This window comes from Monodelphis domestica, chromosome 2, assembly GCF_027887165.1.
Source record: "Monodelphis domestica isolate mMonDom1 chromosome 2, mMonDom1.pri, whole genome shotgun sequence".
NCBI classification, from domain to species: domain Eukaryota; kingdom Metazoa; phylum Chordata; class Mammalia; order Didelphimorphia; family Didelphidae; genus Monodelphis; species Monodelphis domestica.
In genome coordinates, this window is record NC_077228.1 from 104,394,645 (window position 1) to 104,464,468 (window position 69,824).

The 69,824-nt window shown below is 43.5% G+C and overlaps 3 protein-coding genes and 3 long non-coding RNA genes across 8 annotated transcripts in view; 4 read left to right on the forward strand and 2 right to left on the reverse strand.

The window, feature by feature from the left end:
- Window positions 1–7,171, forward strand: part of TIMM17A (translocase of inner mitochondrial membrane 17A) — a 16,475-nt gene extending 9,304 nt beyond the window's left edge. The window contains exons 4-6 of the mRNA XM_001363733.5: window positions 2,220–2,348; window positions 3,498–3,608; window positions 6,049–7,171. Of these exons, the coding sequence (XP_001363770.1) occupies window positions 2,220–2,348; window positions 3,498–3,608; window positions 6,049–6,134 (326 nt within the window). The 3' untranslated portion in view covers window positions 6,135–7,171. The remainder of the gene's footprint in view (window positions 1–2,219; window positions 2,349–3,497; window positions 3,609–6,048) is intronic.
- An 11,299-nt stretch (window positions 7,172–18,470) lies between these two features.
- On the reverse strand, window positions 18,471–23,875 carry LOC107651287 (uncharacterized). Of its 2 annotated transcripts, XR_001627826.2 has the most exons (4): window positions 23,018–23,875; window positions 22,861–22,924; window positions 21,507–21,603; window positions 18,471–21,043 (listed from the first exon to the last, which is right to left on the reverse strand). It is a non-coding gene; the product is annotated as an uncharacterized LOC107651287 (long non-coding RNA). The 2 variants fall into 2 exon arrangements; XR_008916155.1 differs by having other exon boundaries at window positions 22,861–23,875.
- Window positions 23,876–23,888: 13 nt separating this feature from the next.
- RNPEP (arginyl aminopeptidase) lies at window positions 23,889–42,316 on the forward strand. The gene is made up of 11 exons (XM_007481138.3): window positions 23,889–24,392; window positions 28,827–28,967; window positions 29,283–29,431; window positions 31,153–31,269; window positions 32,038–32,273; window positions 35,187–35,300; window positions 36,442–36,554; window positions 36,724–36,832; window positions 37,770–37,994; window positions 40,031–40,173; window positions 41,800–42,316. Exons 1-11 carry the CDS (start codon window positions 23,949–23,951, stop codon window positions 41,956–41,958), a joined length of 1,950 nt encoding a protein of 649 aa, XP_007481200.1. The 5' UTR covers window positions 23,889–23,948; the 3' UTR covers window positions 41,959–42,316.
- Window positions 42,317–43,870: 1,554 nt separating this feature from the next.
- On the forward strand, window positions 43,871–48,813 carry LOC130457120 (uncharacterized). The gene is made up of 2 exons (XR_008916156.1): window positions 43,871–45,118; window positions 48,652–48,813. It is a non-coding gene; the product is annotated as an uncharacterized LOC130457120 (long non-coding RNA).
- A 10,012-nt stretch (window positions 48,814–58,825) lies between these two features.
- Window positions 58,826–65,469, forward strand: ELF3 (E74 like ETS transcription factor 3). Of its 2 annotated transcripts, XM_001363820.3 has the most exons (9): window positions 58,826–59,001; window positions 59,850–60,014; window positions 60,246–60,467; window positions 60,915–61,010; window positions 61,429–61,548; window positions 61,750–61,839; window positions 62,412–62,528; window positions 63,720–63,915; window positions 64,539–65,469. In XM_001363820.3, the coding sequence occupies exons 2-9, from the start codon at window positions 59,861–59,863 to the stop codon at window positions 64,651–64,653; spliced, it is 1,110 nt and encodes a 369-aa protein (XP_001363857.1). In that variant the 5' UTR covers window positions 58,826–59,001; window positions 59,850–59,860; the 3' UTR covers window positions 64,654–65,469. The 2 variants fall into 2 exon arrangements, with proteins under 2 accessions (XP_001363857.1, XP_007481201.1); XM_007481139.3 differs by lacking the exon at window positions 60,246–60,467 and having other exon boundaries at window positions 58,827–59,001.
- The window catches only part of LOC103095448 (uncharacterized), a 6,417-nt gene continuing 329 nt past the window's right edge, over window positions 63,737–69,824 (reverse strand). The window contains exons 2-3 of the long non-coding RNA XR_461504.3: window positions 65,982–66,085; window positions 63,737–63,853 (exon numbers count right to left, since the gene is read on the reverse strand). This is a non-coding gene — a long non-coding RNA (uncharacterized LOC103095448). The remainder of the gene's footprint in view (window positions 63,854–65,981; window positions 66,086–69,824) is intronic.

Below are 69,824 nucleotides of genomic sequence, written 5' to 3' on the forward strand. Positions count from 1 at the left end.
AAGTCCAGTAAAGCAGCCAGGGTAGGAAATGATGAAGTGTGCACACATACACGTGTGTGTGTGTGTGTGTGTGTGTGTGTGTGTGTGTGTGTGTGTGTGTGTGTGTGTGTGTGTGTGTGTGTGTAAATAAAGTAATTTAGAGATTGAGAGATGACAGTTTAGCTGAGGATCCAAGTAAACTAAGAATTCCAATTGGCAACAATTAATCAGGATGAGCATTCCAGGTCTAGATGAGAGATAGGAAACAGCCTACTAATCAGTGTAGCAGGTAAATCTAGGAAATCTGGCTTCATTTTAGGGTATTTGAGCCAGTGAAGGCAACCAACATGTATTTTGAACATAAACATCTGTTACCAAAGTTCAGGGTATGAGATCACAGTTTACCAATAGATCTTCTCTGGGAAAGATCATTAGTTATCCCTTCTTGCTCTCTTGTCCATCATCTAGCTGGCTTGTGTTCCTGGCTGGTCCTGGCTTAAGAAACTCTAGTCTTTGTCTTGCAGAAAGCCATACCCACTGGTTGCCACCCTTCCAGAAGCTTGGCCCTCAGAGTGTCATATCAGTCAGATTAAATAAGCATACCTTTAAGCCTTGGTGAAAACAATAGAACTAACAAAAGGCAAATCTTTGGGGCATTTCCTTCCAAGGTGACAGATGTATTAATTACCATTCTTTGGATCATTTCATTTAACCCATTCTGAATCTGCCAAACAGTACTATCATTCAGTCTACCTTATCCATATCCATAGAATATGTTGTTTAGTGCCTTCCAGAAATTGAAGTTTACTATGTCTGTGACATTCCCTTGTACCATTGCTAATCTACCAACTTGGACATGCCCTTGTACCATTGCAGATGAGGTTAGAATACTCTGGCATGATCTATGGATGAACCCATACGGATTCCTGATTCACATAATTCCATTTTGATTACTTAAGAAAAGTAATTTGTTATAAATATTTAATTTCCGGGACAGCTGGGTAGCTCCTTGGATTGAGAGCCAAGCCTAGAGATGGAAGGTCCTAGGTTCAAATCTGGCCTCAGACACTTCCCAGCTGTGTGACCTTGGGCAAGTCACTTAATCCCCATTGCCTACCCTTACCACTCTTCTGCCTTGAAACCAATACATAGTACTGATTCTGAGACGGTAAGGATTTAAAAAAAATTTTTTTTTTAATATTTAATTTCTTTCTTGCACTGGTGTTTTATGTGGTATGCTTTTAAAGAGAAAGAAATGCCTTCTTATGAGGAAACAAAAATGAAAACAAATAGTTCCATTGTATCCCATTTTAGCAAATACTATATAAAATTCAAAGACTTAAAGAAAAATGAAATTAGGAGTTAGGCAGCTTGTTGTTGTTTTAAACCCTTATTTTCCAACTTAGAATCAATACTGTGTATTGGTTCCAAAGTAAAAGAACAATAAGGAGAAGTGACTTGCCCAGGGTCACACAACTAGAAAGCATCTAAGGCCAGATTTGAACCTAGGACTCCTAGTCTCTAGGACTTGCTCTCAATTTCCTGAGCTACTTAATGGTCCCCTAGCTAGTACCTCCCTCCCCCTCTCCCCCCCCCTCTCTCCCTCTCCCTCCCCCTCCCCCCCCTCCTCCCCTCTCTCCCTCTCTCCTCCCTCAAGCCCATTCTTTTTTCCCCCTCCATAGTTTATCTCTATTGGTTCTTGATGTGTTGAGTCATGACCTAATTACATAATTTTTAGGCTGTAAGAGAAAGGAATGAGAAATATCCCCGTTTACGAGTTACTAGTATGGCTTGACACTCAACAGCTATATGATGAAATGAAGGAATGAATGAGACAAAAATAAAGTCAAGAAAAAAGCTGAAGGGTAATGAAGGGAGAAGAAAACTCCAATATAAGACAGCAGAACAAAGTTTTGTATAGGTTTTAAGCATCTATAGACTACAAAAATGCATACTTATTGGCCTAATTTCTTTTAGTTCACCTAATTATTTCTTTCAGGTTTTGAGTGCTAATTTTCTGGCTGGTATTATAACTCCAGCTTTTTTATTAAGGTGTTAGATATACTGGCTTTATTCAGTTCTTATATAGATTTGTGGTATGGATATAAGTTTGGATGAAAAGAGTTAGTGTAATATAAAGCATTATAACAAAGAGTAGAATTTGAACCTATTTCCTACTAGACCATTTTATTGTAGCAGGAAAATAATTTTAACATGAGTTTTTGTTTTAAATTGAACAGGTAGCTTTGCCATTTGGGGAGGTCTCTTTTCTATGATTGATTGCAGTATGGTAAAAGTCAGAGGAAAAGAAGATCCATGGAATTCCATCACAAGTGGTGCCTTAACTGGAGCCATATTGGCAGCAAGAAGTAAGAAACTCTTATGGCTACACTTGAAGAAAAATTATTTGTTAGACCTCAGTATATCTCATATCTTTGCCGTGACTCATTCAGCATGTGAGAAATGATAGCTGCAGGGGGAAACCAGAAGAATATATAATGGTAATTGAGAAAGGGAAAAAACTTATTGACATTTTTGAGAGTCTAGGGAATAGCAGTTCTTGGCATTCCATCAGTAAAATAGAACTGCTTTCTTAAATTTTTTTTAAATCAGAATTTCTCAATACTGTTTTGTGAGAAAGTTCTTTTGGTTAGCCAGTTTGACAAATATATTATTGAATGATTTCCATTTTGTTGATTCTTAATAACACCACCATCTATTAAGTTTGCAGTTAATAATTTCCCCTATGATGGTAATTCACTAGCATTTGAGTAATTTTTTTAATGGCTTTAAACCATGGCTTTTTATTAGACATAAAATCAGGACAGTGAGGATTTAAGATACTGTTAGATAATAGTTGACAAGTTGAAGGTCCATGTACCTCCTGGGGTCATTCTATTTTTGGTCTAACATCTGGGATGTGGGTTTGGTCCAGAAAAGGAAGAGAAGGCCTAATTGATCCCCAGTGTCTTATAAAGTCAAGCTCATCCCTGGGAAAGAGAGGAAAGGGATCATAAGGAAGTTGGGACAGTTCTGAGGATGGTACTACATTGGGAGTTGTGTTTATTTTAGAAGTCTCAGTTGGCCTGAAAGCTTCAAATTGAACTGAAATCCTGGTGATCAAGGGGAGATCTTAACACATTTTGTCTTTTTCTTCCCCATACATACACAGCCCATCCACTTCACCCCACCCCCTGCAAAAATTGTTGCCATAGTCCCAGAGCTCTCTAGTTCCCAAAAGGCTTTTTGACTCCTTGGGACAAAAACTTCACCCAGCTTCATTTAGATAGAGATTCTTAACTATTTTTATGTCATATATTCTTTAATAAAGTATATAGAATTTATAAATGAAACCAACTTTATTGAAATTCATATTCAAATATTTTAAAAAACAAAATCAGGGACTTCAGGCTAAGAACTGACTTCTTATCTGCTAAGCTGAAGCCGTCCCTGAGTATGGCCAATAATGCATATGACACAACATTAAAAAAGTAATTTCTCTATCATCATATCTTCAGATGGACCAGTGGCCATGGTTGGTTCAGCTGCAATGGGTGGCATTCTTCTAGCTTTAATTGAAGGAGCTGGTATCCTGTTAACAAGATTTGCATCTGCACAGTTTCCAAATGGTAAGTATTCCTCCTCTAGAATCACTTGACCATTATAACCATAGAAACTTCAAACAACTCTTATTCTAAATTTGGAACTGTTTTTCCCTGGGGCCACAGAGGGGAAGGAGAATGGTATCAGTAGGGACTGATATTAGAACTAGCAGGGAAGGATCACATTCTGTCTGGGACAGTAATAGCAAAACATTGACCTGGCTGTTCTTTAAGAAGACAGGCAGAGGAGTGAAACAAGGAGAAAATTGGTTCAAGCTCTTGGACAAGAATCAGTCTGGAGTGTGGGTAATGGATCATCTCACCCAGTCTGATCTCATTGCCCTATGCACTGAGGAAGGATCCCATATCCTTCTGGCACAACTTTCAAATGTTGCTCTGCTAATTAGATACCATGAGGATGCACCGGGTGACCTCATGGACTCCTTCTGTCTAATCTGTATACTTTTAGTCACCACTTTAAAGTTAACGTCCAAGTGTGATGGCCATATTCTGCCACAGTCTACCAGAATAGTCTATTTATCTTGCAATTCAAAGACAGTGCAAAGATGAAAATATTTGTATTCAACATCTCTACAAAAAGTGAAAATATATTAAAATTTCCCATACATAGTCTTGACTTCTTTAAGGATGTGTTGGCAACTTTGGTTGCGTTTTACTTGGTAGGACCTTAAAGGCTTCAGTCATCAAAGAGCATCCTACATCTAGAAGTGGGACAAAGTGATCTTTACAGTATGGGTTATTTTAGTCAACTTGTGCCTCGTTTATTTAAAAATGCTAGTTCTTTTGGAATATTCTGTTTAAAGAAAATCTATTGGAAAGTAAATGCGTATGAAATAAATATATAATTTCAAAGAGATTTTTCCATGAGAAAAACTTGATCCCCAAGATAAATTAAAAATAATTATTCTAGCAATAAGGCAAACGATTATAATTCTCTAAATTGATTAAATTTTACTGCTGCTGCTAATATAGTGAAGCACTTGGGGAGGGGGGGCGCTTTAGTGCATTTAATTGGTCCTCATTTTTAAAACTGGATATTTAGGTTCAAGGCAGCTGGGTGACTCAGTGGAGATGAATGTTGGACTTGGTCTAAGGAAGGTCCAAGTTCAGAGCTTGGCTGACACTAATTAGTGTGCTTGGTCAGTGCCAGCAATTAATAAGTGTCCTTTACTGATCTAGGCTAAAAATCTGTTGTTACTCTCACAACAATCCATTTCAGTTCAGAAAATATTTAGGCCTCTACTGTGTGCAGAATACTCTTCTAAGTAAAGTAGGAAATATAAAGTTTATAGAAAGGTTAAGATCTCCCCTTGATCACCAGGATTTCAGTTCAATTTGAAGCTTTCAGGCCAACTGAGACTTCTAAAATAAACACAACTCCCAATGTAGTACCATCCTCAGAACTGTCCCAGCCTCCTTATGATCCCTTTCCTCTCTTTCCCAGGGATGAGCTTGACTTTATATATATAGACACTGGGGATCAATTAGGCCTTCTCTTCCTTTTCTAGACCAAACCCACAACCCTACTCTCACCAAACTGTCTTTAGATACACATGCAATCTCTCATGCTCACATTTGCATATGCACACACTCAAATTCACACACACTCCTATACTCTTGGATGAAGAGATGTTTAACCATTGCTAGGCAGGGCAGAACATTGCAAAGCTTTGGTGCACTTGAAGTTAGGATCATGGGCCAATCACTCAACAGCTCTAAGTCTTGGTTTCTTCATCTGTAAAATGAGAATAACTCTTGTATTGCAGGGTTGTGAAGAAAATGCTTTCTAGGCCTTAAAGCTTTATATAAATGTCAGAGGTTATTCCAGAATCTGCAAACTCGGCACCATAACATTTTACCCTAAAACTAGCCATGAGTATCTTTCATTTGAAGCTTTCATTGCCTACTTAGTTGGATTTACAGATTTGGTTTACTGGGTTGTCTTAAAATTCAGCATACCTTCATTTTATAAATGTTTTACAGAGTATGATTTTTACCATTTTTCATAAAGTTGAAAACATGTTTTTAAATAACAACAATAAAATATGAAGGGGACAAGAAGACCCTTGTTTGGGTGGCTTTGGCAGCTTGTTATTGCAGTTACTTAAAATTTTGTCTCAGCTCCTTGCTGAAATTAATCCACATAGCATTTATGGCTCAGCAGTTCAGAGATCTTCACTCTTAAGCACAAGGGAACCCAGGCTGTCATCTGTCATACAGAGTTTGAAGCGCCTCCAAAACTGTCATGCTAGTACAGGAATTAGGCACCCCTAAAAATAAAACTAGGTTGATGTCCTTAGTTTAATTTGCAACGTATTTTCCTTTGCTTGGACTTAGTTCAGGCACTTAATTTTTTCCAACCATGTTGTTTGCTCCTCTTAGTTGGAGCTTCTTGATATAAGTGTGATATCGTTTCTATAAAACTTAATCTTTATGTCCGTTGCAGGACCGCAGTTTGTTGAAGATCCTTCCCAGTTGCCTCCAGCCCAGTTGCCACCCTCACCATTTGGAGACTACCGGCAATATCAATAATGAGACTATTGCCCTGAGGTTTCTTATTACAATGTGATCTTTAGTTCTAGAAAGATTCTGGAAGACCAAGTTACAGTCAGATTTGGACAAGAAGAACTGAATTCTCCGAAGAAACACTTAGCACTTTTTCTATTTAAAGGAACCTGGGGACAGAAAGTTTAAAAGATCTTTAAATTTTTATTTATTCGTACTTGGATTGCATTTGTAATAAAATAAATGTCTAGGTATTGTTCAAAAAGGAAATACTTTAAATACTTAGAAGATGAAGGACCAAAGGAAGAGTACTGAAATTGGTTTCCTTATGGACTTCTCTGCCTAGTTTGGTGTTCTGTGGTTCAAACAATAATATCCCCTGGAACTTGTTCTTTCTTTCCAGATCAGTAATAGTGCTCCACTTTTCATCCTCAAACACTTCATCTTCTCTACAAAAATAGATTTAAGCCTGCATGTATTGGAGTCAGAATCTTTTCTCACTCCTGAAATGGATTGTGTATGAAAGTGAAGAATTTTGCCGAGCCAGCACAGGTTATTTTAGTAACACACTTTAGGTATCAGAGTGGTACAGTAAAGTGCAAACTTTTCACACAATACCGCCTTACAGGGAAAGTGAAATATGCCATGCCCTTCTTTTGAACTGTCAACTACAAGACTTCTCTTAGGCTTCTGTGCCTTGGTTTCTGACTATTAGAAATCTCACCAGAAATGACCCCTTTCCAAAATGCTTAATACTGTAAAAAGAACTCAGAGCAGGAATAGTTTTCATTATTGGAAAAGTTTGTTCATTTGTGGGATTGAAAATAAAATGTGAAGATTTTTTTTGTGATGCTTTTGTAGTCTCAAGGAACTGATTTTTACATATAGATTGAGCAGAGCTCCTGGTAAATAATTTTTGACTAAATCATTGTGATCTACCAGAAGTTGTATAACCAGTTACTTTCATTTGCAGCATGGCCTACAGCATGCATTTTGCAGAATGCCAATTGTGAACTCACCAGTACAAGGAATTCAAAGATGAATTAAATGGTCTCTATCTCCAAGGAGTCTAGTTTGGTGACTGTGCTTACAACTGTGTATGAAATGAAAAACAAATTCATTGTAAAGCATCGTTAGTGCCCCCGCACCTAGACCTAGCTCCAGTTAGGTGCTCCATGAATTATTATTTTTTAATGTAATTTTCATCTAAGAAAACTCATTTCTTTTGATTACTGGTTCCACAAGAAGGCTAAGAGAGCACATCAAAGCTGAGGATTCTGAATTCCAGAGAAAATTCAATGTTGCCTTATTGGATGGGTGCAGAGGCTTCTCTGGATACGGCAACCTAAATTTCTAGTCACAAATGGAATGTCATGGTTTTTAGTGGCAAGTGCCATATAATAAGCCCCTAATCTTTAAGGGAAACTGGGTAACCAAAGAAATCATTTGTTACAACCTTGGAGTTTAAAGTCATTGGTGTGTATGACTCTTAGCATCCTCCAAAAGATGACTTGGTTTCTTTGAATCTTAGTCTGGGCTTCAGATGAAGCTTTTGAACTAGGAGGAGTTTCATGTATTTTTTTTGTAGGTCTTTAACATTCTGTTTTGAGCAGATGGAAGCCACTTCAGAATCCTTACCCTCTGGCCCACTCTACTCCCCAAGCCCCCCCACTCAGGTCCAGGGTCTGGTGGAGAATCAGGAATTGACTCCAGAGAAGAAAGATGTGGCTAGTCTGGTCACTTCCCTTAAAACAGATTCTGGGACACTGACCAACCAGAAGGGGGCCACCACATCATGTACATTATTAGTTTGAGAAAGCCTGGAACAGCGAATTTAGAGAGTGAAGAAGCTGCCATGAGAGACATCATGGAGAATGTCCTGTGGGTCAGGAATGGAGCCTAACTCCTGCTCCTGGCCCCTAACTACTTCCTGCAGTAGGGGTTCTTAACCATGAGTCCATGGACCCAGAGGGGAGAGATTTTAGGAGCCCTGTGAATTTGGTTGGGGGAAGAATTACATCTTCATTTTTACTAAATTACAACTGAAATTTAGCATTTCCTTCATTTTTTCCATTCTGGGAAAGACCATTAAGAGACCTTTCTCTGGGACCAAGCAAAACTAGTCCAGTGTTTCCTGCGTGGCAGCCATTCCAGTACTTGAAGACACACTCAGTTGCCCCTTTAGTCCCCCTAGGCTCAAACATCCCTACTTCCTTTAGCTAATTGGCATGTTGTGATTTGAAATGTTTCACCCTCCTGGCTGTCCTCTGGACATAAAATGTACCTAGGATTGTGTAGAACACTCCTGGTGGAATTTTCACTGTTAAGCTCCACTGCCACATCCCACCAAATGCCCTGATATTTTTTTCAAATGGCCCATCTGCGTCTGTCCTATCTGGTACTTAAGTTGGCCACCATTTGCTACTTCCATCTAAGGAAAAAGAAGTGAGTCTGTTTAGAACTGGCTTGGGTGTACACAGACCTGGGCCTCGGTACCAAAAAGGTAAAAGGACCAATAAGCCATTCTCGCAGTGTGTATGGAGTAGACGTAGCAAATAGCATTTGAAATGGGCTTCTGAGCCTCTGTGTGCCCATTCTCTCATTTGGGAGATAAAACCACTTGAACTACCTACCTCCTAGATGGGGCGTGAAAAGCGACTGAAATGTGCGAATGTGCTTTGTGAGCCAGGAAGTGGCGTTCCGTTACTTTGTGTCAAGCTGCGAGAACATCCTTCTTCGGTGCTATGCTCTGAGGATGTGATTCAGGTGGGGTCCCAGGACCAGCCTAGCCAAATAAGGAGAGGCTCGCCACGGGGGGACCAGTTTTCAGTCCTGGCAACCCAAGAAACAAAAACAGCCGCTCGGTTTTCCACCTCCACAATGACATTGGTGGAATTATGGATAAAAGGGCAGAGGAGAGTGACACTTCCCAGACCTTCCAAGCCTTAAGCTGTTGCTATTCCATGTGTAATTTTTGGCCTGTGAATTAATGAACTGGAGGAACCGAAGAGTGTTCTCATTAGCAGACTCTAAATGAAACCCGAGTGATTAAACTGGAATGAGACCTCACAGGTTCTCGGCTGGGAAAGTCGCCTGGAAGGGTTAATCATGGTCCCAGAAAGCACCAGAAATGCATAATGGGATCGTTGCACCGCCAGCACCCAAGCGGGCACTTTGCTATGACTGGCTCGCTCTCCCGGCTAGTTTTAGTACTTGCCTTTGGAGATGCCTTGGTAGACAATTGTGTCTTTGGAGGGCAGAGACTTTTGGTTTTCTTTAGATCTTTCATAAAGACAGGACTTTGTCTGTAGAGAGTATCCAGGTATTTAATGTTTATTGAACTGAAAGTAGGCTTGGGGAAGATGGCAAAAAAGGAAGGAAGCCAGTGGCTGGCAAACTACTTGGGAGCCTCATGCCTGTCTTTTGGGAGTACTTTCTTCAATAGTCCAAAAGGCCCTGAGTGTGCTGAGTGCTGAAGCATTGCTCTGGAGGCAGAGGGTGTGGGTTCAAATCTTGCCTTTGCCACTTATTGCCCTTATTACATGCAAGTAAGTAAGTCACTTCCCTGGATCTCACTTTTTCTTATCTCTAAAATGGGCATGAACTCAAAATCCTATAATAAAAAGATATCTTAACAGATCAAATTCCTAGTTGCAAGCATGGGAGTCATCTTATAATGAATTCGCTGTCTTTTGTGTAGAGTTCGCCTGATTGAAGCAAAAGTCAAGCTCAAATTAGAAAAAAAGAATTAGAAAAAAGTGCTGAATAACTGGTAGATGTTTCAACTCACAAAAAAAAATGTAAAAACTCTTTCCCTCTAAACTCTCCCAGAAGCCTTCACGTCTCGATATGTCACTTCCTCAGTCACTCCTCTCCTGATCCCTCTAGTTTGGGGACTTTCTTCCTCAATTTCTCCCCATCCTCTGCTTCCCTATGTAAATGCTGTGTCCCCTACCACTGAGGATGGAAGTTTCTTGAGAACAAGGATTGTTTTATTTTGGGCTTTGTAACTGGAGTCTTGCCTATAGTTAGTACATCGTAAATGCTTAAATTGAATCCAACGCTCTTCTTTTTCTCCTTTTTTTTAGAATACCCACTATGGCCCAGATGTATGATGCTATTGGCATCCTTGATTCTCTGATTTAACAGGGATCCACTCCTTGTGCAGAATTTGTTGCCAAATTTTATTTATTCTACCTCTATAACCCTTCACTTCCATGGTCAACATCCTAAGTTAGACTGACATCACTTTTTTTTTTAAACCCTTACCTTCGTCTTGGAGTCAATACTGTGTATTGGCTCTAAGGCAGAAGAGCAGTAAGGGCTAGGCAATGGGGGTCACGTGACTTGCCCAGGGTCACACAGCTGGTAAGTGTCTGAGGCCAGATTTAAACCCAGGATCTCCCCTCTCTAGACCTGGCTCTCAATTCATGAAGCCACCTAGTTGACTCCCCTCAAGCTGTTCTTTTCAACAAAAACTTTTACTATTTTAATGTTTGATATTTAATTAATATAATCATAATAATTTAATATTAATATTTTCCACTAATGTTATATTACTGTTTACATGGAACATCACTATCTGAGAAGAATCAAAATTGCAATGGTAATATTTTGAGATCGATGCTATTATTCCTATTATGAAGCTAAAAAAAAAACTGAGGCTGAGAGATTAAGTGACTTATCCAGGGTCGCACAGCTAACAAATGTCTGTGGAAGAATTCAAACTTGGGTCTTCTTTACTTCGAGCTCTATCTAGAAGGCTACCTAGCTGCTTATGAAAGGTATGAATGAAAGCTCGCTAAAGTCCTCTGAATCCTCCTTGTTACATGGAGGAGCTCCAGGGCTCTTGAAGGCTGTACCATTGGCCCCAACAACCTAGAAAGGCTTCAATTATCAGCATGTTTGTCATCTGAAGGCCACCAAGTTGGCCACTGGGTAATGAATTTTGCCACTCATGGCAGCACTTGAAGACCAACTCCTAAGTGATCCACGGATTGGAGTCCATGCCAATAGAGGGAGTACACACATCAATGGAATTAGAGATCTTTGAAGTATTGGATTACAGACAAGAATCCCACGGAAAAAAGGAGTGCATTTGCAGCCCTCTGTCCTAGAGAGGAGATAGTTGATCAGTGGAAATTTTCTATAAATTAGGTCTTTAAGAACATCAGTAAATGGCCTCATTTTTCATGATTTAGATTCAACGGTTAACCATAGAAATTTGTTAGCCAAAATTATTTATGTATTTTTATACATTTTTTTAATTTTTATTTTAAAAATATTTTTCCATGGTTACATGATTCATTTTCGCTCCCTTCCCTCTTCCCTCCCCTTTACAGGTGAGAGGGTATCATTCTGAATATGAGAAATGCTTGCAATTGGGAGGGTACAATCCAGGCGGCTGACTATGGGACTTATCCTTCCCTTGCGTCACAGCACCCCCTGGCGACATAATGTTTCAGATAAAACAGGGGGTTCCACTCTGATAAACCCATTGAATTCTCTAGGGAAAATATTGATTCATTTTAAGCTAATTTATTAATTGGCCACTTAATAAAATCTAAACAAGCAAGTAGACACCCCCCATAATCCGAACAGACGCCAAAGAGGTGTCACATAATGGGGAAAGGGGGAGAATGGAAATGGAGCCTCTTTTAAAGCAGGGGCAGAGTGAGACAGAGAGGATGGGTTTGTCTTTTCCCCCTCAGCCTCTCTGACTAGACCCCCTCTATGGCTGCCTTCACTTCCTACTGGCAGGCTCTCTAGGATCTTTGTTGGAAGAGGTAAGCCTCTTTCTCCTGGGGAGAGAGAAACCCCTTCTCCTCCCCGCTCAATTCAGGCTGTCTTCGAATAAAGCCGGAGCCCTGTTCTGGGTCCTAATGACCGAGTTTTTTCAAGGGAAGCAGGAAAGGGGCAGGGCTAATGAAGGGTAAAGACTGAGATTCAGGAGGGAAAGAGGGAGACGGGGTCCCTACCTAATTAACACCCTTCCCCCCAAAGTGAGGCAGCTCAGGTCTAACCCCTGAGGGGTTCCGAGGAGAGAAACCCTGGTTTCTTGGCTGCCACAGCAAGTGTCCCCAAGGTCGAGGTTCAAAAGGAGTTGTGGAGATCCTCTTCGGGGACTGCTTGTCTCTCAAAGTCCTTGTCCATTGGCTGGGCTTGGGGAGGATCTGGGATCAGAAATTCAGGGAGAGAAAAGATCCCTGACTTTGAGATTCAGTCAGAGTCCAAAAACTAAGCAACCTCTGCCCTGGGACTCTCCGCCAGGAGTCCATTTCAACTGCCTGCATCAGCTTTTTCTCTCTCTCCAAGGTTCCAAGTTCCTTTTTGCCCATCCCCTCTGCGCTGCTTGCAGGATTCTTGCAGCTCTTCCAGGCTTATTCCCAAAGTTTCCAGATTTCTCTCTCTTGCAGAGAACAAGCAAGGCAAAAATACAGAGTTCCTGTGGACAGGCTCAATGTATACTCCCTTGTGACGTCACCACTCAAGACATTTCTTTTTTTTTAAACCCTTCCCTTCTGTCTTGGAATCAAAACTCTGTATTGGTTCCAAGGCAGAAGAACAAGGGCTAGGCAATGGGGGTTAAGTGACTTGCCCAGGGTCACAGCTGGGAAGTGTCTGAGGCCAGATTTGAACCCAGGACCTCCCTTCTCTAGGCTTGGCTCTCAATCCACTGAGCCACCGAGTTCCCCCTCCACTCCCCCACTCAATACATTTCTGATTGGAAAATCCTTACAGAGAAGGTGGAAACAAGTACCCTAGCTCTGCTTAATCGCTTAACATTAGATTAGCTTTTGCAAAGGGATATTTACCTCAGATTAGTTGCCCAAAATTCTGCTTCTGCTAGAGACTATTACCAACCCCCACCCCTAGTCAGAGCTCCTTAGAAGTCACTGGTCAATGTGCTACAATGTCCTGGCTCTTGGATCACCATGACTCATGCTCCACTCCCTGCTACTGTTCTGCCTTCATTTTTATTTTTTTTTAAACCCTCACCTTCTGTCTTGGAATCAATAATGTGTATTGGTTCCAAGGCAGAAGAGCAGTAAGGGCTAGGCAATGGGGGTCAACTGACTTGTCCAGGGTCACACAGCTGGGAAGTGTCTGAGGCCACATTTGAACCTAGGACCTCCCTTCTCTAGGCTTGGCTCTCAATCCACTGAGCCACCCAGCTGTCCCCTTGCCTTCATTTTTAAAGAGAATCAATGACATAATGAGGTGATGCCTTGACTTGTGAGTGAATTGGGTTTTGATTTTTTTAATTAATTAATTTTTTATTAAGAATAGTTTTACATGGTGTGAATTGGGTTTTGAATTGTATTTAAGTAAGGCAGTTGCCCACAGTCATCAGCCTTACTTTCTTTTTTTTTTTAATTTTCCTTTTTTAAACCCTTACCTTCTATCTTAGCATCAATACTGTGTATTGGCTCAAAGGCAGAAGAGTGGTAAGGGCTAGGCAATGGGGGTTAAGTGACTTGCTCAGGGTCACACAGCTAGGAAGTGCCTGAGGTCAGATTTGAACCTGGTACCTCCTGTCTCCAAGCCTGGCTATTGTGAGAGGGATTTTTTTTACCTTAACTTAATTAATCAAATACTTGGAGTATTCCACTCTTTTTAACTTAATCAGTTAGGAACTTGAGGATCCTTTTGATAAAAGTTAATACCCTCAGAGAACAGGAGGTGAATCCCACAAGCAAATTAAGAAACTATGATTGGTTCCTGAGATGTGATAGACTAGCCCACAGTGAAAGGAAGTAGAAACCAGAGAGACAGGAAGTGATGTGGAGAAAACTGCATATAAAAGCCAACCCAGGACATTCTGATTCATTCTGCTATCTTGATGACTCTTGCTGAAAAAAGACTGCTTTGGCATTTGATTCATACTGGGTTGGAGCCTTCTATGTTGGAGGGATTCTGCTGGATGAGTGTCTCTGCATTGGATTTCATTCTGTGTTGAAGATTCTGCATTAGTGGCTCAAGGATTTCGGCTTCAGTGACTCGCTTGAGTTGGAGAGACCACTGGCTCTTTGGTCTGAAAACACTTGGATCTAGACTTAGGATATTTAGCTAGTCAATATTTTCTACCTCCTTCCTACATTTCCCTTTCTTACTATCTCTACTTTGCTGTAATAAAGCTACTAGAGCTACTAACAGCCTCCTAATGACTGTGACTTAAGAGTTAATTTTTATAAATGGCGACCACAACAAATTAAAAATTCTTATATTTGTCAAACCCATTTTAATTATTACACTCTCAATCCACTGAGTCACCCAACTTCCCCCAGCCTCACTCTTCCTTCCAAAATCATGGAACTCTAGCAGCAAAATAAAAGTCATGGCTACTGGTGATGGCTTGGGATCCGTGGAGCATCCCCATAAACCCATAATGGAAAAACAAAAACAAAAAGGCCAGATCCCAGGGTAGTTTCTTGGGAAACTATGGCCAAAGGTAGAAGAGCCAGTGAGGGAAGGAGGTGGCCCTTAGGCACTGCCTCCTTACTGGATGATGGCAAACAAAGGAATCCTTCACCCTTCAATGCAAAGAAGAGAAGAAAAAAAAATCTGAGTTGCTGAATAAGGCCATTTTAAAGACACCAAGTTTTGAAGCTCCCAACCATGTGGTCCACTTACGCAGAGCATCCATGTCCTCCCGTCTCTCAGACACAGGTTTCCTGGGTCCACCATGTAGCTGATGTCATTTTACTCCCATTACAGATGAATGTACAATGTGGTTACATGTGATCCTAGGTGATGGAGGCATATGCCAAATCCACATTATGCATATGTGTAGCAAGATTTTTTTTTTCCAAGTTGAGGTAAGAAAAATGGGAGGGAGAGAAAATAAACATTTACCCATTTTTCTTAAAGGTAATTGAATTTAGGAGGGCAGGTAGGTGGCTCAGTGGATAAAGTAGTATGCCTGGAGATGGGAGGTCTTGAGTTCAAATATGACTTCAGATACTCCCTACCTACGTGACCCTGGCCAAGTCACATAACCTCAATTGCCTAGTCCTTTCCATTCTTTTGCCTTGGAACTGATATTTAGTATTGATTCTAAGACAGAAGTCAAGGGTTTGGGATTTTTTTTTAAGTTTATTGAATTTAAGCAAAATAAAATAAAATAAGAGCTGATCACCATAGTGACCAAGCGCAATTCCAGGGAATTTAGGATGAAGCGTGCTACTGATTTCCTGACAGAGAGATTATGGATTCATAGTATCAAATGGGACGTATTCTTTTTGGACACATACATCATGCAGGAATTTGTTTTGTTTGACTATGAATGTCTGATACAAGGGCTTTCTTTTTCTTTTTTCCCCCTATGATGCTGGGGAAGGGAAGGAAAAAACATATTTAATTTTTTAAATTATAAAACTGATGGTTCCAGCCAGTCATCACCCTCACTGTTCATTGTTTACTGATCAATCATGCTAAAAACAAATTCCAGTGACTACCTAAATTCTTTTGTCTTAAGGAAAGAGCATCAAATCCCTTGGGGTCAAAATGACTTAGATTTTTAATGTCAGTTTAACCATTCCCTAAGTATCCTTGGTTGACTATGAGACTTACACAGTTTCTATATGTGTAAAATGAAAAAACCCTGATACGAGGCACTTCACAAGGTTATTGTAAAAGTTACATGTTTGGTGTATTTATGGTTTTATTTTCCATTTTGGTTATATATGAGTTTGCTCTTATGATAATGACCAACATGGAAATATATTTTTCATGGCAATAAAAATAAAATAAAATAATTTTTTTAAGTTACATGTAGGGCAGCTAGGTAGCTCAGTGGATTGAGAGCCAAGCATAGAGACAGAAAGTCCTGAGTTCAAATGTGATTTTTCTTAGATGTATTTTCTAGCTGTGTGACTCTAGACAAGTCACTTAACCCCAATTGCCTAGTCCTCAAATTAAAACCCCTTACCACTCTTCTGCTTTGGAACCTAGACTTAGTATTGATTCTAAGATTGAAGGTAAAGGTTTAAAAAAAAGTTACATACAATTCAACAAATACTGTCAAATATGGTTCCTGGGTCAACTGATTTTGCTTTAATTACTTTTCTGTGTTGCAAGGGAAGCGGGGATGGGGGGCAGATATAACTCTGGAAATTATTGTGATTTAAAAACAAAATGTTAAAGCGTATTTTTTAAATAACAACTCAACAAACATTTACAAACTACTCAGCATGTGCAAGAGACTTTAAGTGGAAATATCTTATAAGATTCAAGTGCTATAATGAAAGTAACATACACCACTTTAAAATATATATATTAAAGTATATAAAAATATACTTTCTTTAAAAATAATAAGTGTTGGAGGGGATGGGGCAAAATTGGGACACTAATGCATTGCTGGTGGAGTTGTGAATTGATCCAACCATTCTGGAAGGCAATTTGGAACTATGCCCAAAAGACTATAAAAGAATGCATGTCCTCTGATCCAGCCATACCACTATTAGGTTTGTATACCAAAGAGATAAAAAAAAAAGGGGGGGGGGGGATTTGAGTACCAAGTTCTTTCTCTCCTTCCCTCTCTCCTCATTGAAAAGGCAATTTGATATAGGTTATACAAGTGCAGTCATGCAAAACATTTCCATATTAGTCATGTTGTAAAAGAAAATGACCCCCCAAAATTTTTTTTAATTTTTAGTTAAAAAAGTGTTCTCTGATCTGAATTCAGACTCATTAGTTCTTTCTGCAGGGGTGGATAGCATTTTTCATCAACAGGCCTTCAAAATTTTCTTAGATTACTGTATTGAGAATGGCTAAGCCATTTACAGGTGATCATCATATATTATTACCGTTGCTGTGCACTGTGTTTTGCATCAGTTCATATAAGGCTTTCCATCTTTTTCCAAAAGCATCCTGCTCATCATTTCTTATAGCACAATAGTACTTCATCAGGATTATATACCATGACTTCTTTATTCATTCTCCAATTGGGGGGAGTACTCTCAATTTTCAATTCTTTGTCCCCACAAAATGAGCTGCTACAAATATTTTTGTACATGTAAATCTTTTCCTTTTTTTTTTTAAGCTCTTTGTGATACAGAGACCTCATGGATAGGTCAAAGGATATGCACAATTTTATAGTCCTTTGAATATAGTTCCAAATTGCTCTCCAGAATGGTTGGATCAGTTCACAACTCCACCAATAGTGCATTAGTGTCCCAATTTTCCCACATGCCCTTCAATATTTATCATTTCCTTTTCTGTCATATTAGCCAATCTGATAGGAATTCAGAGCTAGTTCTGGGAGTCTATAAGTTTTCAGTTCTTCCAAGGTGGAATGGTCTAAGGAGAAGTGTGGCCACTGCTCTCCTAGCCTATGCTCTAAGAGGTGGTACTTTAGAGTTGCTTTAATTTTCATTTCTCTAATCAAGAGTGAGTTAGAGGATTTTTTTTTCATGTAACTATAGATATCCTTGATTTCTTCAGCCAAAAATTGCCTCCTTGTATCTTTTGACCATTTACCAACTAGGGAATGACTTATATTTTATATATTTGACTCAGATCTCTATATATTTGAGAAATGAAGCCTGTTCCAGAGACACTTGCCTTAAATTTTTTTTTTTCTCAGCCTTCTGCTTTCCTTCTAACCTTGGCTACATTGGGTTTTGTTTGTGCAAAACCTTTTAAATTTAATGTAATAAAAATTATTCATCTTATATCCCATAATGCTATCTCTTGTTTAGTCATAAATTCTTTCCTTATCAAAAGATCTAACAGCTAAAGTGTTCCATACTCCTCTAATTTGCTTATATACCATCTTTTATATCTAAATCATATAATCCACTAGGCTACCTGCTTCCATTTTGTGGGTGAGTTCATCCCATTCATATTCACAGTTGTGATTACTATGTATTTCCCTCCATTCTACTTTTTCTCAACTATCCTTCTCTCTCTTCTTTCTCTTTGTCCCTCCTCAAAAGTATTTTACTTCTTACTACTGCCTCCCCTAGTCTGACTTTCTTTCTATCAGTACTCACTCCTCTTTTTCTCCTCTCCTACTTTCTTGTAGGATAAGATAGATTTCTGTACCCAAATAAATGTGTAAGTTACTCCCTCTTTTAGACAATTCCTATAAGACTCAAGCATTACCTATGACCCCTCCCTATCTTCCCCTCCACTTTAAAAGCTATTTCATGCCTCCTTTATGTAAGCTCATTTACCCCATTTTACCCCTACATTCCCTCTTCTCCTAGTGCATCTCTCTTTCTCATTCTTTTATTTTATTTTTTAATATTATCTTATCATAGTCAACTCATAACCAAACCTTCAATTTACGTATAGTTCTTCTAACTGTCCTAAAATGATAAAGTTCTTTGGAATTACAAGTATCATCTTCCCATGAAGGAATGTAAACCATTTAACTTTTTTGAATCCCTTCTGATTTCTCTTCTCTTCTCTGTTTAATTTTTTATGCCTCTCCCAAGACTTTACTTCACATGGGTAATGCAGCAAAATCCTACTCCCATTGCCAGCAAAGGGTCCCTGTAATCTCCTTCTGACCAATTGTTTGACACATTTGCTATCTGTGGGCTGAGAGCTATGATGCATACCCTGACAGGGTCTGGTGCTGGCTTGCCAGGTGTGGCCTGACCTAGACTGTACTCCACTCTCATACCAGTGAGACAGATCATTCCTGGTGACCTTCTAAGTTGTCTTGGGCAGGAAAGTTGTTTCACCTCATCCTTTTGTTGGTTCTGCCACTCCAGAATTCATCATGAGATGTTATTTTAGCATTGTTTGAAGGCAAATTTGAGAGAACTCAGGTGAATCCAGACCTTTACTTGACCATTTTAGCTTTACTCCTAATTTTTTTATTTTTAAAATGTCTTCAGTGTGCAGTACTAAAGGAGAGTTACACAGCATGAAGAATTATTGTCCCCATTTTACAAATGAGTTAAGTGATTTGCCCTTGATTATACAGCCATTAATTTTTAGAGCCAGAATTTGAACCCAATTCTTCTGACTTCAACATTATCACTTTTTCTTTAAAACTTTACTTCAGCAGAAACTCTGCAATTTTTTAGTATGCAATAAACTCCCTGAGAACAGAGACTAATTCAGTTTGGTCTCTGTATCCCAAGCATGTGTCTGATACATAGTAGAGATATAATATACATGCTTTTTCAATGATATTAAAGATATCCAAAGTACCCACTTCCTGAAGTAAAAATTACAAGCCCACCAAAGCATAAAATAAGGTACTCAAGGCATAGCTACTACTACAACAGGTAGATCTAGTAAACAACTAAAAAGAATGACTAATGCCAAAATGATCTTATCATTTACAAAGCAGTTGGAAAAATAAGTTGAGCACCAGAGTCACTGCTATAAAAGGACAAGCAGGGGAACCATAAGGATTTACAATTTAATAGCAATAAATCTCTGGCTGACTGTAAGGATTAACCAGCAGACACTGGGGAAGGTAGATAATCTGAGTCCTTCAGTTTCTGCTTTTGGACCTCTCCAATCTGCTTACCTTGACCTCTCAGGTCAAGGTTCTCTCTGCTTTCTAGGATGACCTTAATTTGATATGCTACCCCAGATAATCACTGGTCAAGTCTACAAGAAAACAATTGGACCCTCCATTATAATTTTAATTCAATAGTAATTAAGTGCCTATGACGTGTAAGGAATGATGCTCATGAAACAGACGCTCATCCTCCACAACCCACAATAAAATCGTTCCTGCCTTGAAGGAGTTTATATTCTGTTTGGAGGTCTGTGTACAACATGTACACAAATAAGTCAACACGAGGTAATGTGAGGAAGATTAATAACTTCCCCATTAATAACTGGAGAAATCAGAGATTTTATGAAGGAGGCATCTGAGCTGAGCCCTGAAGGAAGAAAAAGATTCAGAAATGTACTTTTGAGGAGGTAGTGAATTCAAAGTGTGGGGGGCCACCTTTGTAAATGCAGTGGTGGGAAATGGACTGGGAAGTGATTGAGCTAGTAGTCCTATCTGAGGGGGCTCTGAAAAAGGAGGGATTGGGCTCCATTGACTTCTATGTCCCTTCTGGCTCCAATTCTATGATCCTGTCAAGTGAATTCTAGAAAGCCCCAAGTTTGCCCATTTCCCTTGAGAACTTGCCTTTAAGGGAAGTCCCAAACTGACTCCGTCCCCAAGCATCTATTAAGTGTCCTAAATAGGAGTAATAGAATCGGCCCTTTTCTCTTAGAAGTTTCCCCCATTGTAGTAGAGATCTTTTCCCATGAAGACCAACACCTGGCAGGAACCATCCTTTTAGTATCCATTATAAGTTAGGCCATTCCCCAGTACCCCAGCCTCTGGCTACACTCTCTTTCCCAAGCTTGTTTCTAAACTGTCAGTGTATGTTTGCTGTGCCTAATTTCCCAAAAGGCATATAAGATCCCTCTGTTCTATTGTTCTTTGGAGAATCATCCAGTGTGGCGATCCTCTCAGAGACACTGTCCCCAGGGTCCCCAGGCTTCTACTCTGTGTAGTATTTAGCACTTGGCTCTGGGTGGCAGCTGGTATTTCAGGACCTGTCTCTTTCCTGATTAAAGATTTGGTCTTGCTGACCAAATGGTTCTGTATTTTTCCAGGTTGACAATCCTATGTAAAGAAATGATGTGAAATAAGCCAGGAGAAGGAAGGTTGGAATCAGATTATGGAAGAGAAAGAAATAAGCATTTATTCAGTTCCTACTATGTGCCTGGCACTGAGATAATTAAATGCTTTATAAACTATCTCATTTGACCCTTGGAGATAGGTACTGGTATTATTTCCAATTTATAATTGAGGAAACCAAGACAAACAGAAGTTAAATGACTTGTCCAGGATCACCTAGCAAATATCCAAAGCTTATTTTAGACTTGCCATCCTGATTCCAGGCCCAGGGTTATATCTTCTGTGTCACCTAGCTGCTCCTGGGTGATGGGGGTAGGTCTTGCATCTGTAATAAAAGTAAAATTATTAAATGTAATATTAATAAAATATTGTGGTCACCACTGTAAAATTAACTCTCAAATCAGGAGTCCGTCAGTAGCTCTTAACAATGTAATTTTAATAAAAATGGAGATATATATATGAAAAAGAGAAATGAAAGAAGGGGAGAGAAAATCTCACCTATCTAGAAAAATACCTAAACTGAAATCCCAAACCCACCAAGAAACTTAAGGGGCAAAAGCCCTCCAGCACTGAGAGAGAGAGAGAGACAGAGAGACAGAGACCAACAGAAAGAGAGGGGGGAGAGAGGGAGTGACAAGCCTGGTCTGACAAGTCCTGCATCTGGACTAGCTACTCCTACCCTGCTTCAATGATCTTAAAACAATTCAGACTTTGGGGAAGGTAGACTCAGAGTAGGAAAATATTCCTAGCAGATATGCTGCCAAATTCATAATAAGTGATTACATAACTTTTCTAATTACATGTCCTATTGTGTGAAAATCTTTTTCACTGATGCTGTAGTATTGTGCTGGCGCTGCTCCTGGGTGATGGGGGTAGGTCTTGCATCTGTAATAAAAGTAAAATTATTAAATGTAATATTAATAAAATATTGTGGTCACCACTGTAAAATTAACTCTCAAATCAGGAGTCCGTTAGTAGCTCTTAACAATGTAATTTTAATAAAAATGGAGATATATATATGAAAAAGGGAAATGAAAGAAGGGGAGAGAAAATCTCACCTATCTAGAAAAATACCTAAACTGAAATCCCAAACCCACCAAGAAACTTAAGGGGCAAAAGCCCTCCAGCACTGAGAGAGAGACAGAGACAGAGACCAACAGAAAGAGAGGGGGGAGAGAGGGAGTGACAAGCCTGCTGGTCTGACAAGTCCTGCATCTGGACTAGCTACTCCTACCCTGCTTCAATGATCTTAAAACAATTCAGACTTTGGGGAAGGTAGAGGAAGCTGAAGAAGGGCCCAGGAAGGGCAACTAAAAAAACCAAAATGTTGTGTGGTGTTTGCCCTCTAAGCATTCAGGGACTCCTAGGAATTTTTGGAATCAGCTAGGTGTTTCAGGAGATCAGATGACCCTGGAGTCAGGAAAATTTGAGTTCAAATCCAGCCTCAGGTACTTCCTAGCTGGGTGACCTCTAGGCAAGTCACTTAACCACCATCTGCCTCAGTTTTCTCATTTGTAAAATGGGGGTGATAAGAGCACCTATCTCCTAGGGTTGTGGTGAGGATGGAATAATTATTTGTAAAACAAAGTGCTATGCAAATGCTAGCTATCTTTACTGTTCTTGTGGCAGAAGCTAAAGCCAAAGGCCAGGAGTTCCCTTCCTAGCTTGGCTAATTGCTCCCTGGGTGGCTTCGGTCAAATCGTTTTGCTTCTCTAGGCCTTTCTTTCTTCTTTGGGGGAGGAGTGACTGATGTCTCCTGACCAATGTTTGAGAATGCCTATTAATACTTCCCTTTTTGCCTCAACCAAAAAGGAAATGGTGAACAGGAAGGACTATCACACTGACTCAGTGGGATAGCACTTTTGTTCTTCTAGACCCCCGAAATGTAAAAGCAAGTTTGTTGTGGTGGAAAATAATGTCTTCTCATAGACTAGGGGGGTACTCTGTGCAAGGGGCTCAGTTGCCTACTCTGTTTGTTCAGAAGAGATTATGGTGGGATATATAGATCTGAGAGTTTCGAAGAGATTATAATTGAACATATGGGAGTTGGCAAAAGACAGAGGGAGAAACAGAGAGCCAGAGACAGAGAGACAGAAAGACAGACATGTTAGGACAGAGCCCAAGAAAGGAATATACTCTTACTTAAGGGTGGGACATGGTTGAGGGTGATGCAGCAAAGACTGAGAGAGTATTCTTAACCAGGCATCTGTGAACTCATTAAATTTTTTTGGTAACTATTTCAATTTAACTGATTTCCTTGATTTTCCTATAAAGTTTATATTATGCATTTTATGCATACCTGGACAAAAGAGTCCATGACAAAAAAAAAAAAAGATTAAGAACTCCTGATCTAAAAGATGGAGGGGTCCATATGTTAGACTTTTAGAGGTCAAGAAGGTTGAGGAAAGACGAGAAAAGACCATCCTGTGTAGCAACTAAAATATCATGGGTAACGGTGGGTAGGTTTCTTTTGAGGACTGTGTTAGGCAGCCATTAGAGAAGTGAGTGGAAGGTGATAAAGCCTTGGGGGAAAAGTGTGGTTAAGCTTTCTGGGGCTTTGCTGTGAGAGGGAGAGAGGAAAGGAAGTAGGATGAGAGCAAGGAATGGCATTTAAATGCTAGCTGACTGATGGAGGGTCCCCAGGCGGGCAGGTTTATAAGCTGAAAGGAGCCAGGGGATAAGGAGAGAGACTGAAAATCAGGAAGAGAAACGAGATGATCCAAGGACCAATCTGCCAGAGACATCGGGTCGAGCTCTCAAGCAGAGCGGTTAGCGTTTACTAGAATGGCCACCTCATCCTTAGCATCTGAAGCATCGGGTGGGAGGTGATTTTGAAGGGATCTGAAGTGGAGGATTGGAGAGTAGAGGTTCCCCTTTTTTAGGGAAGTATGCGGAAGCCCCTCTTCTGTAGTAGTATAGAGGAAAGGAGAGGTTGGATAGTGGACTGCAGAAACCGTGATTGCCCCCATCACGGAAAAAGACCTCAGGGCGTGGAAAGGACTAGTCATGGAGCGTGGCACACCGCCTAAATGGCCGAAGAGGCGTGGCTACGTCCATAGGAGGAGCCTGTGCTCCTCTGGGAAAGTGGCTGCGGCAGTTCCAGCGGTGGGCGTGGCCCCGTCAGCCGGCGAGTCGCGCTGGGGGCGTGACTGGGCGATCGCCCCGCCCCGCGCGGCTGCGGCGGAGAAGCCCGGCAGTCGTTGGAGGTAGCCGGTGGGTCGGTTGGAGCGATGGCTTGCAGCGCCCCTGTGACAGGATGCGTGGCGCGGCGGCCGCTGCACTCGGCCCGGGCCCCAGATGTGGCCTCGGCCTCCAACTTCCGTGCCTTCGAGCTGCTGCACCTGCACCTGACACTGCGGGTGGAGTTCGGTCCACCGGGCCCGGGCCCCGGCAGCCGCGGCCTCAGTGGCACAGCGGCTCTGGAGCTGCGCTGCCTGGGGCCCGAGGGCGCCACCGAGCTGCGCCTCGACTCGCACCCGTGCCTCGAGGTGACGGCGGCGGCGCTGCGGCGGGAGCGGCCCGGTTCTGGGGAGCCTACCGAAGAGCCCGTGCCCTTCCACACGAGCCCCTTCGCCCACTACGGCCAAGCGCTGAGCGTGGCCTTCCCGCAGCCCTGCCGCCCGGGGGAGCGCTTCCAGTTGCTGCTCACCTACCACGTTGGCGAAGGACCCGGGGTGAGTCCGGTGCGCCGAGCCCCGCGAGCTGCTGGCCTCTTCCACCGCCCTGCCCCCTGCCTTCGGCCGAACGGACTCACCGCTTACTGCTTCGAGGCCCGCCCCCCGGATTCCTAGGGGATGCAGGAGGTGGAAGCGACCGGCCACTCTGGAGCTTTCCCCTCTTAATTCCTATTCATCCCGCACTTGGTGTGCCTTGTATGGATTCGTTGGCACGTCATTTTAACGTTATATTGTAAGCTCCTTGAAGGCAGGGACTGTCTTTCCTCTTTTTGTAACCCCAGCGCTTAGCGTATAGTGCCAGGCACGTAAGAGGCACCTAATAATGTGCCAGTCATTTAAGTTGAGCATTTTTGCTTTATCAGCACTGACCGAAGGGCTAGCTGTCGTTTGCATCGCGTGCCCTTGTGCATGGGCCCCCTAGGAAGCCCAGTGTTGGACAATAGTAACTAGCTGGCCTTTGCGAAACTTCAAATGTAATTAAATAAGGGAATTTGAAAAGATTGAAATCTTGGAGAAGGATGTCCCAACCTTCTGGCAACTCCCAACCCCACCCCGCCCCCAGGTAACATTGCCTGCGCAGAGAATATTCCAGGAGAAAAACCTTTCTCCTCCTTTGCTTATTCTGCTATTTTAAACAAGCATGGCCAAAGACTTAGTATCATTCTTCAGAAACTTTAGAATTGGCTCCAGGGTTATACTGGACTCATCAGTGAGGTTAGTTTGGCTTTGTGGTAGACTTTGGTAAACGCTCTTAGCACATATCAAAAATATGATTTACTTCAAGAAAAGGAAGATCCGGAGGAATAAAATTACTTCCCTAAATAAGGTTGCCAAAGCTGAAAATGGAACTGAAAAGGAAGGAGTATTGAAATATATAGATCCCTTACGGTCTGGAGTATTCTCAAGTTTCCCTACCAGTGGCCCCAGAATTACAAAGTTTAAAGCTTTGCTGTCTGCTTTGCAAAGAGAATTAGGCAGGCCTGATAAAGCCTCTCCAGGGCTTTTTTACAACCCTTCCCACTGCTACCACTTCTCAACCTGTCCAAAATGAGTGTGGTGTTAATCTGTACTGGCAGTTGTGAACTCACTTTCCTCTCAGGCTTGTCTCTTTTTGCTAGATTCACTTTATTTGCCCCCTTTGTGCTTGATGGTTTCCTGCTCCAGCTTCACCCTTTTTTGCTAATCCTGATCTTTCATTGTTGAAGGCTTTCCCCATTTGTTCATGACTTCTTGGACTCCTCTGATTACCTCACTGTTCTAACTTTACTGTTGTTGAGCTACTTTCTTTCCTACTTGGAGATTTATTTATAATCCAACCTGTACATATAAAAGAGAATGGAATAAGAAACATTTAACTAATGCCTATTACAACAAAATATTTACTTAAAAAAGATGAAGAAGGGGGCAGCTGGGTAGCTCAGTGGATTGAGAGCCAGGCCTAGAGATGGGAGGTCCTAGGTTCAAATCTGGCCTCAGACACTTCCTAGCTGTGTGACCCTGGGCAAGTCACTTGACCCCCATTGCCTAGCCCTTACCACTCTTCTGCCTTGGAGCCAATACACAGTATTGACTCCAAGATGGAAGGTAAGGGTTTTAAAAAAAAAAGATGAAGGACAAATGATTTTAGGAATGATCACTAGCTCATAGGACCCAAAGAAAATTCAGCAGGCTAGAAGAGTGGAGCAAATGGAATAAGACTCAAGTTCATACAAAAAAAAATGTTAAACTGTAGTTTAAGATCATTTGATTCAAAGTCAACTTTAAAAAAAAGTGGAATAGGAAAAATAATAGTTAAACTTTTGTTCATATGAAAAAGATCTGGGAGTTTCTGTGTGCTGTAAGCTCAATATGAATTAATAAGAGTGATTAAGCAGCCAAAAAGGCCATTGAAATCTTAGACTACTCAAAAAAAGTAGTGTCTAGAAAAGGGGTAGTGTTAGCTCTGATGTAACAGATTGTAAGCCTAGTTGGACTCTGGTGAAACTGAGTCTGAAGTACTTTGTTCAGTTCTGCCATGTTGTAGGAAATACACTGAGGAGGAATAGCAAAGATAAAATGGGACTAGAGACCAGGTACACCAATTCAGTGAAAAGACAGACTGGCCTGGAGAACAGATGACTTAGTGATGAACATAATAGCTTTCTTAAGTATCTAAAAGACTATCTTGAGGGAAAGAGATTATTTGTCCTGCTTGGCTCCAAAAGTAATATTTCCGCTAAATGAAAGGAAAACTTCATAATTAGAACTGTCTAAAAGTGAAATTAGGTCACCTTAGGTATATAGTGAGTTCTTGTTCACTAGAGGTCTTTGAGTCAAGTTTCTGTGGCCAAGTAGGGATGTTGCAGTAAGTTTAAGGTGTCCTCTAAAATGCTTCTCAAATATGAGATTCTGTAGTCTGTATTCCATGGTTCCTGGAAACTAAAGTGTTTTCTTTTTGGTAAACCAAAACATTTACAGGTTTCTGGAGGCCTTTGTAGTAGGAAAGAAAGGGTTACAAACCACTGGATAAGGTAAAAAACTAGAGTATTCCTGAAATCACCCTGTAGGGGTAAAATGAAGAATTCATTCCTTAAGGTGAAACCTGTGAAATTGAGATCTCTCTGTCTCTCTGTCTCTGTATCTGTCTCTCTCTTTCTCTCTCTCCTCCCTCATTAATGTTTTTTTAACATCTCCAAAGTTTGTTTTTCTGAAAAATAAATTATTAAGACATTGAAAGAGTCTGGAACACTTGTGAACCTCCTACTCTACAAAGGAGTGGATTGGGAATGGCTTCTGATTCCTCTTTTTTTTAATCCACGTGTTTTCTTTATAATTTTGTAACTAAAATTTTTTGTGTGTTTGTTTCTCTTTATATTGATGTAATTGTGTATTTTGTTTTTCTGGATCTGTTTACTTTAAGCAGAATCAGTTCATATACATCTTCCTATACATCTCTGTAGTCATCACATTATTATATCAATGGCCTTTTTTAAGAATAAACCTATTAATAGAACCTCTGGGTCAAGAGGCATGAACATTTTAGTCATTTTGAATTTCTTAACAGTCTTTTGCCTCTTTTTATATCTCTAAGAACTTAGAACAGTGCCTAGCACATAATAGGTGCTTAATAAATGTTTATTGATTGATAATTCTAAATTGCTTTCCAAATGATTACACCAGTATGCCTATCTTCCCATAACTCCTCCAACACCAGCTGATCCCTTCTTTTGTCGTTTTGTTAATTTGCTTGGTGTGGGATGAAGCCTCAAGATTGTTTTGATTTTCATTTTTCTTATTAACAATTGGGCACAATCTTTCATATAATTTTTAATTATTTTCAGTTCTTTTGAGAACTGTTTGTTCATATTTTTTGACCACTTATCTGTCAAAGAATGATTATTGATCTTGTATATGAATTTTTAAAATTATTTTTAAAAAACCTTACTTCCCTTCTTAGGATCAATACTATATATTGATTCCAAGGCAGAAGAGTGGTAAAAGCTAGGCAATATGGGTTAAGTGATTTGCCCTGGGTCACACATTGAGGAAATGTCTGATTTGAGCCTAGAGCCTCCTGTCTCTAGGCCTGGCTCTCATCTACTGAGCCACCTGCTGCCCTTTTTTAAAATATATTTTGGATATCATATTCTTGTTAAATAAATCTGATAGTTTTTTCTCACTGTTAGACCAACTTCCATTCTTATTCTAGGTATAATAATTTTGTAGAAGCTTTTCAGTTTCATGTAATCAATGTTATCTATTTTATCTTCTTTAATTGTTTTTATCACATAGCTGAGAGATAAATGATTGATGTTTCTCTTCTTACTTTCTATTGTATGATTTTTAATATTTACCTCATATCCATTTTGAATGTATTGTGAAATATAATTTAAGATGTTGCTCTAAATCTACTTTCTCCCAGATTGCTTTCCAGTTTTCCCAGCAGTTATTTCCTAAGTAACATACTTTTTCTGGTTTATGGAACACTGCATTATTAAGTTTCATTGTTTGTTTGTTTTTTTAAACCCTTACCTTCCCTCTTGGAGGAGTCAATACTCTGTATTGGCTCCGAGGCAGAAGAGTGGTAAGGGCTAGGGAGTGGGGGTCAAGTGACTTGCCCAAGGTCACCCAGCTGGGAAGTGTCTGAGGCCAGATTTGAACCTAGGACCTCCCGTCTGTAGGCCTGACACTCAATCCACTGAGCTACCCAGCTGCCCCCAAGTTTCATTGTTTTTGATTCTCCCTTTTTCTAGTCTGTGCTATTGATCTTGGGAGAGATGTTCTCAATGAGATCAGACTGATTGTCACTGAGGTTTTGACAATTACTTGAAGTTCCAATGCCAACTAATGCCTTTTCTCTAGCATTATTCCTACTTGGCCTTCTGGCTGCATAGTATCCTGGCAGAGCCCAGGTAAGGGAAAAGCCTTTCTAAAATCTGTTTGTTCTCTCAGGTTTGCTGGCTGACTCCAGAGCAGACAGCAGGGAAGAAGAAGCCCTTTGTCTATACCCAGGGTCAGGCCGTGCTCAACCGTGCCTTCTTCCCCTGTTTTGACACTCCTGCAGTGAAAAGCAAGTATTCTGCCCTTGTTGAGGTAAGAGACATCTGTTCTTGGGATTGGAATCATGTGATTTCAGTCAATCAGCATATTTAAACTGATTAGCTCTAGGGTTAAATGTTTGCTATAACTTCCATCCAAAGGGGACTCTTATTAAAGCTTTTGGTTTTGCTCCCAAATCCACCATGTCCATGCGTTTATGTGTGTATGTTAGAGGTATCTTTCTGACAGAAAGGCATGTGAGCCTCATCCCGTCTCAGAAATTTAGCTCTCAAATTTTGCCTCATTCTGGATTAATTTGCAAACTCTAACCTCTTTGCAGCTAAAACCCAACTTTTCTTCTCTTGCCAGGTGCCAGATGGTTTCACAGCAGTGATGAGTGCTACCACATGGGAAAAACGAGGCCCAAATAAGTTCTTCTTCCAAATGTGTCAGCCTATACCCTCCTACCTTGTGGCTTTGGCTGTTGGAGATCTGGTTTCTGCTGAAGTTGGACCCAGGTAGGCAACAGAGACCACAGGGTCAGACTCAACCAGAGAGGCAAAGACATGCGTATATGATTTAGTAGCCCCCATTCAGATAGACTGTGGGGCAATCTGGGATCTTTCTTTCTCTAGCAGGAAAGCCACTGGAACTTTATTCCTTCTAGTGTTTTTAAATAATATTTGGTCTTGACAAAGCAATGCCTGCTGCCCATACTAGAAAGCAGGCAAGTAGGTATCATACCTTAATCAGAAGTTTGGGGGCTTCCCTTCACTGGCGACAATTTGATTCTTTAAATCCTTTGCCCTCTGAAATCTTCTCCCCCAAACTCCAACATAGCCTTTATCTCACAGTTCATAATTCTATCCTTTAATTATTCTTTACCTATCTTCTTGTTGCTTCCAATAGGTGGGACAGATATCTTTCTAGACTGAGCTGCTTTGATTCTAAGTAGTTTTATTAAGAGATAACTGCAATAATATCCCCATACCCTCTTGGATTTTAGTCCATTCGGGCTTCATTTTGCTTTTTGGAGAGAAATACATGAGAGGAAAGGTTCCTTTCTACTTCTTACCAAAAAAAAGACATTATCCATTGTCCCCAACTCTGAAGACCAAAGGTTTTTCCACATGGTTGGTTAGTTTTGGTAGAATATAATTTATAGATTCAAGGATAATAAACTAAAGTCAAGAGTCCAGATTTTACTAGTGACATTTTTTTCCAGCTCCCTTCTGACTGGAAAGGAACAAAGGTTGGATGATATAACAATGTCAGTTTTCCTAGCTATAATTCTTTTCTTTATCTCTGACCTTAGCTTTTAGCTCCTGGAGGATTTTCTTAGCATTGGGAGTTATCCATCTCAATCTGATAAGATGTTTCATAAATCTCAGTTCCTAGCACATGATATGGAATGATAAATAGAGATTCCATCCTGAAAAATAGTTTACTCCACCCATTGGAAGGTCCATCTTTGCAATAGTCGGGAAACAGGTAATCAAAGAATGAGGAGGTGTGTCATTTCAGAAAATTTACACCTAGGCCATTTGGATGGAGTTGTTAATGGGAATTGACTCCCCTTCTTCCCTCCCTCCTCCTTCACCTCTCCATCAGAACAACCTTTGTGATCCATTACTTACTTGCTTACGATCATTATTACATATGTAATAAATGACTACACTAGTCAGCCATCATAAAAGAAAGTTTAATTAGTGCCGATGTGATAGCCTGGCCTTTTCCCAGCTTTTCAAGGAGAGAAACCTATGGCAGAGTAGAATATCATGATAGGAGGCAGGTAGGTGGCTCAGTGGATTGAGAGCCAGGCCTGGAGAAGGGAGGTTCGTGGTTCAAACTTGGCATCAGGCACTTTCTAGCCATATGACCTAAGCAAGTCACTTAACTCCCATTACTTAGCCCTTACTGCTTAATATTAATTCTAAGACAGAAGGTAAAGGGGGTTTTGTTGTTGTTTTTTAAAGATCTCCATGATAAGTCAATAGTGATTAAATATCCAATTTGGCTTATCCCAATTTTTTGATGGTTTTTACTGGTAGACAAATGTTTTGGGGGAAGTTCAGTTCAGCAAGCAAATTTGTTACAGCTTCTCTAGGGCCTGTGCTGGAAGCCCCTGCCACCTCTTGCTGTCACTGACAAGACCATCCTGAGCCATCCTGAGCATTCCTCCTCCCCTGAGTTGGAGCCATGGTCTTCTGCCTTGACTCATCTTCTGTTCTCTCGGTAGGAGTCGTGTGTGGGCTGAGCCCTGCCTGATCAAAGCTGCCAAGGAAGAGTACGATGGAGTGATAGAAGAATTCCTGGCAACGGGAGAAAAACTTTTTGGACCCTATGTCTGGGGAAGGTGCAGTGTCACATTGGCCCTAACATCTTTGTTTCGAGCTGAGTGTCTGCGGTTCCCTCTTTCCCCGGACTCTTGTCTCACTTCTTCATTCTCTTCTCCCTCGTGTCCTAACCCCCACCCTTGGCTTGGCGTGCCATAGTCGGTTGAAATTCCATTTTTTCTCTGGGATTTCCAGAATTCAATACCAGTTGATTAGAGTGTTTGATCTTAAAGAAAGACTTATTTCCCAACACACCTACATCCTGCCTTTAAAGGTGGTAGGAAGCCTAGTTTCCCTCATGAGGTAAATGCAAGGTCACACAGAGGAAAAGACAAGGACTTTTCTAAGGGAAATGCAAGGATTTCACATCCAGGAACAGGATCTCAACTCTCTGGCCTTCATCCGAGTTGTGTATTTATTGGACCATATTAGTCATTAAGGGACTAGGGCTGTGATGGTGAACCTATGGTACGGTGCCAAAGATGGTGGGCAGAGCTCTCTCTGTGGACCCTTGGCTGCTCTCCTCCCCCTCCCCACCACACCTAATGACATCTTTTCATATCTCCTGCCCCTCTGCCCAGCAGCCCAATGGGAGTGCTTCTTCCCTCCCCATGTGGGATAAAGACAGGGTGGGGCAGGGCCCAGCACTGTCTCTAAAAAGGTCGCCATCACTGGACTAGGTCATGTAGTGATTTGAAGTATATTAGAACCATTTCTCAGCAAAACAAAACACATCTCATTCCTGGGGAACCAAGACTTCTCTATAACCTCTCTTTTCTTTTTTACAGATATGACTTGCTCTTCATGCCCCCATCGTTTCCCTTTGGGGGCATGGAGAACCCCTGCCTGACATTTGTTACTCCCTGTCTGTTGGCTGGGGATCGTTCCTTGGCTGATGTTATCATCCATGAGATTTCTCACAGCTGGTTTGGAAACCTGGTCACCAATGCCAACTGGGGCGAGTTCTGGCTCAATGAGGGTTTCACTATGTATGCCCAGAGAAGAATCTCCACCATCCTCTTTGGTGAGCCAACCCCCTAGTGCTCTGCCCCTTCAGCCTTTGAGAGCAACAAAAGCAATGTTGGTTTTTGCAAAATTCTATTCACAGACACTTACAAAATGCCTGCTGTATACAAGACATTGTGCTAGGGAAATACAAAAATGAAATAGGGCAATCTTTCTCCTTAAGTTATCATCTGTGGAGGACAAGAAGTACCGTATATACAGCCAGTTAGGATACAAGGTAGAAAATGATAGGGATTTGAGGGAATTCTGAACAAATTACCTCAAGAAAATTTGAGAGGAAAATTGATTTAAATCTGGGGGAATCAAAGAAGGCTTCCTGAAAGAGGTGGCATTTGACCTGGGCCAGAGAATTTTCCCTGTTCAATAATAGTCTCCTTTTTGGGCCCTCACATAGCAACTAATTTTATACACTAATAACTTGATCATCTAATATTGTGTATTATGATTATCTCTATATCAACCCCTCCTAGGCTATAAGCTTTACATGGGTGAGAGACTATGTCTTAGCTAAACTTTGTATCTCTCCAAGCCCTTAATTGTCTGTCAGTAAACATTTTATTTAGCCCTTATCTTCTGCCTTAGTGTCAGTTCTAAGTTAGAAGAGCAGTAAGGCCTAGGCAGTTGGGGTTAAGTGAATTGCCTAGGGTCACACAGCTAGGAAGTATCTAAGGACTAATTTTGAATTCAAGCCTTCCTGTTTCCAGGCCTGGCTTTATCCACTGAGCTATCTACCTGCCCTTCAGTAAGTTTTTTTAAGTGCCTTTTATTTGCCAGGTAATGTGCTGCTAAGTCTTGGGATGGAGAAACAAAAGGAAGTCTCCACCCTTGAGAAACTCACGATGTTGTGTTCTACATACAAGGGCTACTTACTGTCTGAATGGATGACCGTTAGCAATGAGCACATTCGAGGTGGGGGAGCGTGGTCTCCATGTGTACATAGAGGCAGAAGAGGGAAGGACAAAGTGTGAAACGGTTTATAGTCTGCTTTGGCTGGGAAAGAGAATGTATTTCTGCCCCCAAATCCAGTTTCCTTTGTCGGGAGAAGGAAGCAGGGGGCTCAGGTAGCTCGAGTTTGGGGACAAAAGGTTATGAGATAGTGGAGTGGGCAGGGATTGGTTATACAAAACAGGTTGGGTTTTTAATATAGTGCTCCAAACTAGAAGAAACAATGGGAGAGCCGAGTGGAGGGGCAAGGGAAGCTGTTACTATGTTCAGGGATTTTCCCAATTTTTGGACAGCTTGTACTGGGAGACAGATGCTTAGGGACAGTCCAGTTTAAGAGAGCAGATCTTTTCAAATTAATCTGGTAGGGATAGCTAGGTTGCACAGTGGATAGAGCACTAGGTAGGTCTTGGCTTCCAATCTGTCCTCAGACACTTCCAAGCTGTGTGACTGTGGGTCCACTGAGCCGCCCAGCTGCTCCTTGTAACTTTTTACAGGTGAGGGAGACACAGGCATGTCATTGGCAGCAAGCAAGGCATTGGTAGTTAGGGAAATACTGACACAGAGTGGGGAGGATCATGGTGGCAGTCTATAGAGGAGGCTGGAGGGGATGGTACCAAGGGGCATGGAGAGTGGTTGGCCTTGGCAAAGAGAAGGTTACCTTATCAACAGAAGATTGGGAGACTGGGGAGGAGATGATGTCAGAGAGATCCAAGATGATAGAGCTCTTAGCAAGTGGCCTCAGGTCTTTTAGGTAAAGGATGAAGTGAGATTCCTTGGAAAGGATGAGGAAAGAAAGGGGCTTTGGGAGGTTTGAGGAGAGGAGGGGAGGATTGGAATAACTGCTGTTGTGTATGGAATAGACGTCCTTGTTACAGTGAGATTAAATAACAAATTTGCCCCAGACCCCCCTACACACATGAATTCCCCCAGCTCCATTAGCAGCATAGGAGTAGGAGCAAAGTAGATAAATGCTGGGAAGAAATCCAGGGTTGAGGTTTTTCAGGGTTTAATTAGACATGGACAAAGGTTCAAGAGATGTGAAGATATTAGAGAGCTGTACTGATTCAAAGGGTCAGCATTGGGAAGGGACGAGTAGCTGGACCTTTTCCCCTCTTGTGCCTAGGAAGTATTTACTCCTGGTTTGTCAGACTCTCAGAGACCTGGAGGATAATTGCAAGCTCTGAGTTGCTTTCTGAAGTTGATCTTAACTGAGCTGGTGACATAGTATTTCTTGAAGTCATTTGTAGCCGTCTGACACTCGAACTCCAGGCCTCAGAAAATCTCAAGATTGGAAGGGATCAGAGAGGCTACTGAGTTCACCTGAGAGACTGGAACAGAAATTGATTCTGTACCTTACCCAATAAGTGGTCAGCAACCTGACCTAGAGCATTAAATTTGCTAGGAAAAATGTATGCTTCTTCCTTCAGCATCTAGGTTTAGGTAAACCAGTGAACCCTTGAATCAGTGCTCCTTGGAGTCCTTGGGCCATGAAACCCAAGCATGTATAGAGCCAATTAATTTCATCACTGGACCATTAGAACAGCATATTTAAAGACTAAAGGAAGAACCACAGATTTTGTGGAGAAATTTTGAGGTGATAGATCCTTTTGGTGCCAAGATCAGACAAATGTAAATCCCTTAAGTCTACCTATGAACTTACAGAAGATAATCCCTTTAAAAAAACCCAGTGCTTTGTCAGAGAAAGTAGAAGGAAAAGCTGAGGGAGGGGACACCAACCCTGGTGTTTCTTGGAAGCAAGAAGACTAACCAAATGGCTCCTGTGGTTTGTCTGCTCAGAGAGACTGTTGCCTTTACCTGCAGGCCTGAGGAGGTGGACCACTGACCGGCTGGCTGCCACCCTACTCACAGATAGCCACAAGAGGGCTGTAGAGCAGCTTGCAGCACAGAGAGCCATCTCCTCTAAGCTGGCTGCCCTGTGGGTCAGCAATTTTTATTTTCTTTCCAGGTACTGCTTACACCTGCCTGGAAGCTGCCACGGGGAGGGCGCTCCTACGGCAGCACATGGACATCACTGGAGAGGATCACCCACTGAACAAACTCCGAGTGAAGATTGAGCCAGGTCAGAGAGAAGACCCCTCTGTCTAGTACCTGAGAGAACCTAGGCTTGTAGGAAAGGCTGAGCCAATTCCAGCCAGATGAATAGATGAAAGGAAAAGCATTTATTAAGCACTTTACAAAGAGCTGTGGATAGAAAATCAAGTCAAAGTCCTGCCCTCCAGGACCTTTGTTTTAATCCACAGAGATATAGGTGACATGAAGGGGAGTGTTGCCAGAGAGGAGCTTTGTGTTCTGGAAAGTTACTGACCACAGTGTGAGCAGGCCATAGGGGAGTCGATTGTTCCAAGAATAGTGGCAGAGTTGGTTTGGATGTGGTTCCAAAACTGGGTTGGAGGGTGGGGAGTGGAGCAAGATTGGAGAAAGCAGGGTGGGAAATTGGAAGTGAATTGAAATTTATACTTGAAAAGTGGACCAGGAGAGAAGCCATAACCACCAGGACAGACAGTGCTTGGTTCCTCTTACTTGGGTTCAATATAATACTAGTTAAAATTAAGAGTGAGTCCTGCTTTTTAATATAAATAACTTTTTTGCTATGAACGAAATCCATATTTTCTTTGGTCATGTCTGTGGAGATGGAAGAAATCTCAACATAGCCTAAAATAGACTTAAGGAGAAGTTGTCCTGAAAATTATTGTGTGCATAGGGGGTTGACCAGAGTCTCAGAGAGCTTCTAATGTCACTTTTGCCTTTTTCAAGTGTTAAAAAGCCCTTTGTCTGACCTCTAGCAAATAATTTTGTAGTGTATAAGAAAACATGCCAATTTCTGTGGAAGCGATGTTCTTTTTCCTATTCATAAGGGTTGCCTGTGCTTAATGGCCTTGGAAACATTTCTTGGAAACTGATATCCTGAAACTTTTTAAAAGCATAACTTTTTAATAATCACATATATATATATATATATATATATATATATATATATATATATAATCTTAAAATTAAATTATCAAGATATTTTTAAAAGCTCATGGGCATCGGGTCAAAAACCCTTCTTTAAATGAATTTTGAATGGACTGAAATAGGTAGTGTGGGGGCATTTGTTGGAGAAACTGTATTTTAGTCTGTCTGGTTTGGAGATAGGACATGATGGTGGAAGGGTTGTGATTATGAAAAATTTCCAAGCATTGTCTACTCTCTTCTACCAGGTGTTGATCCTGATGATACCTACAATGAAACCCCTTATGAGAAAGGGTTCTGCTTTGTCTCTTACCTGGCCCACCTGGTAGGAGACCAGGACAAGTTTGACAACTTTCTCAAGGTATAGTTAATTGTACTGGATTAGAGAATAAAGAGGAGCTTGGAGATGGGGCAGCTTGAGTAAGGAGGAGTTAGAGATGGAAAAGGATGGTTGGGGTGGACCCATATCTGGTGCCACTTTGGAGGGGGATTCAGTGATCCCAACAGAGCAAACATTTCCCTTGTAACAGGCCTATGTCAATGAATTTAAATTCCAAAGCATCCTAGCTGATGATTTTCTGGAATTCTACTTGGAATATTTCCCTGAACTGAAGAAGCAGAGAGTGGATTCTATACCAGGTATGTAGATGATCTTCGGGCCCTCTGGTCCATAGGTCCCTGAGGAACGAGGATAGGGAAAGAGAGAATGACTATTTTCGTTTGGGAAAAGCAGAGAAAAGTAAATGAGTAAAAGTTACCTGGTAATGGCACTTTGGAGAATAAAGTCCCAGGGCTTTACTTGGATCCAAATGGCCTCCTTTTTGGCTGTGACCTATGATTTGCTCCCATTTCCTCTTGGACTCACGGCACATGTGAACAAGACTTTGACTGATGCTCGTGCCAAGGCTCGAGTTATGTCCCTGACATTAATTTGCCCTCCTAGAGGTGAAAGGAAATTGACTCATAAGATATCTTCTTAGTAAAGGGACATCCTAGTGTCTATACTGACTAAGCTGGGAATTAATTTCCACCTTAAGGGGAGAGAGTAGAGACTGTGCTGTCCTAATTGAGATTTCTGGTCCTTAAAATGTATCTCTATCCCCACCCCCCACCCCCATGTGGGGGGACTTGAATGAGCAGGATTGTGGAATGGGAAAGCAATCACCCCCCCCCCTCCCCAGCACTAGCACTTTGGTCAGGTCCCACAGCCACTAGTCAGATTCGAGGCCCCATATTTCAGAAAACTGAGATTAAAGAGGAGCCAGCACAGAGAGAAATAAGGGCCGAGGGCCTGAGACACTTAGCTGCTGGGGAGTGGCATCAAATGCTCCTCCAAGCAAAGCCCTCTGCCTGCAAATGGCATCATATGATCCCATATAAGATTTTGTGAGAATGAAGGAGAGGTGAACAGTTCACATGTAGTCCTGTTGATGGAGTAAGTTTGGGGTAGGTTTGAGGCCAGGGTGGGGCAGGGAGGCTGAGGGAAGCTTGCTCCCGGCACAAATGGAGGTTGGAGGTTTGAAGGTAATGACTGTGAAACCCTTTACCAATACCTTCTCTTACCTCCACCTTACAGGCTTTGAGTTTGATAGGTGGCTGAACACCCCAGGATGGCCCCCTTACCTACCTGACCTCTCCCCGGGTGACTCACTTATGAAGCCTGCCGAGGAGCTTGCCGAGCTTTGGGCTGCTGAGAAGCTAGACTTAGGAGCTATTGCTGCTGTGGATATCTCTACCTGGAAGACCTATCAGCTAGTCTACTTCCTGGATAAGATCCTACAGAAATCCCCTTTACCTCCTGGTAAGCTCCAGGAAAGCAGTGGACTGGTTAGTCACCAGAGTGATTCCTTATTCCAGATTTGTGCTTGCTACTGTGAAGAAAACCAGATGAAGCAAACAGGAGCAATTCATCACACTTGGCAAACAGACACAAATACTTGGATAAAAAACATCTAAACCCATAAACACGAACATATACAAGTATATAAATGCTGAGTGATATAAAACAGATTTTTAGTCTATTTTACCTTGTTTTGAAGTAGAAAATGATAGGGAACATGAGGTCTCATGAATTTTGCAAAGGCTTTGCATGTGACAGCAGGAATAGCAAGCTAAATAACAAATTTAACTTGTAGCAGAGAACTTGATTTAACTTGGTTGGAATTCAGATTTAGATGGATTTTGATAGAAGGACCTATGGAAAGGTCAGGCTGAAATGTGACCCAGATGCCTTAGTCAGTAGAAAGTCTTTACCAAAAGAGATCATGACTGTCAGATCCTGAGCTTCAAGGCTCAAATGGTAGAAGACCTGGGCTTCTGATAATTTAGAGATCAGGGATTAAGTGTTTATTCCGTGCACAGAGTATCTTGGGAGTGTCTTGTGGAGCCTCGTTCTGCCTCATCTTGGAAAGAGGCGGGTACCAAGTATGAGTTGAGTCTGGCTTAGGGACCAGCATATGTTTTGTCCTGGCCCAGATGCCTAAACAGAGAGCAGCCTTGATTTCAGAGTGACCAGCCTTGGAAGTTGATGCTGATTCCCCCACAATGGTAGATACTACACTTGGCCATTAAAGGACACTAAAGGTCAGGGTTTTCATTCTATCTCCAAGTTTCTGGTCCCCTTCTCCATTATCTTCCAAGTTGCTGTTGTCTGGTCCTTTCCTCTTCCAACTTCTCCCTGTATTTTCTTATCCATATCAGCCTCAGTTCTACCCCTCCACAGTCAACATCCTTCTCTGTCATCCGGTTTGACTGTGACCCAGAAGTTGCCAGTGTTGGGAGACTCCCCTTAGGCCTAGAATTCTTCACAATCTCTACATTATCCTTCCTCATCTATCTCTTTCTACCCTCTTTAGTACAGGATGGTCTTTCGCCCACCTCTAGCACATCGCTTCAGAAAAGGTAATAGTTTCATGTTGTCCTTTTGCTTGTTCACTCATTTCAGTCGTGTCTGACTCTTTGTGACCCTATTTGGGATTTTCTTGGCAAAGATACTGGAGTGGTTTGCAGCTCCTTCTTCAGCTCATTTTACACATGAGGAATTGAGACAAACAAGGTCACACAGCTAGTGGTGTGTAAGGCTAGATTTTAGTTCATGCAGCCAAGTCTTCTGAATCCAGGCCTGACACTATCCACCATGTCACCTAGATGCTGCCCTTTTGTTAACATCACTGAAAAACTTCTCCTGAGGTGCATTTCATCTATACCACCTGGTCCAGGTCCTTCTTATTCCTAGGTTAATCTCCTTTAGTGCCTGGCGATGCATTCTAGCATCCTCTTGAATACTCCGAACTTCCCAGGATATCACCTTCCAGGACCTGCATCTTAACTCTTCCCATCACTATTAACTTTATGATCTTGAACTTTGAAATTCTTTTTTTTCATCTTAATATCCTATTCTTACTCTTCCTCATTTTTTCCCTTAAAAATTAATACTGAGCTTCACCTAAAGAACATTTCCAAACATAAAGCAAAACATGCAGACAAAAAAATTAGATTCTCTATGAAACCATGAACTCTACTTCATACCACTTACATCAAGTATATAATCGTCATGCTTCTATTTGAACTCTTTTTGTTCCATTGGGTGAATTTTAAATATTACAATGGCCCTCTTAAGACATTATTATTGCTAACCCCACACGTTTATTTTGTATTATTTATTTGCACACATAATGGATCTTCCCTGTCTCCAGTTGAATAGAATCCATCCAACCTGCTGAAGGCAGGGTTTTTAAATTTTCACGTCTGTACCTCCAGGTTTCTTTCCAGTTTTATAAAGCTCATATCTTGTAGTCGAATGACTGACTCCTCTCGATTGCTCTGCCTTCTTTCTAGGGAATGTGAAAGAAATGGGAGACACATACCTCAAGATCTCAAATGCCCGAAATGCAGAGCTGCGTTTGCGCTGGAGCCAAATTGTCATCAAAAATGACCACCAGGCAGATTTTAAGAAAGTGCAGGATTTCCTGCAGAGTCAGGTGAGTGAGTCCCCACGGACTCTTTAGTGGCCTCCTCTGCTTCAAGGGAGACAGTCCTAGAGTTGACAGGGTAGGGGTAGAGCCCTGTAGGTCTTTAAGAAGATGGCCTGGAGGGCCCTGTCCTGCCCTGCTTATTCACAGATTTATTATTCAATAAGGAACTGTTAAGCTATTATTAAATAAAACTGGAAGGGTCTCCTAAGGGAAAGAATCAGGTTTATGGACTCTTTAGTACAAATCTGTTTGTAGGGGCAGCTCAGTGGATAGAGCCAGGCCTAGAATTGGGAGGATCTGGGTTCCGATGTGGGCTTAGACACTTTCTAGCTGTGACTTAATCTAGTGACTCTAGCAAGTCACTTCATCCCAATTGTCTAGTTCTTATTGCTCCTTCACCTTGGAATCAATACTTATTATCAATTCTAAGGCCGAAGGTAAGGATTTTTTAAAAAAGCAAAAACAACTCAAGTTGGTAGATACTCATTGAACACTGGGAAGAATGACAGATGAGGAACCACCCACAGGGAAAACTCCCCAGAGGAAAATGCTAAACACCAAAAGATACCAGTTTAAATTGGAGGTCTCTACTCCCTGGGAAAACCCTGTGACTGGAGGTCAGTGAAGACTGGACTCAGTCAGATAAGATCATCCTATGAGGAGAGCCTGGGGGTTTGGGGAGAGCCCAGAGGCCCTGGCAGTAACAGCCTTAAATTCCAGGGAAAAGAAAGAATAAAGTTTGGCAGAAGACAGGCATTTATTTAATTACTTCATTTGTGCAAGTCTGGGAGCTGGATGTCTGTGTGGATCTAGGGAGATGGACTCATTGGCCTTTTAAGGTTTCTTCAAAATTTACGATTTTAAAAAAGTTTTAATTTTATTTCTTTATAATAAATTTATTCAATTTTAAAATATAAATATTAGAGTTGCCCCCATACTTGGAGTAAATGAAAGATGATGTTTTTTTAATTAATGAATTCAGAATATATCTTTTTGATGTAGATAAATCTTTTAAATTGTTTAATTTAGAATATTTTTCCATGGTTACACGATTCCTGTTTTTTCCTGCCCCTCCTCCCTTCCCCCTCCCATAGCCAGTGAGCAATTCCACTGGGTTTTACATGTCATTGATCAAGATCTATTTCCATATTATTAATATTTGCACTAGGGTGATTGCTTAGAGTCTACATCCCCAATCACATCCCCATCAAAATATGTGACCAAGCAGTTGTTTTTCTTCTGTGTTTCTGCTCCCACAAAAAAAGATAATGCTTTTTAATTTGCAAATACTTCCCACTTTATTCAAACTAGACATTAAAGAGAATCAGCTTTAATTCATGAAGCCTTTAATATCTGGCTTCTTGCTCTCTAGAGAACTATCCAGAAGTGAAATTCTGTTGTGTTTGTACCCTCCTCCCCCTACCCTGATGTGTGTCTTCTTGTTAATGAGCTAATAAGTCAGGGTCAGTAGAGTCCCTGTCAGCCAGCAGGCCAGAGGGTGGGTGTGCTGCCTGGTTCTCTTGTTTCTCATTCTCCTCTGGAGCCAGGACTCCGGGTCTGAGGAGGTGCAGAGGGGTGGGGGGGGAGGCATGTGGTGTCTTACTGCTTGGGCCATGTTTTTGCTCTCTGCAGGGAAAGCAGAAGTATACCCTCCCGCTGTACCATGCCATGATGAATGGCAGCCAAGCAGCCCACGTCCTAGCCAAAGAGACCTTTTCCACCACCGCCCCCCAGCTCCACAGCAACGTTGTCAATTATGTCCAGCAGATCATGGAATCCAAGAACAGTTAGAGCCCCCGGCTGGGTTCTTGCCTCCTTTAGGTATCATGAGCCTTCAGAAGAGCGCTGTGTCTCTCCCCTCCATTTTCCCCACGCTGCAGAGGGCTCCAGTTCCAGGACTCCGCTCTGCGTGGGAAAGCTTCCCTGAAAGCTAGGTTTGGGACCAGGGAGCCTCCTCCCACGGTTTTCAGCAGTTCAGTAGGCCCTTGACATTGGCTGGGGGAGATGGCATCCCCCTTCCACCACAGTTTGGCATCAGGAAGAAGAAGAGAGCTGTTGTTGCTGACTCTTCGGGTGCTGTACAAAGGGCTGGTAGCTTGATTATTTTTTTTGAGGTTCAATATTTCAAATAAAATTTTTAGATGAAAAATATGGAAACTGGTATTTGGCCAGGGGTGAGTGTGTGTCGTTCCAAACAGTATTATAGGGAGTCCCATGTGTGCATATGAAAAAAGAGCATAAGACAGAGACAGAACATGGAAACAAGTGAGTGTGAGTATTAAAGGCTTAATGGACTACTGAATGCCTGCTTCTGGCCAGGCACTGTGCCAAGCACTAAACCTCCCATTCCATCCTCTTTGTTACTGTCCCCATTTTACTGCTGAAGAAATGGGTAGACAGGTTCCATGCGTTGCCCAGTATCCCAGAGCTTTGAAGAGTCTGGTTGAATTTGAACTCAGGTCTTCCTGATTCCAGGCCCAGCACTCTACCCATGGTACCCTCTGTCTGTGGCTTAATGACCTGCTAGAATGAGGGATCTTCTCATTCTGTCCATTTGGCCCCGTGCTGCTATGCTCCCCATTTAAATTTAAGTTCCATCAAAGCTCTCCCCACAGCAAACCATCTGGAGGTTCTCAGAGCTTCACCGGGCTGACTCCTGGGGCCTCACTGGTCCAGCATCCTCCCATATGGCCTGGAGTTCTTGTCCCAACTTCCCTGAATCTCTAACCTATTGCAGAAGGGCTTCTGCTTTGGTGGTTCAAGGCAGAGAAGGGCTCTGTGTGTGTATGATGGTCCTGGGGGCTGGCGGGGGAAGTCAAGTTGGTACCAGAATATTAAACACGAGCCCTATCTTGGAAGGATATCTTGGTGGGATTTGTGCTGGGCAAAGGCCAGGAAAAGGGCTCTCCAGGCCATATGACCAGCCAGCCTTGCAGCGATAGTTTGGGGAGGGGAGTGATGAGAAAGGAGGTTGAGAGGTCTCAGAGAGTTTCCCTCAGGTCCTGGCCTGAATTGTGTATGCTTGCCACCTGCATAAAGCCAAAGCCTCAGACAGAGCTTGTGGGGGTGCCCCATGGGTTAGATAGCAGCCTGGAGCATCCCCCCCCAACCTCCACACAGGCTCCTCCCTGGGAGCCCCGAGTTTCCTGCAGCAGCAGCATGTGCCGGGCCTAGCAGAAGGGGAGAGTTGTGTTTGGCCCTTTGACAGGAGGCTGTTATTAAAGAAGTTTTGTCAGAGTGCGCACAGGCTCTGAAGAGGGGACCCCACTGGGCTGGCTCTGGTCCCCTCTTCCCTGCTTCCCCAAGCTTCCTGGGCAGGCCTCTAACCCCGGCCCCTGTTGGATGGAGGTGGTCAGGTGGACCACCGTATTCAATCTTTGTTTTTCTTTGCTCAAGGAAGGCAGAGGAATAAGTTAAAATGCTGTAACAAATGGTGTCCAAAAATGTTTTTAATAGCAATTAAGATTTATCAGCAAAAATCCCACCATGAATAAGGCTCCTCAGGAGTAAGGGGAGGACTTCCAGACTGAACAAACAATTAAAATAGTAATAAGCTCCTTTTCACTTTTTAAATGAGCATTTACTACATATTACATAGAGGACATTCAATAAATAAAGGTTGGAAGCTTTAAAAAAAAAAAGCCTTGCTGTGCAGCTAAATGGCACAGTGGATGGGCTCTTCCAGACACAGGAGGTCCTCGGTTCCAATATGACCTTAGGCACTATCTAGCTGTGTGACCCTGGGCAAGTCACAACCGCCATGGCCAGCTCTTCTGTCCCAAAACTGATATGACGGAAGGTAAGCGACTTTTTGTTGTTTTTTAATGTTAACTTAGCCTTTCATGACCCCGTCATTTCCCCTTGGTAAACCATTCTAAACCCTCTGCCTTAGTGGCCCATCTATTACCAGTACATCTTCTCTTCCTTCCTCCCCTACTCCGCTGAGAAGAGGAAGGGCTGTAAGCACTGCGACTCCTCCATCCACCATTAAGTCTTGATCCCTGGCTGCCCTCCCTCCCTGGGGCACTTACCTCAGCACCCTGGGATAGGAACAGCCACAGGAGAGTATTCCTCCCTGCAGCATGGCCTGAGGGCCTTCAGGGACTGGAAAGATGGCGCTGTACACCACTAGTCGGCCACCATCCTGTCTGGCACAAGATGGCCTCCTCATGTTCTTCGGAGCTCCCGATCATCCTCTTTCAGATCCAGACCGAGCCCTGTCCACAGCACAAATGGACGAGCCCTGTGGGCCGCCTTCCAACCCCGCGCCAGTTGGGACAGGAAACGTCCCAGCTTTCCTCCCGCTTCTTAGGCCAATTGCCGCCAAGGGAGCCCGCGCTGAATTCTGGGTCTTCATACAGCCAACTGTATATCAAAGGCAAGCGAGCATCCAAAGGAGCTCCCTATCGCCAGGGGACTATGGTTCTCGTGGGAGTTTTCTCTGGACATCCCTAGCCACAAGTCTCTTCCGGGAATTGTGCCTTGCTGGGTGCGGATGATCAGAAGGTACTAAAGTATTTTGTGGATCTTCGTCTGTCTGGGAATCATCGCTGGGGGAGATCGGGAAGGCCTAGTTTTGCCCTCACTCACTAAAGAGCTTTGAAAAGTCAACAAGAACAAGTTGGGATCTTGTATTGGATCCGTCCTTCCCAACGGAACAGCCGCCACTTGCTGCCTAGATGCTGGCAATAATCTGGCGAGCGACCTTGGACAGAGTCTCTCCTCCGGCTTCCCTCAGAAAGCAGCTAGGGTTATTTTTCTAAAATACAAGCCTGGCTGCATCCCTCCTCCTTGCCGAAGCCTTTCACCATCTGGTCCCGATCTACTTTTTCCCCTTGGTTGTGCGTTACTCTATAAAAATCTATTTTTCAGAAAAGTAACTTTTTTTTTTCTGCTCCACATACACGGAATTCCATTTCCTGTGTACATGCCATCGCCCTGGTTCAGTCTGGTGAGTAGATTCTGCTCTTCTCCTTTTCCCTCCTAGAATCTCTGGTTTCTATCAAGCTCCTTCCTTCCAGCTCCAACCTCGGAGCCAGAGATTTCCTGGGTGATTAGTTTCATTTTTTGGTACTCTTTCAATGCTAAAACTTGCCCAACCTCTTACAATTTTCTCCATTGAAGAAAGTCTTTGTGGCATACATGTGAGATTTCCAATCAATCTTTGGCTTCTTTTATTTCTTAATCCTGAACCATATTTTGCAATATTGGTTTTAAACCCCTCCCCGACAACCACCTTTTTCACTGAAATCTCCCATAGCACCAATATATAAGCAGACCATTTGTAGGATCATTTCACATTCTTCATGAAATGCCAAAATATCTTCATCTGCCAATGGATGTTGACTGGTGAACTGCCATTATTTTCATGATGGTCCTTTTGCTTATGTATTTCAAAGCAAGATAATTGAGCATCTCATGAAATGATGTTTCTTGTTTATATTTATATTTTCATTTATTTTTTAGTTTAGTCTATATTTGGGTACATGAACCAATTCCAACAACTCCCTGGTCTCTCCACGGAGAATCATTGAACAATCCTGTTTAATTGCAAAGTTTTTATATCACAAGAAAATAAAAATCAAGCTTTATGGTACCCAAGTGGATAGGGAACAATCCACTCGCCTGGAACTCTAGGTCATCTCTTCTCTTTTGTAAGTTAAATGAAGATCCTAGACTCTTTTCTGGCTTTAAATATATGACCCAATGATATTAATTGTAATAAGAAATTCTCCTCCTTACCATGACCGAAATACTGATAATTTATCTGTCTGGTGTGTCTGCTTGGGATAAGAGCCTGGAACAGTGACAAGTTTTGAAGATGAAAAAGACAAAAGAATCACAGAGATATATTGGGCAGGGTGCTTTGTTCCCTGGCCTGGGGATTCAAATTGGTGACTGATGAAATTTTACTGGGATGGGTTTCCAGGGTACTTCAGCCATGTACCATTTCAGCACTGAGGTTTCATGGACAAACAGGAACATAGGAAGATTCCAAAGCAAAGTATCCAGACACCCCTGCAGAGTTGGGAAGTATTAGAGGAAAGCCCTGATTCACTCCTGCCCCCTGGTCACTTGGCTACTACAGGGGAAAGATATTCAACAAAGGTATTCATTTGAGGGCGCCATATTGATTCAGCTCCCTGCCTCCAAATGGCGCCTGCCAGTCCAACTGTCAAGCTTCAAATCTCAGCTCCTTATAGTTTTTCATTTTTAGGGTACCAGTAAGCCACATCAACAGTCTTCATTTTATTCCTTGAGTCAATTAAGTCTCATGGACAGTTTCCCTACATTTTAAGGAAGAACTATCTCTCATAGAACCTTGGAATATTGCTTGATCCTGATTGTCTATGAAGCTTTGACCTTAAGCTGTACTCCATTTTGTAATCTGCTTGTGAATTTACTATATGTATGCAGCTTAAAGAAAACATTGAAATTCCTGATTAGCTCTCTTTCCAATCTGGTATTGAAGCTAGAAGATAGGAGAAAGATATGGATTGCATTTTAAATAGGCTCCTGATTTGGGGAAGGGATTTTCTGGAAATCAAAAGGAAAGTACAATCTGTGTCACATGCCTCTACTTATACTCTGATTTTACTCATCTAAATTGTAATCAAGAACTTAATTAAAGATGATAGATGAAGTAACACCAAGGGAAAGCCAATGAAAGGGAGTGGCCAAGTAGGCTGAGGTGTGAGACAGCAAAGGACATGTTAATTAAATGAGTCATGCTTCTAATAAGAAAGACTCAGAAGTGATGATGTGGCAGTGTGGGTGGGGCTGCCCTGTTCTTGATCCTGACTGCTTTCTTAAGAGGAGAATATATACTATCACAGACCTTCTTGTTATATAAACTTAGCCCCAGGATAGCTCTATGGGATCCCTTTTTCATTTATGCCCCAGTCCTGGTACATTTGGGAGTCATTATCTATGCAAATCCATAGCTTAAGGGGACCCACCATTGCTTCTTTTACCAGATTAAACCACTGAATTCAGAGCTAAGATAGGGAAACAAAGTAACTGGGTAAAATCAGGAAACTCAATCAGGTGTGCAAAGAGCTTTTTAGAAGAAGTGGCTTGCCCTGCTTATAAAAAAAAAACAAAATGATGCTAGCCTGCATTGGGGTAGAGTTTCCTCATCTGGAGTTTCCTTACAAGTATTATTTCCCCCATGTGACTTGCTCACAATCAATAACCTAGTTAGCAAGTGTCAGAATCAAGTTTTGAACCCAGATCTCCTGACTCCAAGTCCAGTGGTTTTTTCCTCCATTCGCTAAAGAAATGATGAAAGAAGAAATGAAAGAAGAAACAATAAATTGAATGTCAATAAATACAGTATTCAGTGAAAAAAGTTTGTGAAAAAAAATGGAAATCAAGGAAATTTGCCAGCCATCAACAAAAAAATGATTCAAAAAGGGAGAGGAAAACAGCAATCATCAAGGTTAAGGTTAAAAAAAAGAGAATTTTGTATATCTTTTGAAGATTTACACTTTACAAACATCTCATTTTGTTGTCACAAGAACCCTGGGAGAAAGATAAATAGATAAACAGACAGATAGATGGATAGATAGATTCATCTACTATTTATATTTTTATTTCTATATATAAAAATGTATATTTAAATCCTTTTCTTCTGTTTTAGAATCAACACTAAGTATGTAAGGCTTGGGTTCATTATCCATTAGGACTCTGTCTCAGATATATTGCTCACAATGGACAAGCTCTGTAGGTCATCCATCCAAAGCCACATTGAAATCTATACAATGGGGCAGGTTGGTGGCTCAGTGAGTAGAAAGCCAGGCCCAAGGGTCCTGGGTTCAAATTTGATCTCACTCAGATACTTCCTAGTTGGGTGAACCTGGGCAAGTCACTTAGCTCCCATTGCCTAGCCCTTACCACTCTTCTGCCTTAGAACTAATACACAGTCTTGATTCTGAGACAGAAGGAAGGCTTTAAAAAAAGAAAGAAGAGATATGCAGGCAATAAGCATCTATATGGATGGAAACTCCTCCGAGTTATTACAGGTGTCTTCTAGGGGTCTTGGTAGTATTCTAGAGATGGAAAAAATGGGTATATGATGAAAGCAGGAATATCTAGAGAATCTCGTCCATCCTCCACAGGGAATCCCTCTTTGACTTGGATTCTCCTACCTAGAAGCAAATGCCTTTGGTGAGCATAGCCCTCTAGCTCATGCCTCACCCGCCATTTGTTGTCAGAGGGCCCATGGAACAAGGCTACTTCCATTATTGCACCTCCGTGAAACTTGAATGATTCTGAAGTATGAGTGAGAGACGCCTTGTTGTTAAGACAGCTGGAAGGTAACAACTTGTTCTACCCAAGCAAATGGTTTCCTCCATTGATAATAAGCAACACTATATGATCATAGAGTTTTTACACCTTTCAGTTCATTGGAATATGGCTAAAAGGTGGTATGTACATATTTGTTCCAATCATATTTTACTTTTAAGCTTTTCCCTGTTTTAGAGGCAGACTGTGTAGTCTTGTGGGTCCTTTCAATGGCCAGGATGTCCTGCAATGAAAGTCTTCTCCAAGCTTTAGCATGCCTCAAAAAGGCACCAAAACCCTGGATGGAGCAGAGGAACAAGAAATAAAAGCTTAAGACCTGTTAATGGGAGGCATCCCTAATCAGAATTTTTTTTCATTATTTCCTTGATATTCTTGATCTTTTGTTACTCCAAAATGCATAAAATGTCTTTGCCCTACAAGATTATAGGAATCGGGTATTATTTTGGCATAGATAAAATGTCTAGAAATTAAACTACCAAGACAGGAACAGGATTATTTTGCTGGAAGAAATAGAGCTTCTATAAAGTAGTATGAGAACTATTCTGAGGTTATTCTAGATGGCTGTGTGGATGAAGATCCAGGCCTAGAGACCAGAGGGCCTGGGTTCAAATCTGGCCTCAGACACTTCCTAGCTGTGTGACCCTGGACAAGTCACTTAACCCTCATTGCCTAGCCCTTACTGCTCTTCTGCCTGGGAAACAATACACAGAATTGATTCTAAGATGGAAGGTAAAAAAGACCAAAAAACCAAAACTATTTGTCACTGATTTTTTCTTTTAAAGGAATAGGCAAATAAGACTTCAAAATGAATATAGTGGCCGAGGATTCAAAAAGCCCCAAAACATCAACTACTAGGGGAGGGACTCTTTGTTTTACTGGAGAAATTGGAAAGCAGTTCTAAGAGAAATACCTTTAAATAAATATCTTTATCCATATACCATTATAAACTTCAAATAGTCAAGTGATAAAATATGAAAGGTCATATTGTAGGAAAATTTAGAAGAGGATGAAAGGTTATATCTTTCACAATATGGTTAGTGAAAAATAATAATCAGATAGAAGTGATTATAAAATAAAATATAGAGAAATTTGATTATATGACATTAAGAAGGTTTTGCACTTGGGGGTAGCTTGGTGGTCCAAGGTTCAAACATGATCTTAGATACTTCCTAGTTGCGTGACCCTGGCCAAGTCACTTATAGCCCTTGCCACTCTTCTGCTTTGGAACCTATATATAGTATTGATTCTAAGATAGAAGGCAAGGGTTAAAGGGGGAGAGGGGGAGTTGCAGGAGAGGGATCAATTCAGCTAGAAAAAAACCCAAAAGAATGGGTTGGGAAAAAATCTTTATATCATTAATCTCCAATAAAAAATCTCACTTCTTAAATCTATAGGGATTTGACATAACAAGTCTTTCAGAAGATTTTTGAACCTTCCCCCAGTAGTTAAATAGAAAAGAGTCATTGTTCCACTTGGGTTTACCTATAGTGATAGGCTGAAAACTTCTGAACAATTATGAGCCTCATTTAGGAGGCTTTTCTCTGTTTCTGGGTTTGCTGCAATTAGCATAACATGGTCTGCCAAAAGGAACAGCTAAAGGACTTCACCTTTTTTTTGTTTTTCCCCAAAAAACCTTTACCTTCCAGTCTTAGAATGGATTTTAAGTATTGGTCCCAAGGCTGAAAAGCAGCTAAGAGCTAGGCAATGGGAGGTTAAGTGACTCGCCCAGGGTCATGCAGCTAGGAAGTATCTGAGGCCAGATTTAAAGGATTTTATCTTGAATAGAGAAACCCTCTTCCATTCTGACTGACTGTCCTAGACATCTTCTTTGGCAGTAACAAATGTCTCTGATAAGAATATGACTTCCCTGAGGGCAGCTGAATGATTCAGTGGATTGAGAGCCAGGCCTAGAGACAGGAGGTCCTGGGTTCAAATTTGACCTCAGATACTTCCCTGCTATGTGACCTTGAGCAAGTCACTTGACCCCCATTGCCTTAGTGTTGATTCTAAGAGGGAAGGTAAGGGTTTAAAAATAAAAGAATATTGGGGGCAGGATGGTGATCATTCAGCTGAGAAACAGCTAGGGACATTCAGCTGGTGGAGTCAGCTGAGATGGAGCTGGCCTGGTGTCTCTCTGAACACTAGAATCTTGCTTGGGACAAATCTTGTGGTGAGAGCCAGACGGGAGGTCCTGGGTTCCAATATGACCTCAGTCACATCCTAGCTGTGTGACCCTGGGCAAGTCACTTGACCCCCATTGCCTAGCCCTTACAGCTCCTCTCCCTTGGAACCAATACACAGTATTGATTCCAAGATGGAATGTAAGAGTTAAAAAAAAAAAAAGAATATTCACTCCTTACTTAATATTAAAAGAAAGCTACCAATCTGTGATAATCTGTTATCACATTTTTTCAAAGACTCTTATTTGATTTTGAAATATTTACTGAATAATGATTTTCAATGCCCTTAAAATTTTATTTGCCTTCAGCATGAACTTCCTCTGTGTAACTAGTCCCGCTGCTATCCTTCCTATCTTTGTTTTCTTTGCTTCTATTTCTACTTGCTCATCAGCCATGTAATCTAAGAATTCACATGCAGTAGCTTCACAGTCATTGATGGATACGTTTGTTATCGAAATCTTTACAGATCTTTTCCATTTTTCATTGTCTTCCTTCCAGTTTCATCCTTAAACACCCTTCAGTGATTTGACTTGGTTGGTTCTCTCCCCAAGCTTCCAGTAAATGTGTTTTTCCCTCTACTGCTTGTTCTTTTATGAGGTGATACTCTTCATAATCATTCCCTATCTTCTTCTGTAAAGTTATTAAGTAAGCCAGTTGTTGCCTCTGGCTGCTGTCTTTATCTGCTTGTAAAACATTGTAGTTCTTAATCCTTGTATGGTCTCTGATCCCTTGACTCATTCTTTTTTCTCCAGGTTCACCCTCTCACTCTGACTTTATTTGACTCCCTGCGCATGACTGGCCTCTCTGTTTCATTATCTGTTCTCCCAGAATTCCTTGCCTCTTTGATCTTCCTTCTTTCCCAATCTGTGCCTTCTCGTCCCTGGATAAATCATATGTTCTTAATTTCTTTACTCTTGCTCCTGAGCTGGCTTTTCTAGGGGAAAAAAAAATCACAAACCTGAACTGATTTCATCCACTACAGATTCATGGAATGTCTGCTAAACTATCCTTTTCTTCTATCCATGGATTCTTCATCTCTATTTATACCAAGAATGCAAGGCGGTCTCCCAAAAACAAGTCACACAATAAGATGTTAGTTCTTTAAACTAGGTGTGACTTAAAAGTCTCTGACCTTAAACTAGGAATAAAGCCTTTACCAAGAGGCAAACAGATAAAAAACTAGGGGACAGACACAGACATAACAGCAGACATAGAAAGCAAAAGAAGGCAACAAGCATAAAAAAAAAAAAGAGACAGACACAGAAACCAGAGAGATGAGGGTTTCAACAACTGAGATAGGATCTTAACCACAGAAAGGAATAAGATCAAGTCAACCAACATTTATTAAGTGGTTACCATACTCAGTGTTGGGAATACAAAAAGAAGGGGAGAAAAAGTGCCTGCTCTCAAGGAGCTGACACTAATGGGAGACGGTAGCACATAAAAGGAAGGTGGAAAGTCAGAGAAAGGATGGAGAAGAAGGTACCTGTGTAAGAGCATGGTGGAGAAAGAAATCAAGAAAATCAGGAATCAAGGAGTAAACATGGCAGACCTTGTATTTTTCTTTAAATGGAGGTTCTAGGTGGAACCGGCCCCTCAGAGGAAGGGGCCACAGTTTGAGAAGGCTGCTGGAACACACAGTGGAGAAAGAAGTCCAGAGAATCAGGAGACTCACTGACCACAAGGGTCCTTTCCAGCTCTAAGTTCATGATTTGGAATGAGTCAAATGCTCAGCCTCACTTGAACCTAGAGAGAAAACCACAGTATCAGCTATTCTATCTTCAGGGTCCCATTAAAGAAGTATCAACCCATCAAGGACCCATGAGTGCTAGGGAGCAAATTGCACTGATTTTTTTCACTAAGTCTTATGGAATAAATGAACACATAATAACTGACCTTATATAGTGCTTCACAGTTTGCATCAAATGTGGTCGTTCATGTATTGAGCAAGGATTATAGGCATTTCAGTCTCAAAGAGGTCAAAGAATGAAATAAAGGTCCCATTTTTCTTTTATTTTTTAAAATCCTTTTCTGTCAGTAACAACTCTTAAGGCAAAAAGGCAAGGGTTAGACAAATGGGATTAAGTGACTTGCCTAGGGTCATACAACTAAGAAATGTCTGAGACTAGATTTGAATCCAGGCCCTCCTGACTCCAGGCTTGGTGTTCTAGTATCCACTGAACCATCTAGGTGCCCCAAGGCTCCATTCTTCTTTAAAAACAAACAACAAAACCAAACCAGAAACCTTCTGTCTTAGAAGTGATACTATGACAGTTCCAGGGCCAAAGGATGAGAAGGGCTAAGCCATTGAGGTTAAGTGACTTGCCCAGGATCCCACAGCAAGGAACTGTCAGAGGTCACATTTGAACCCAAGACCCATCAGACTCTGGTCTCTAGCTCTCTAGCCACTGAGCCTCCTAGCTGCCCTGTCTCATTATTCATTTAAAAAACACACATAAAAAAAAAAAAACCATGATAGTACAGATAGTGCATTTGAGCTGTGTGTGTGTGTATATATATATATATTTAGTAGTCTCTCGGGGACTGAGAATGACGATTGTCTTTGTGCAGTTTCATCTATGGTGTACCCTCATGTGGCTTTGGAGTCCAAAGGCTGAGGCGCAGAGTCTGTGGCACATGGGGCCTGGGACGCCAGTTGTTACGGGAGGTGCGGCTGTGGCCTGGTGTCGGCGTTCACGTGCAGCGGCAAGATGTCGACGTCGCTCATCTTCAAAGGTGGTGGCGGCCTGGTTAATGTGGGTTCGCCAGCTGCTTCTGTCAGAGGCAGCGAGTTCTAGTTGCTTTGGTGTAATGCCAGCCCACTTCAAGTTGGACTTTAGCTGATCCTTGAATCTTCTCTTTGGCCGACCTTGTTTCCTGAGTCCAGCTGACAGTTCACCATAGAATACCTGTCTTGGTATTCGCTGTGGGTCCATGCGGAGGACGTGTCCAGACCATCGTAGCTGGGTTTTGAGCTGTGTAGAAACTCTATATGATGAAGATTGAAATCCCATTTTTATAGAGGCTCCAAGAAATGAAGTCACTTGCAGCAAAGGTAGAATTTGAACCCAGGTCTTCTCATCTCCTGCTCCAGTACTCTATCCAGAGAGGAGAATTGTTTGATGATCTCCGCAAATGAACAGAAGGTTATGTTTTTGTCAGGTTAAATAAAACCTCTTCCATATCTAACACCCAAATGTCTGAAGAACATCTAAGGACCTATCCAGGGAGAGATGTCGCCTCATTTCTTATATTCTCAGGAGAAACCCTGGGTAAGGGAAAAGGAATTACAGAAATGATTCCTGAGAGAGAAGCTTAAGGTGAAATCGGGTAATGAACAAGGCTCAAACTCCTTCTGCAAGGGGCCTTTCCAGGGTTTCTCTGCCCCCCCCCCATTCCCCAACACCCCCTTCCCACCCATGCTGCACACAGTACCCACGGGATCTCCCAGACTAGAATGTGAGCTCCATGGGGCCAATGACTGGTATCTCCAGGCCTTCCTTAACACCATAGTTAATACACAATAAATGGTAAATCAATTTAGTAAAATTCTTGTAGACTGGCTAACACTCTCCTCCAATCCTAATCCTCACTATGATTGTACCCAGCCTTCCCTTGGCTTAGAACCCTAGACTTGGAACAGGGAGTCATCTCAGAAGCCATCGAATCTGACCTTCCTCATCTTACACAGGAGGAAACTGAGGCTCACCCAGGGGGTCAGAGGTTGTGAACCCATGTTGTCTCTAACTCCAGGGCTCCAGAGTCAGAGCTTTAGTTCCCACATCCCCAGCAGGTGACCTGCCTCCTCCTTCATTAAGAGGGCTCAGGTCAACAGAGCTGAACTCCCTGAGTTGCCTTCCTCCATTCAGTAAACTTCTAATCATCATCATCATCATCTCTCACTGTCTCTCTCTCTCTCTGTGTTCCCTCCCCTCTCCCCTTCTTCCCTCCCTTTTTCTCTCCCTCTCTTTTCCCCCTCCTTTCTCTGTCTCTAACTTTGTCTCTCTCCTTTCCTCCCCCTCCCTCCTTTTTTCTCTCTTTCTCCTTTTCTCTCTTTCTTCTTCCTCTCTTTCTGACTTTGTCTCCTTCCCTCCCTCCCTCTTTTCTCTCCATTTTCCTCTCTCTTTTTACCTCTCCTCTCCTCTCTCCCTCTCCTTTCCTCCTCTCTTCCTCCCCATCTCTCCCTCTCCTCTCTTCTTTATCTCTCCTCTCCTTTCTATTTCCCTCTCTCCCTCCCCCCTCTCCCTCTCTCCTCTTTCCTTCCCCCCCTCTTTTCCTCTCTTCTTTCTCCCTCTCCTCTCCTTTCTATTTCTCTCCTTCCCTCCCTCCGTCCCTCTCTTTTTCTCCTCTCTCTCCCTCCCTCTCTTCTCTCTCTCCTTCCTTCACTGTGTCTCTCTCCCTGTCTCTCCCTGTCTCTCCTCCTTTTCCCCATCACAGAAGAAGGTGGTCCCCAAGGCTAAGCAGTTCCACGGTTCCCACTTTCTTCCCTTTCAGCCAGGACATCAGTCAATCCCCTACAGGCCCTCTGCCCCTCCCCACCTCCCATCACAGTGTACTTCAGTTTCTCTCTTTCCTGCTACCAGGCTGCCAGGCTCTTGGGGACAGGTTGGACTACTGAAGGAACATAATGAACCATTCTTGGGATGGCAGGGAGAGGGTACTGGAGGGGGGAGCAAAGGGAGAGCTCTGAGGCCCAGGGCTCATTCCATCTGCCCCTTGGGGTAGCTAGGTAGTGTGGTGCTGGACTTGGATCCAGAAGGCCTGAAATGAAATCTTGCTTCAGCCCCTAGTCCTGTGAGCCTGTCTTCTCACTTGATCCCTCTCTCAGCTTCAGTTTTCTCATCTGTAAAATGGGGATAATAATAGCACCTACCTCCCAGGGTTTTTGTGAGGACCAAATGAGATAGTGTATAAAGCATTTTGTAAACTTTGAGGTGTTCTTTGTTAACTATTATCATTATTTCTAGAACTCCAGAACTCCATCCTTCCATAAAATGGACTTCAAATCCAAGCCTGTCTTGTCTTCTTTCCTCCCCATTCCCTCTCCTCAATCATCCTGAGGCAGCTGCAGGACCAAATAAACAGAGGGGCCTGGGGCTGCAGCCAGAGAGCCCTATCCATTCTCTCTGTGGAGTAGTGGAAAGAATTGGGGGGGGGGGGGGGCTTAAGTTGGAGTCAGACCAGACAGCCTGGGTTCCAATCAAGGCTTTGTTATTTATGACCCCTGTTAGCTAGAGCAAATGATTTCTCTTCTGGGGGCTCCAGTTTCCTCAACTAGTTTTAAAAAAAGACATTGGGCCCAGGGCTCAGAGGCCCCTTCGAGCTTTAACCATCTGAGTCTAAGACTCCCTTCTCTGCTTTCTCCCTCCACAGGAGGCCCATCAGGGTTCTCCTCAGGGCAAAGAGCGACTGAGCAAGTCCCTAGGGCCCAGAGCAGGTTCTCCCACATTCCAGGGTGAGTCGTAGGTGGAGGGTGTGCCTGCCTCGGGCTCCTGGGGGAGGCCCCCTGAAGGGCTGGGGAAAATCCTATGACCAGAGCCCCAGGCTGCTCCCCACCACCCCTGGCCCAGTGAGGCTTGGGGCATTAACTCCTTTGCTGCCAGATACCATCTCCCAGGAACTTCAGAGAAGGGTGCCCTTAGGCTCCCAACCAAAAACAAAACCTCCTGGGAACCCTCCCAGGGCTCTCAATCACAGACTATCTGAATTGGAGGGGACCTCATAATGAGTTCATCCTCCTTATTTGTTATCTGAAGAAATAGCCTCTGATTAGGAAAATGATTTATCCAAAGACCTACAGCCAGTTTGTGGCTGTCACTAGCATGTAAAACTCTTGACTCCCACCACAGGACTCCTGCATTCTGGCTGCCACTGTCTGGAAGGCAAGCTTAAGATACGGGTACAGCTGCCTGCCTGTCTGCCTCCTTCCACATTTTTGGATATAGCTCATTTGCTTTTGCTTTTCTAGATTTTCAGGATTTCTTTTTTTCTTCCTTTCCCTTCTTTTTCTTTCCTTCTTTCTCTCTTCTTCCTTTTCCTCTCTCCCTTTCCTTCTCTTTCTTCCTCTCCTTTCTCTCTCTCTTTTTTTTTTTTTTTTGGTTAAGGGACGGGAGAGAAAATAAATGCTTGTTAATGGACAATTTTTCATTTAATTTGAAAAATCAGATGCCTGAAATAGGCATTAACTTTGGGGAAGGACTACTAGGAAACCACTGTGCTCTATAAATGAGTGGTCTATGTGTGTGTGTAGATAGATAGATAGATAGATATGTGGATAGTGTATATTCATGTGGAATTGCTGGTCAACTCCAGTAAAGGAGAGAGAAGAGGGGAGGGAGACAACATGAATCATGGAACCATTAATTATTATTTAAAAATGTAAAGGAGAATGTATATAGTATATGTATATAGGGTGTGTATAGCCAGTATATACAGTACATATTATATACCTATATTTCTGTGGTTATATATGCACACATGATATGTGGAGGGAGGGATTGGCCACCTGTAGCCCTCAGGTGTTCTGTCTCGCCTCCTCCAGTTTCCACCTTCCCCTGTGTGAGATTTCCTCTCTGGTTCCTGGGAGCAGAGGGAGTTTGTCCTTGGTCCTACTATGAGCAGGGAACATTGGCACTCAGAACAAGGGAGGGGGAGGGGGGCATTCTCCAGCCTTCCAGTCCAATTCCAGCCCCAAGGCCAGGCTTAGGACCTGAAAAACGCTTGGGGAAGTTTTGACCACTAGGGGGCAGCAGGAAAGCATCGGTAAATCCTTGGGGCGTAGGCGAGAAGATGGGATAGGTTGGGGATGAACTACTGAGTAAATGGAGGGGGGGGGACGGTAAGGCAAGCCAAAATGAGGGAGGCTGCCCCCAGCCTCCTTGGGAAGGGAAGTCTGGGGAGGGGGGGGAGAGAAGAAGTGATAATACGCATAAGTAACGTACCGATGTGGAGTATTGTTAAATAACCTCCCCAAAAATCCTTTCTATAATTTACTGTCTGAGTGGAGACTTCTATTAAACCCTGCAATATCGTCCATTTTGCAGAAGGGAAAGCTGAAGGTCTCACTATGGCCACACAGTAAGTGGCCGGCAGGACTCAGCTTAAGATCTTCTGATGGGGCAGATGTCGGGACAATGCCCAAAGCCCTTCGGGTTTTCTCTGGGCTGCTTTAGGTTGAGCAGGCTCCATTCTACTCCCCACAAGAAGCTGCAGACAGAGCTCTGAATCAGGGAAAAGATGTCTATCTGGTTCCTCGACTAACACAAAATGCCTCCAGAATTCTAGTAGAGGCTGTCTGGGGAGAGAGAATCTGGCGGTGACTCTCCCAGCCTGAGCAACTTTCAACTTTCCACCCACTTTAAGATCTTCAAGGACTTAACTGCAAGATAAAGAGCGGTGTACACACTCATACTTGCTAGGGTCCCTTCCACAGTTTGATCCGAAAACAGGAGCCCTCCACCCAACTCCCAATCCACAAGGACTCTGGCAACAACTAGGAGTCCAACAACCCAGCCCACTGCCCAACCCCCGTTTTCAAAACCCCCTTACCATTTCAAATCCAGCCTCGGACACTTCGTAGCTGTGTGACCCTGGATAAGTATCTTAACCCCCATTGCCTAGCCCTTACCGCTCTTCTGCGTTGGAATTAAGATCTTTGGAACAGTATTGATTTTAAGACGGAAAGGGGGGTCTGGGGTGTAAGGGTATAAAAAACCAACCAACCTTACCTCCCGCCTTGGAATTCATATTGTGTATCGGTTCCAAGGCAGAAAAGCAGTAAGAGCTAGGTAGGTAATTGGCATTAAGTGACTTGCCCAGGGTCACACAGCTCGAAGTGTCTGGGGCCGCGTTCGAACCCAAGCCCTCCCTGCTATGAGCCCCTAGGAATTTCCCGAGTCTGAGGGTGGTACCCGCAGGGGAGGTCACCCTCCTGTCAGTTTCCCCCCACTGCAGCAGTGTCCAGCCCAGAGGGTGAGGGATGACAGACACTGACAATCATTAAACCAGCCGAGCCAGATTTCCCAGCACCTCCCGCCCGCCAGCCTGGGACGGATAATATGCAAATCACCGAGGGCAGGGAGCCTGGGTCCCGGGGCCAGGAAATCCCCTTGGTCCAATGAGGCTGCCCGCCCCAGCAGCTCAGGTTACAGCAGCGAGCCGCCTATAAATTGCTTGAGCTCTGGGAGGAGCCCGCCTTAGGGTTTATTTAGGGCGGAGGGCGAAGGGGCTCCACGAGCCGCTCCTACGCTGGTCAGTTACCTGTTGGCCTTCGCTTGCCACCTGGATTACGCGCTGCTGTTGGCTGCCCCTCCCCGCGCCTGCCCTCAGTGCCCGGGCCCGCACTCCGGTAGGTCCCCAAGTCACCCCCGCCCCAGCTCCCTAGGGATTTACTGTAGGGCGTAAGCGAGCGGGGTGGCCACGCGTCCCCCTATTTTTGTGCAGGAGGGATTTTCTGCTCTTCTACTGCCTTGTGTCAAGGTCGGGATCCCAAGCCCGTCAGAGGGGCCTGAACCTGTGCTTTGGGGCTTCTGGTCTGAGGGGTCCTTCGGCACGTTTCCTCGTCCTCAACTGCCCCGACGCTTGGGGTCTGGAGAAGGGAATCTTGGCTGAGGAGAAGGCGAGGTCCGCATCCGAGCCATGGCTGCTTTTCCTCCCCCAAACGGTTGGGTCTCAGCAGGCGGTAGATGGAGCCTTAGTTGCCAGGCCAGCTGCTTGCCCACAAAGCTCTGCCGTTTCTTTTCGACCTTGATTCCCAGCCCTAATCTCGGGACTGTCCTGGGATTCTTGGTGTGAGTCCCCAGGGTCTGGGAGATGCTGGCGCTCCCCCGGTCCACTGAAGCAGAGACAAGGCTGCCCTCCTGACTATCTCTCTTGTTTCCACTAACTGGATGAATGACCTTGGCCAAGTGGCTTCATCTATCTGCGACCTTCTTTTGCGCATCTCCACGGAGACTAGTTGGGAGATTTGAATTCCTTCTAGAATAGAAACTCTTTCATTCCCCCGTGGGGGTGGGGGAGGGTGGGCTTCTTAAAGGGAGAATGAAAATGGACTATTTATGGGGTTTGTGCCCAGGACTGCCCAAACCTCTGAGCTCTGATCAGGGGAGCAGAAGGTGCCTAATAACCAACCCAATTAGAAGGTTGGGCTCTGCTCTCTGACTCCAGGTTTTCTTCCCTCTGCGACTTTAACCACAGGGAGGAACCTCATGGCTGCATCCTGTGAGATCAGCAACATTTTCAGCAACTATATCAGCGCCATGTACCAGGCAGAAGACCCAACCCCGGCCCCATCAACCACCTTGGGTGGTGACGACCTGGTGCTGACTCTGAGCAATCCTCCGATGCCCCTAGAGGGCACAGGTGGGTCCTGGGAGCTCAGAGAACCTGGGGAAGTGGAATGAAATCATCCAAAGGGCTTGTGGAGGGTCTTAGATGCCATCATCCCCCAAAAGGGGATAATAGAGATTTTAGAAAGAAGGTTAGAGAGAGGGATTCCTGAGGGTGAGGTGGGACTGGGGCTGAGGTGGCCAGAATGATGAGGTAGAGGTGCTTCCCCTGTCCCATTAACCTAGTGCCCTCTTCCTTTGTTAGACAAAACCAGCTGGTCAGGGATGCTGCCCCAGTTGTGGTCAAAGGCCCAGGTCCTAGAATGGATCAGCTATCAGGTGGAGAAGAATAAATATGATGCTAGCGCCATTGACTTTTCTCGATGCAATATGGACGGGGCCACGTTGTGCAGCTGCCCCCAGGAAGAGCTGGGCCAAGTCTTTGGACCCCTGGGGGATGAGCTCTATGCCCAGCTGCAAGATCTCTGTGAGTCCCAGGGAGGCTGCTGTCCCCCACATATCCCAGGGTTAAGAGCCACCAATTGAGTTGCCTGTTCCACCCCCCTCCCCACAGAGAGCACAGCCCCTGAATCTCCAGGGCTCCAATAGTCAACCTGGAGGGCAGGTTGCGATACTGGGGGTTTGATTCTCTCCTTGGTTTCACTAAAAGGGGTCTCAGGTCCTGGCACGCTGGCATATTTAAGTAGGAGCCAGAGTTGGTATAAACTAAGCCATGTCCTGAGAATAAATTTAGGGAAAGTGAGTAAGGCCTTGGGTGGAAAAGAGACTAGGTTCCCAATCAACAGCCAGAAGGAACCCTGGGAAAAGGGGACCAGAGGGACCTAAAATGCCCTGCTAATAAACTTACACAACTGGCCCCTACCTACCTCCCCCTCATCCCTCACATTTTTCCTAATACTTTCCTTCTCTCTAGCTTCTGGTACATCTGATGAGCTAAGCTGGATCATTGAGCTACTGGAGAAGGATGGGCTCACCTCTCAAGATATCATGGGGGACTGGATCCCCTTTGGTAAGAGTCCCACCTTATTTCTTAATCCCTCCTTCCTGAGCTGATCCCAGCAGCTTTTTACCAGATGCCCTCCAACCAGTCCAGGGTGCAATAACTTCCAAATCTCCATGACTGGGCAAACCATTTAGCCTCCTAGACCTCAGTTTCCTTTATTAATGGAACCTAGGGGTTGAGGCAAGAAGGGGGAAGGAAATGAGGGTATTGGATAAACCAATCTCTTAGGAGCCTTCTGACTAAATCTAGGACCTGGCAAAATCTGAAAGTCCCTGGGACCCAGTCAAGTGTCCTTCCCCTCCCCAGGAAAAACGCCAATACTACAGGTTCTAAGACCCTGGTGGAATATGCCTGACTACCTTCCCAGAGAACCCCACCCAGTTCCTGCTTTAGCCAGCTGATCCTTACTATCTTCTCTCCTCAGATCATGGCAGCCCCTTCAACCAAGATGTGTTGGATGACTCAAGGCTGTCCAGTCCCTATTACCCAGGAAGCTATGGGGCAGGGGCTCCTTCTCCAGGCAGCTCAGATGTGTCCACTTCAGGTGAGAGTCCCAAGCCCTCAGCCCTTCTATAACCCCCAGTGTCCTTTAAAAGGAGAGAAACCAAGGCCAGACCTACAAGAAGGGCAGATTCAGCCAAGGAAAAACAGCTCAGCCCGGTTCAGATAAACCCAAGCTGAGGGTGGCCAAGAGGTTGTTTGCTTGCTTAGGGAATTCACCTTGTTTCCTCTCTTCCTGATCTAGGGACTGGAACCTCTCAAAGCCCCCACTCGGATTCTGGGGGGAGCGACGTGGATTTAGATCCCACAGACAACAAACTCTTTTTTCCCAGTGGTGAGTGAGGACTTAGAGGGTATGGAGGTAGCCCTCCCTGTGTGGGAGGGCAATTCCTGATCCATATGAGGAGGGTGGCTGCCTGGAGAGGGCATAGAAAAGGCATAACTAGGAAAGTTATCAAGGCAAAAATGGGCAGTACTTGGCTAGGCTGGCATGGAGTATGGGATTGGTGGAGGATCAGAGATCAGAGAGTGGGGGGAGCAATGGGTGGCTTGAGTGCCCCAGGGAGGCAGTCTGAGTTAGATGGGGGAGGAGGCTGACTTTGGAGGAACCTGAGGCCAAGTGGAAAAAAAATGACTGGCCAATAGAAGGGGGGAGCCAGGTGAGATTCCCCTGAAGTCTTGAGTATATGACCAAAACAGTTTTTAATGAGTGAAGGGAATGGCAATAGGCCTAAGGAATCTTGACTTCCAGGCTGAACTGTTTGAGTTCCTGGCTAGGGAATGTTAGGGTGGGAGAGAAAGTTTTGACAGATGTCATTCTTATACATTCAGATACATTTCCGGAATAGCTGGAAAATAAATTGGAATCTAGCTCACTCCTCATTTTCCTGTTTCTTCCCTCCTAAGACAACTTCCCTGACTATAAGAAAGGGGATCTGAAATACGGGAAGAGAAAACGAGGGCGGCCCCGAAAGCTGAGCAAGGAGACCCGAGAGTGTCTGGAGAGCAAGAAGAGCAAACACGGTAAGGCTCTATAGATCTATGCCCAGCCCTGGGCAGCCCTGGGAGTGGCCCAGAGTTGCTTCTGTTTTGGCTTGCTAAGAAGGGGTAAATGGTGGGGCCCTTTCTCGGCTTGATGATGCCAGTTAGTAGAGCTACACCCTTTGGCCTGGACAGCTTCCTCATCTGTCAAGTGCAGTTAAGGATAGCCACTCTGTTAAGTAAGTTGGGTTTTATTATATAGTTTAGGAACCTGAAGAAGGGAAATTTCCCCAAGGTCCCCTCGCTGTTTAGTGGCAGAACCAGGAATCAAGAGCCATAGATTGTAAGAGAGATAGAAGGAACCTCAGAGCTCCCTCTCTACTACAGACAGCCTTTTCTTTATACACATGAGGAAACTGAGGCACAAAGCAGCACCTGGAAGCCCTGCTACTGGCTGTTAATCAGGGTCAGGACTCCAATCCCCTGACTCTTGGCTCAGTGGTCCTATCATGAATGCTCCCCTTTTTACTGTGGTCTCCTGACCCTTAAGGCAGCCAGTGAGAGAGCCCAGGAAACCCGAAGAGTTTGGCCACATTGCTTTTATCCCACTAGTTAATGAATAAACACTGATTAAGTGCCTTTGTATTGTACAGATGTACAAATAAATGCAAAGGAAGCACTCCACAGTTAGGGCTGGTGGCTGTATGTTCCCTAGCTTGGTCTCATGATCATTATAAGAGGGAAAAGAGAAAAATGGTAGGTAAGGAATTATGTTTTTAGAGGGACAGCTAGGATAAGGTGCCAGGCCTGGAGTTGGGAGGACCTGGGTTCAAATTTGACCTCAGATACTTCCTAGTCGTGTGACCCTGAGCAAGTCACTTAACCTCAATTAACCTAGCTTTTGCCGCTCTTCTGTCTTCGAACTGCTATTAAGGCAAAAGGGATGGGCTTTCAAAAAGGAAAAGGTGGAGGGGGGAGGAGTGGAACGGGAAGAAGGGTTCACCGGGCAAGGAGACGGGTCTGAAGTTGCCCAGCCGGGTCAAGGAGTGAACGAGCCACGTGGGGTGGCCATGGCCCAGGGGCCCTCTGGATCTGGCCGCTGGTGCAGGGGCCCCATTCTACTCTTGTTGCTGGTCTGGACTGGACAGTGAGGGGGCCTCAGTGAGTCGGAGGGAGAGAAGGAGCCCGGGGCCTTTCCTCGCCTACTCCTTGGCTGACTGGCTTTGTCTTCAGCTCCTAGAGGTACCCACCTATGGGAGTTCATACGCGACATCCTCATCCACCCAGAACTCAACGAGGGCCTCATGAAGTGGGAGAATCGGCACGAGGGCGTCTTCAAGTTCCTGCGGTCTGAGGCTGTGGCCCAGCTGTGGGGGCAGAAGAAGAAAAACAACAGCATGACCTACGAGAAGCTGAGCCGGGCCATGAGGTGGGCGCTCGGGAGCGACGGCGAGGGGGCTCCGGAGGGCCTCACCGTGACGTGGACGAGGGCACGGCTAAAGGCTGCCGGAGCCAAGGCTTCCCCTAGAGCTTCCGGCTGCCCAGTGCCGTCCCTCGTCCAAGCCGCCAGGCCCGGCGGGGGCTCGAGACTCCTCCCTGGGTGCGGGGGCAGACAAGAGGGCAGGAGATGGTGGCGCTGGGCGAGGTCAGCCTCCCTGGCCTCCTGCGCAGAGGGAGCTGAAGGGAGGCTGGTGGGAGAAGAGTGGAAAGCTGGAGGGAAGGGAGCAGTGCCTGGAAGGCGAGAGGGAGAGGGGGGATGCTGGGCTGGCTCCGAGCCGGGTCATGGACAGACTGCTGGATGTGAAACAATCCTGGGTGACCCTTCTGGGCCATCGTTAGCTCCCTTATCTGTACAATGACGGGGTTAGATGAGATGACCTCCAAGGACCCTTCCAGCTGCTGAAGGGACATTCCATGTCAGCTGGCTCCATTTTGTGGAGGAGATAAAGGGGCCTGGGGGAGAAGGACTTGCCCGAAGTCCCCCCTGGCAGAGGAGGAGCTTCAGGGCGCCTGGGAGCGCGTTCCTCCTTCATTTCATTGTCCCCGCCGCAGGTACTACTACAAACGGGAGATCTTGGAGCGCGTCGATGGCCGCAGACTCGTCTATAAATTTGGCAAGAACTCCAGCGGGTGGAAGGAGGAGGAGGTCGTCCTGAGCCGGAACTAAAGGAGAGCCGTAGGGACTTGGGAGCAATAAGCTTGCCCCCCGGACCGGAGCTTTGTTCAGACGTTCCTGGACCCCAGCCCTCCGGCCCCTCAAGGAGGGGGGGTGGGTACCCAAGCTGGCGCTGGAAGCCAATGGGTGTGCCCCAGTGGAGTGAAACTGAACTTTGGCCTGCCGCGGGTTTGTTGTCAACAGTTGTCATGGGATATGGAGACCTGGGGCCCCTCCCTCCTTTCTTTCCTCTTGGAATGACAAGCCCTCCGAAGGGACCCCAGCCCTGGTGCTGCCGCCTGACACCGAGAGGGCTCCGAGCTGGGGTCCTGGGTGTCAAAGGAGAGCCAAGGACCCTTTTCTCCAAGAGCCCCGGACTGGCATTATGGAGGGCCACACGGGCGGCCTCTTGAAGACCTAGAGAGAAGACTTGCCAGCACCTTCCCTCCAGGCCTGCCTTTTTCCTACGCTTGGACTGCGCGGGTCGTGGGTCAGAGCACTCCCTAATTTATGTGATATAAATATGTAATATGTACATAGAAATCTTATTTTTTCAATGATATCCCTCGCCCCGTACACTCCTTGACCTCCGCCTGCGTGTGAGGACCAAGACCAAAGACAATTGTTGGGGGGCCGGTCACCCCAGATTTCACGGCCGCCCCTTGGACCTGGATGGGTTTGGTTCTTCCTATGGCCCCATCTGCTGCAGGGGCTGACTAACCAAGGTGGTGAAACTGGTCCCTAGGATTCCTGGTCACTCTTCTTGTCTCCAGAATGGATCAAAAAGTTGCAATAAAACATCTTCTGAGTTTTTGCTTTTGTTTTTAACTTTTGGCTTGGTTGTCTGTCCTTTAGGGTCTTGGGTTTTTGTCATTGGATAGGATTGAGGGGATGGGGATGGGGTCAAAGGTCGTTGGGATGAGGGAGGTCATTAATAAGGGTATCTCCAGAGGGAAGAAGGTGAGATCTTATAGATGCATTGATCGAGGAATTCCTCCTGACTTGATAGGAAATGGTGGGAGGGAAGAACCCCCATCTTTTGGCGAGACACACTAGGCACTCAGCCTGTTTTCCTCTCTGAAATGGGAGGATTGTCTTTGGGAGAATTATAGTCAATGTTTAATTCGGTTAATAAACAAAAAGTGCCTATTATGTACCAGGCACTTAGCTATGCCCAAGGCCCTGTAGATTTTTATAGCCATAACTATTAGCTCTGGGTCCTGTGACAGGAACATCATGAAGAGTAGTGAATTTGGAATTGGGGGATCTGGGTTCAAATTGCACCTTAACTACCTCCATCACTTTGGAGAGTTCACCATTGTGAGTCTGTTTATCCTTACCTGTACAATAAGAAGGTTGGGCTCCAAGCTTCTGAGGTCCTTTGTTCCTTTTCAGCTCTAAATCCATGCTCCTAGGCAGTGGCACAAGCTAGTCCTTCCAGTTCCTTAAAGGTAAGAAAAAATACTACCTGACATTCACAGTACCCCTGAGAGATGGATGCTACAGCTATCAATTCATTTTACAGAGATGCAACATGGAAGAGTGCATAGAGCTACTGATCTCAAAGTTGGAAAGTTATGGGTTCAGTTCGTGCATCCATCACACTGAGTTATCCTCAGGGCTCTAGACCTGCACTGATGGAAAGTTTCTTCATATGGGAATTCCTTAAAGCAATGAGATCACAGGTTCCAGATTTGAACTCAAGTCTTCTAACTCCAAACAGCACTCTGTCCACTCCATGATGCTCAGTAGATTTATTGGTAGTAAGAAGCAGAAAACAAAATTTCAATTGGGTCCATTTGAAAGCCAGCCCAGTGTCACTGTTCATGATGGGAATGGGGGAGTTTGGGATTATGAAAGTAGTAGAAGATGGCCAGTACCCTTGACCAATTTAAGTTTACTTAGAAAAATTGCTTATATCCATTGATTGGTTTCAAATGACTTCAGAAAATTTGCCCGAGAGGACATCTGGGTGGCTCAGTGGATTGAGAGTCAGGTCCTAGATTCAAATGTGGCCTCTGACACTTCCCAGCTGTGTGATCCTGGGCAAGTCACTTGACCCCCATTGCCTAGCCCTTACCACTCTTCTGCTTTGGAGCCAATACATAGTATTGACTCCAAGTCGGAAGGTAAGGGTTTAAAAAAAAAGAATTTGCCCAGAAACTCATGAGATCCAGTCAGGAGATTGTAGTCCTCATCCTCAGTTCTTAATCATTTGAACTATGAGATGGGCCTCAGTTTCCTTTTCTGGATGAACAAAATCAAGTCCAGAAAAGTTGCAATTTTGCCAGAGTAAGACCCAGCATTCAAACCCAGGAAGTTCTCTTAAGACTTCCAACCTGATACCTAAACCATTATGATATAACACAAGAAAGGGGGTTGGCTAGGATGAACCCTAAATTACAAATCTGGAAATGGCAGAATATGGCATGTAAGAAATATAAGTTTGATTACTCTGTTTCCACACCTTAGTTATTAGGGGAACAGTTGAAATATGATTTTATTTTCCCATGAATTGCCATCATGTAATCACAGATATTATCTCATGGGGAAAAAAAAATCCTTGGAAATGAGTGAAGAAAGTTGGCTGTGTAACAAAAATGCATCAACCCAATAGTTGATTTCTGCTATTTTTATTGAAAGGTTCTTCCTCCAATGTCCTTTCCCTGGATTTCAGGAGTTTCTCCCATACTTGGGGATCTTAGTGACTAGGGCCAGCTAGGTGGCTCAGTGGACTGAGGGCCAGGCTTGGAGACAGGAGATCCTGTGTTCAAATAGGGCCTCAGATAAGTTCTAGCTGTGTGACCCTGAGCAAGTCACTTAACCCCCGTTGCCTAACCCTTAATTCTCCTGTCTTGGAACTAATGCATAGTATTAATTATAAGAAAGAAGATAAAGATTTTTTTTAAAAGGCTTAGGAATCTTTGAGATCATTCCCCCCAATGTAATCTGTAATCCATAAAATGATGTCTTTTTAAAGTTCCATTTTGATATGATTGGTGTCTTTTGTATCCTACATGTTTTATTTCATGCACTTAAAATACATTATTGTGAGAAGCCGTCTGTAGGTTTCACCAGCCTACCCATTAATTACTTTTTAAATTTTTATTTAATTAATTTAATTTATTATTTAGTAAATTAATATAATTAATTAAGAAACCACCCCCCCTTCCCATCCAACACCTTCATTGTGCAGTAGAAAAAAGAGATGAAGTGATTTATAAAGGTTCCCCAGGCAAATCCTAGGTTCTTTCCACTATACAAGGATACATTCTATGGATACTCTCCTTCAGTCTGTATCAAATTGCCTCTCTTGGGGAAGTAGGAAACCTATTGGCTCAAGAGTTCAAGGATGTTGGCTCCCATTCTGCCTCTGACCAGATCTGTGTCCTATCCAGCAGCCATTTCCATATCACAGGGTGGGAAGAGACCACATGATGCAATGACATGGGATCTGGGCTTCATTTTCCCTAATCTGGAGGTTATGAGAAGGCAAGGGACATGGGTCAGTGTACCAGAAAGTGAGCTACAACTTAGTTGGGCAAGAACCCTAGCCTGAGACTTGACAACCTGAACTTTCTTGGCAAGGTAGGAAAGAGCTCAGAATTTGGACCCAGGGGATCAGAATTCAAGTCCTGACTCTGCTGGTCCTATGAAACCGTGGGCAAGTGAATTCACTTCCTTGGGCCTTTGTTTTCTCATTTGTAAGATGAAGGGACTGGTAGGGGGCTTTAGAAGCCTCTGCATCTGTGACCCTTTGATCTATTGATTAGATAATTGCCACATGTGATAGAGCTGTCCTTTGAAACCCTCCCTTTCCCATAGGTGTTATTGGCTATCTCCTGGTGGATACTTATAGAGAGAAACTTCTATTTGATCCATGTCTTAAACCTCAAGTTCTGTATATTAAATTACTGAGAAGAAGCACTTCAATAACCAGCCTATCAGTACGGGAAGAATATAGAATAAAGTAGGGACGGGGAAAGGAGATTCAAAGCGGAGGTCGATATGTATGTGAAATTTTACAGCTGAAGACAGGAAAGGAAAAGGGGGCTGAAATCTGCTCCCCAGGGGAGTTGGAAAACAGAAGCCACAACATCCCATCCTGACATCCATCTGCATTTGATGAAAGCTTTGCAGATAAGGGCAGGAGGAGTTGTATAAGAGATGGAGGACTCCCAAAGGTGAGTCTAAGGTGCTAGAAATGAAATCCCCAAAAGATCTATCTGCTTTTAACAGTTGCCTCTTTCTACATGTGTACTTTCTCCCCTCTGCTGTTTTCACAGGAAGTAAGTGGACTCCTGGTTTCTCTGTGGCTGAAGGAATTTTAGGAGTTGTCCTCAGGGCCAAGAGATGCTTAAAAAGGATGATAAATGATTGGAGAGAGCTGAACCTAGTCGACTGAGGAAGAAGGGAGACAGTTGGAGGAAACGAGGCAGGGAGATTAAGTTTTATGACAAATAGTTAGCTAAGGGGACAACTAGTTTGTTCAGTGGATTGAGAGCCAGACCGGGAGATGGGAGGTCCTGGGTTCATATTTGGTCTCAGATACTTCCTATCTATGTGACTGACCACAGGCAGGTCCCTTAACCCCCATTGTTTAGTCCTTCCCACTGATCCCTTGGAACCAATACACAGCATTGATTCTAAGACAGAAGGTAAGGGTTTAAAAAAATAATTGGCTAGCTGGTTCTAGCATTCATTTCTCCCCTTCCACACTATAAGATTCTCCATCCCACTGAGGCAAGCCCCTTCATCTTCATAGCCTGAGGATTATTAAAGGAGACGGTGACAGACAACTGGATCCTGGAAGGAGCCATCTGGGGTCTGATAGCTGGTCAAGGACAATCTAGGGGCCAGAGCTGGAAGTGCTTGCTAAGTATCTCAGGTCCCAGGCACTTTCCCTAAAGAAGTCCTTAGTTCATAGATTATAAGATTTTGAGCTAGAAAAGACCTTATAGACCAACTACTCTAACCTCATCCCATTTTATAGACAAGGAAAATGTGTCCTGGAAAGAAACAACCAGTCCAAGATGACACAAATGGTAGCAGAATCAGAATTTGAACCCAATTCCTTTGATTCCCATACTGCCTCTAAACATCTCCTCTGCCCACAAACATTCAGCCACCTCTATTCATCTTTTACAACAAATCTGCACTCCTTAGTCGAGGATTAAGGGATC

What these genes read in the sequence shown, in the direction of transcription:
- RNPEP (XM_007481138.3), top strand. Translation starts at nt 23,949, where the DNA reads ATGGCTTGCAGCGCCCCTGTGACAGGATGCGTGGCGCGGCGGCCGCTG. An exon ending in ACGTTGGCGAAGGACCCGGG is followed by an intron (nt 24,393 to 28,826) that starts GTGAGTCCGGTG and finishes TTGTTCTCTCAG; the next exon opens with GTTTGCTGGCTGACTCCAGA. An exon ending in GAAATCCCCTTTACCTCCTG is followed by an intron (nt 37,995 to 40,030) that starts GTAAGCTCCAGG and finishes CCTTCTTTCTAG; the next exon opens with GGAATGTGAAAGAAATGGGA.
- ELF3 (XM_001363820.3), top strand. Translation starts at nt 59,861, where the DNA reads ATGGCTGCATCCTGTGAGATCAGCAACATTTTCAGCAACTATATCAGC. An exon ending in CTCAGATGTGTCCACTTCAG is followed by an intron (nt 61,549 to 61,749) that starts GTGAGAGTCCCA and finishes TTCCTGATCTAG; the next exon opens with GGACTGGAACCTCTCAAAGC. An exon ending in AAGCTGAGCCGGGCCATGAG is followed by an intron (nt 63,916 to 64,538) that starts GTGGGCGCTCGG and finishes TCCCCGCCGCAG; the next exon opens with GTACTACTACAAACGGGAGA.